Raw genomic sequence first — 72,089 nt, forward strand, 5'->3', positions numbered from 1 at the left:
TGCTGCTGTTGGTGCTGCTATGAAACTTCAGTTCATGGGGATGATGTTGTCATAAGTATGTTTATCAGATTATTTAAAAATAAATTATAAATAACTTTCTAAAGTAAGTACGTACATGTATGTAAATATAAGTCTATTTCCGTTAATTCACATTCTATTATTTTTTTTGGATTCAACTTTGTACATTATCAATGCATTTTAACCTGTTGTGCTAAATCATTATCTAGTTTTTCAAGTTATTAATTCTACTTATGATAAACTTATTATCTGTACAAAAAATCAATTACATGATAGCATAAAATATGCTGAAGTTTAGCAAATATAGAACAAAACTTCAGCTAAAACATGCTGAAGTTCAGCAAATAGAGAACAAAACTTCAATTACTAGAATGCTTAAGTTCAGCAATTACAAACAAAAACTTCAGCAAATAGAGAACAAAACTTCAACTACTATGCTTAAGTTCGGCAAACAAAAACTTCAACACACTTGGTTTAGCAATTTTTGCTACTTCAGACCTGTCTACTAGAATGCTGAAGTTTTGCGTGGTTGCATTTACTACTTCAGGCCCGTATGCTGAAGTTACGCAAAAAAGTGGGTACGCTTGCAATTTTTTTTGCAAAGCGGGCACAAGTTAAAACGTGAACCAAAAAGCGGGTATAGATGCAAATACTACGTTATATTTCTATATATCTTCGAGCCCGTTTAGCTATAAAAAATTCCTTTTTTTGAATTTTTTTTCACTTTTTTTCAAAATCAATGTTTGGCCATGAAATTTTCGATTTTCACTTGAAGATGAATTTCCGAATTTTTCGAAAATTTGAAAAACTTCAAAAAGCTATTTTTCCAAAATTTTACTTCACATCACTCACAAAAATTCAAAAACAACCCAAAATTATATTCATGTCCAAACACAACTCTAATTTTCAAATATCATTTTCACTAGAATTTATTTTTTACTTTTTTCTGAAATTTTATAATTCTTATGTCCAAACGCCCACTTAGTTTCCATACGAGTAATTATTCGAAAAAAACAGCTAAGCATCTCAGAATAACCGGAGTACTTTTTTATGCATATAAGTATTCATATGTGGTAATTAATCTACTTGCACTTGACCGAATTTAACACTTTTCCTCGTTTTATATTTTGTGATAGACATAGTTGAGTTGATTTTTAATACAAATATCAATTTACTACATTGGAAGAGAAGAAGAATAACAAAGGTATCCTAAAACCAAACCAAATGGCCCCCAAGTGAAACTATGTTAGGTCCAAGGTATAATACATAAACGAGCCCTCAAATTTGGTCTCTGCTGGTAAGTATGCCTTTCGATTTTGGGGTGCACAAGTAGGCACCTCAACTTGTATAAAGTTGAACACATAAACTCAAATACTGACGTGACACATAAATTTTGGAGGTGTCCAGATGATCATTTTGTAAGTTGGAGTGTCCAACTGACAAAGTGGAAACACGTTAAGGTGCCTACTTGTCAGGGGCGGATCTATGTGTGAAGGATGGGGTGGTACGCCACCCGCAAGCTTTGGCCGAGACTATGCAATAGTATGTGAGATGCATGTATATACAGAAGGAATATAGTGAAATATTTTAAGTGGCACCCAAATTAACAAAATAACTGAAGGTGCCACTGGCAGTGCATTGTCATCTCATCCAAAAAACACGAGTTCGATTCCTGCGCAACACAATTTTCTTAGAAGTTTTGTTTGGTGCATTTTAACACAGCTATAGTTATAGGAGGTTTGCTCCTTCGATTCTTTTTTCTCTTTCCTTAATTGTTCTTTTTTCTTTATTAGTAGTTCCTATTGACTTTTGCTTTGTTTATTACTAGTTTGTTTTGAAATTTCTTTTCTCCTTTTCTTTTCTTTAAACATTAAACATAAAATATTAAAAAAAAATTCTTTCAAAAATCTGATCTTTCCTCATAACCCCCCCGAATTGTGCTCCAGAAGAAAAAAAATTATTTTTTTTATCGTCTATATATAAATTATGGAGGAATTGGGAAAATGCAACAGTGTGGGGGGGGGGTTATGAGGAAAGATCAGATTTTTGAAAGAATTTTTTTTTAATATTTTATGTTTAATGTTTAAAGAAAAGAAAAGGAGAAAAGAAATTTCAAAACAAACTATAAAAAAAAAAAAAATTCTTCTGGAGCACAATTCCGGTAAATCTCTTTGCAGAAACTAAAAAAGAATATAAAAATCCTTGAATAAGTTACTGTTCTAATCAAGGATGAAAGTTTATTTTATTGTCAGATTTCTCTAAAGTAGAATAATTATATATAATATTGAGTGAGTTAATTTTCATAAAAAAAGTAAATTGTAAAATGTCTGTAAACTTGCTTCTGTTTAATGTTTAGAGTGCTTATTAGTATAAGTTTTTGCCTTGAGTATCTAAAATATAAATTGATAACGAGCCTTTTTTCTTATACAAAATGCATAATCTATAATAATTACGTAATATGTTTGCTCGATCGATTTATCTATATTAACTTCAAAGACGAATAACCCGAACCGAACCCCAAATTGACCAAACCGGTTAACTTTATACCCCATTTAGACAATGTAAATTGTAGCATGGCTATGTTTAAATTTTGTGGCACCCGGGATCTCTAAATTCTGGATCCGCTCTGTTACTTGTGCATACCCAAAGTTGACGGGCATAATTGCTAGCTAATGCCAAGTTTGAGGGCATGTTTATATATTATGCTCGTCCAACATAATAGTGTATAGGTAAGCCACGTCATAAGAGTGGGGCCCTATAGCAATGGTGATCACATGGATACCTCGATGCCAAATCAGCAGTCCCTTATTTATCATACTTGTAAAATTCATGCCCATATGGGTGAATTTTTTCCGTTAGGAGAAAGCCAAAGGCTCACTGTCTCACAGTGGAGCGTAGTGCACCTGATAGCAGCCCATGCCTCTGTAGAGAGGAGTGAATATATATGCTGACCTGGCAGGATAGTGGCGTGATCATAATTCCACGTCTCTGCCAACACCTAGTCCGTGATAGCTACTTCTCCCCTGTCTCCGACTTACGGCTCCACCCCAATTGACGAACCTCCTTCCGAATATTCCAAAGACACTTAAAAGTTGAATTTAAGAATTCAGTGTTTCAATTGGTTTGATATTCCATTTTTTTCAAGTATTAAAAACTATTTTTAGTTCTTTAAAAATTTTCAAAATATTAGTTTTGATTTTTCCAAACATATTAATTACTCTCTCCGTTCCAAGAGTCTTACTTTTTTTTTTAGTTTGTTTCATAATAATCATAATTTTTTGTATTTAGTAACTCTTTAACTTCAACTTTTCACATGTCATATTTAAGACCACAAAATTTAAGGACATCTTGATACATTATACATATCTTCAATTTAAGACCACAACATTTAAATGTCTTCCTTATATTCTTGAACTTTGTGCCCAATAAAACTAAGACATATAAATTGAAATGAAGAGAGTAATTTTTTTATTACCTAAATAGCTCATACAATATTTTTGTAAGAAGTAAAAACTTGCACTTGAAAACATTTAGAATAATAAAAATACTTTATCTTATTTAAATATGGTATTAGCCTATATCGAGTGCTTTTGTCTTAAGATTTATAAATTAGGTGAAAATATACATTCTACACTTCATTTTATGTGAATATGTTTTACGAGTTACTAAATTTATTTTTAAAAAATCTTGAAATTATGGTACTAAACATATCACAACATTGGTCTGACTTAAAATTATGTTATTAAGATAAAATAAGAAGGTTAAAGTTGTCACGATCCCAAATCCGCAGTTGTGATGGCGTCTATCACACTACTAGGCAAGCCAACCCGATCAAGTATCCTTAACAAATTTCTTTTAATAAAATATTTTTTCTAACATTAATTAAGTCTCAATTCCTCATCAGAAATATTTAAATCACTAAAATATGCAAAAAAAAACAGTAAAACATTAAACCAACACAGCCCAACAATCTGGTGTCACGAGTCTAGAGCCTCTAAATACATAAATCCGACTGTCTAATACATAACAAGTCTAAAATGTAGAAAAAAACAAAGATAGGAAGGAGGAAAGCAGGGATGCGGACGCCATACAGCTACCTTGCAATCTCCGGCAAACTCCGATAATGCTGAGGACCTTCACTCTGCCGCTCGGGCACCTGGACCTGCACACAAGGTGCAGGGAGTAACGTGAGTATGCCAACTCAGTAAGTAACTAAAGTAAATAAGGTCTGAGTGCAGTGACGAGCAGTTAAAAATCATATACAAGAGTAAACCACAAAATATCAAGTCAAACTCAACAGTTTAAAAGCCAGTTTCTTCATAAAGCTTCAGTTTCAATTGAAATACTTTGAAATTATTTACTTAGCAGTTTTCAACAAAGGCTCATTATAAAAGAAGAGTGAAATCAGTAAAAATATCATAAATGGGCCCCTCGGGCAAAGTATCACTCATAAATGTAGCCTCTCAGTCACTCGTGACTCAACTCTCGTCACACAGTACTCACACTCGGCACTGAGGCTCATTAATGTCTCATAACAGTAATAATCATAATAACCGCTGCGGCGTGCGGCCCGATCTATAGTTTATAGTCGACTACGCTCACTAGGGGTGTACAGACTCCGGAGGGGCTCCTACAACCCAAGCATCATATTGCTGCGGCGCAGCCCGATCCAATATATATATATTGTTGCGGCGTGCAGCCCGATCCATATAAGTATCGCTGCGGCTTGCAACCCGGTCCATAATATATATACATATAATATTGTTGTGACATGCAGCCCGATCGATAATCTATATATAATCCTCACCATTAGGTCCTCAAACTCTCTAAGTCATTAACCTCATAGCCACTCGGGCATAACAGTGTAAATTAGGGAAAATCAACCTATACAGTTTTCACATGTTTAAGAAATAGAGTGATAGAAATCAAGTTTAAATAATAAACAGGTAAAACATGACTGAGGATATGCTTTCAACAAATAGAGTGAGGAAAACAATAAAAATACCCCTAAGGGTCTCAACATGTCGGCACAATGTCCCAAACATGGCATAACCCCCATAATATAGTATCAATCTCTAAGATAAGTAATATCATAAGATTTAAAATCAAACACGTGGCTTAATAATCGCTACGGGACGGACCAAGTCACAATCCCTACCGGTGCACGCCCACATGCTCGTCCCCTAGCATGTGCGTCACCTCATTTGTCAAAACAATTTGAAATACCGGGATTTTGTACCCTGAGTTCCAGATTTACAATGGCTACTTACCTCAAACTGGATGAAAATACTACTCCGCGATGCCTTTGCCTCTCACCTCAGCCTCAACTCGCGCCGAATCTACCCAAAATCAGAATCATAACATTAGAATATGCTAAGGGAACGAAGCCCATGCGAAAACAATCAAATAATATTAAAAATTCCGAAATTAGCCAAACCCGACCCCCGGGCCCACATCTCGGAATCCGATAAAATTTACATCAATGGAATCCTTATCACTCCACGAGTTCATTCATATCAAAAGTACCAAAATCCGACCACAAATGACCCATCAAACCCTTAATTTCCATTAATTTCAATCCAAATCAGTGAAATAATTCCATAGGATCGATTATTAGGTTCAAAAATCTTACCTCCAAACGTTATCCCTTGAATCCCTCTTCAAAATAGCTCCCACAAGCTCAAACCTGAACAAAAATGGTGAAGAACAACTCAAAAATCGCAAAGGAGGGTTTATATACTTTCTGGCCCAGCAAAATCGCATCTGCGGCCTAAATCCCGCTCCTGCGGTACCGCTTCTGCGGTCCACCCACCGCTTTTGCAGTTTTCACTTAAGTCCCTCAGGGCTACATCTGCTCCTGCAGATGCGCCCTATGTACTGCATCTGCCCAAACTCCAAGTGGCCAACCTCCGCTTCTGCGGCCTCCTCTTCGCATATGCGGCGTCGTACCTGCGGTCCCCAATCTGCAGGTGCGGAAATATCAGAAGCAGAAAATTTCTGCAGCTCCTCCAAAACTCCAAACTCCCCATCAACCATCTGAATCCACCCCGAGGCCCCCGGGACCTCAGCCAAACATACCAACATATCCCACAACCTTATTCAAACTCGTTCCAACCTTCGGAACGCTCAAAATAACATCAAAACACCAAAATCACATCGAATTCAAGCCTAAGATTCCAACATCTTCCAAATTCCACTTTTGATCAAAAAGTCTATCAAACCACGTCCGAATGACCTGGAATTTTGCACACACATCCCAAATGACACAACGGAACTACTGCAACTCCTGGAATTCCATTCCGACCCCTATATCGAAATCTCACCTATCAACCGGAAAACGCCAAAATACCAATTTCGCCAATTCAAGCCTAAACCTACTACAAACCTCCAAAACACATTTCGATCACACTTCTAAGTCTCAAATCATCTCCCGAAGCTATCCGAACCATCAAAATTCACATCCGAGTCCTATTTCACATAAGTCAACAACCGGTTGACTTTTCCAACTTAAGCTCAATCAAAAGAGACTAAAGTGTCTCAAACCTCGCCAAAACCTTTCCGAACCCGAGCCAACCAACCCGATAACACATAATACCGATAAACACAACAATAAGAAGCAGGATGGAAAAAACAGAGCGGTAACTCATGAGACGACCGGCCGGATCCTCACAAAAGTTTAATTATTTTTAAATATAAAAGGTATGTTTTATAATAAAACAAAAACTAGTATTAGCATAAATAAAAATATAAAATACTAAGTAAGTACAATTAGACGAGAAAAGTAATCTATCTTGTATACATTATGTATTTATTACTTTGATGTAAATATTTTTGATAAATAAATATTTTTAGATTAATTATACTAAATACCTCTATAAAATGTATCAGTTTGGAATACAACTCTTTGTATTTTTATATCAAATACTTATTTATGCTCATATTTTCTTTTAGGTATATTCATAACTAGCTATAGCAAAATACAACAATCACATGTAGAGTCTAGAGAGGGTATTGTATACGTAGACCTCACGCGAGATGCCTTTTTCTATAGACTTTCGGTTCATGCAAGCACAATCACAACAATAAAGTAGATTAAAATATAAAAACAGTAAAGAGTCGTAGGAAAAGAAATAGCAACAACAACGAGATAGTAACTAATTGAAATAGAAAAAACGTCAGATAATTCTATAAATCCAAGAAAAAAGACAAAACAAGAGTAATACTATAGCTAACAGAATGGAAAGAAATTACGATCTACTACTATTAATTTTCTATCCTAATCCTCGATCTCCACAACTAGTAGTGGCAAAATGGTTAAAAGAAAATATTTATTCACCCATATTATCCATTAAAAAATAGGCTGGATAATAAACTTTTTAAAAACGGGTCAAATATGGATAATAACCATATTATCCACTTAGAAAATGAATAAGAAATCGATAACTATTGTAATGAGTTTAACTTTTATATTTGTAAAGCCTCAAATTGGGGGTTTCCTCAAGTTTGGAGACTATGAATTCTCTCAAAAATGATTATATTCAAGAACTCATGGATAATATTATCCAGCAGTTAATCCATTTTATCCGAATTAAATATTGATTGCGTCGGATAATTTATCCGTTTTACATTACCAGTTTTCGACCCGCTCATACTCGATCCGACCCACCCATTTGCCACTCCTATCCACAATCTTCTATCAAGGGTCATATTCTCAGTTAGCCGAAGATGCGCCATGTCTCGCCTAATCACCTATTCTTAATTCTTTTTTGGCCTTCCTTTACCTTTCCTCAAGCCCACGATGTTCAACTTCTCACACCTTTTCATAGGGGTGTCTGAGCATCTCCTTTTCACACCTCGGAACGATCTCAGCCTCACTTCCTACATCTTATCCTTCACGGGGGCCACCCCCATCTTGTCCCGAATAAGTTTATTCTTGACCTTATCTCTCCTAGTAAGCCCATACATCTATCTCAACATCCTCATCTCCTAGCTATAGTAAAATAAAATTATTAAATAATAAATTAAAATTACAAAAAATAAATAATGTATGAACTTATTTTGTACGAAATTAACAAAAGGATAAATACTTTTATTAAAAATATTTATTCATGTCTTATTTATTTATTTATTTATTTATTATTATTAAATATATATCTTTTGAAACTCTTAAAAAATACATATTACTTAATAAGATGACTATATTTAATGTATTTGATGAAATGTTTTTATCTTTCAAAACTCTAAAATATAATGATGTTATTCCTATTATTCTAAAAACATCTAAATCTCTTGTATGATAAAAATGCTACTCAAATGAAATTTCATCTAATTAAATAAATTAAGATAATTTTAAAGAGAAAAAATTAATAAACCAAAATAAAAATGAGAAATTCCCATAGACAAAAATATTATTAATAAATAAAAATATGTATAGCTTACATGTTTAAAATGCAAGAAATTTGTTACTAATAGCTGGTATATTTTATTAAATAAATTTTATTATTTCCTATTCATGAGTTTTAAAATATTACATGTTTCGAAAATAATTAAAAGATTAAAAAAAATTAAAATATTTAATTCCCTTTTTAATCAAAGGCATAAATTTTTTTTTTTATAAAAACGTATTTATCATCTTTTTTATATTTCTTAAAAATTAAATATTTTAATAATTATATTTTAATATACGTGCTACAGATATACCTCACAGTATAGAGGGTTTAACTGTGTACGTACTTAAGTTTAAAGTATAAGAGCTGTATTTGAAAGTGATTCATATTTCATGTAATTAACCAAATATTTTTCCATGAAATATCAATTTGCGTCACGAATGACACCGTTATCTCCATCCGTTATCTGCAAAGCTGGACATCATTGTAAACACCTTGGTATTGCTGAATGGGCCTAGCTGGCATGCCGCTCTCAAGCACATGGCCAGCTACTACTCTCAAGAACTGTACCTCTCCTTTTACTCTTTTGCCCCTCATTTTCTTTTTCTAATTTAAAAAGAAACCAATAAATATATTTCCGCTTTAAGGTTCTCTAATCACATTTAGGAAAAAATTATGCCCAATCATCATGGTTAGATTTAATAAAAGAGAAGTTAATCTTCCCTCTTTCCATTTATTCCCGTTTCAGTTCCAGCCGAAATATTTATAATTAATATATATTTCCAACAATGACTAAAAATTGTCTAAAATTGGTCAAAAGCTGAATTGAGAAGTTAAATGGTAAAGGTGTTAATTAAATTACATTGATTTCAATTTTTAATCACTAATTTTTTATCAAGATTCTTACTCAGTTCGCTAGCATTAGTGTTATTATGATATATTTTTATTCATAAATTAATAATACTACATAGAGTTTAAATATTTTTTTGGTTTCGGTCTTATTTATATTTTGTTCCTTTTTGTTATCATTATTTTTTTATACGTTCTCCAGTCGAGGATCTATCATAAAGAAACTCTTTGTCCTTCCAAGACAGGGGTGTAAATTCGCATATATCTTATTCTCTCCGAATCCAACTTGTGAAAAATCAGTGAATTTATTGTTGGAGTAATTTTTATCAAGAGTTGAATTGAATTTTGGGTATTGATAAAATTTATATCAGTAGGTAACAAAATTATATTGTTCTTCTTTTTTTCTTTCCTTCGTCTATCTCTGTAAAACTCTGTAAAACCCATTTCTCTCTGTAAAAGTCTAGTGAAAAAAGGAAAAACTTACTTTCACTTGTTCGTTTTCTCTCTCTTTTGGCAGGCCAGCGCTCGCATTCATTCTTTGCTTCTGCCTTTTATATATCACGAGATCCCCATCTCTTTTTCTCTTTCTTTTCCCTTCCCTTTCTCTCTCTTTCTATGTACAGTTCTTCTTCAAATCTTCTCTTTCTGCATTTCCTTCTCCATTTCTAAACTAAAAACCCAATGTCAGAAATGGGTCTTAATGGTCTAACTGATCGGTTGAAAAACTCACTGAGCTGCAATGAATTTAACAACGATGGCACCGACATTAACAAGCCTGATTTCAGAGAACTGGATCTGAGTTCACCCGTTTCAACTCGCCCCAAATCGAATGGAGTCACAACTTCAACAAGCAGCAGCTCCAGCTCATCCGGATCAATGTCGGGTCAGAATGGTTCCTACCCGAATCCTAACAGGTTCAATACGAATCATTCCGGTGAACTTTCCGGTTCAGTAGATAGCTCACGTCGGTTCAAACCAGGCCATACCAGGTCCCGGTCTGATTCTCAACCGCTAATCTGCTCCGGTAGAAGCTCTGTAAATTCCCCTGCTTTAAATTCACTTCCCACAGGCAATATTTGCCCTTCAGGTAAAATTTTAAAAACAGCTATTCCAAGTAAATCTTCAAAGACTGATGTTTTTGGGTCAAGAACCGGAAATTACGGCATTGGCAGCATAATTCGGGGCGGTGGGGTTGATATTAGCGGTGCTGCCAATGCCGTAAAAGAAAAAACTTACTCGCAGTTTGCATCAAATCCAGAAGAGTTGAAGAGAGTAGGGAATGTGAATTATAAGAAGGGTAATTTTGCTGAGGCTTTGAATTATTATGATAAAGCTATAGCGATTTCGCCTGGAAATTCTGCATACCATTGTAATCGGGCAGCTGCATTGATGGGTCTTAAACGGGTGGCGGAGGCTGTGAAGGAATGTGAGGAAGCCATTAGATTGGATCCGTCATATTTTAGGGCGCATCAACGGCTAGGATCTTTGCTACTTAGGTAAGTAGAGGAAAGTTGAAATCTTTTTGAATCCTTATGCTTTGTTTGAATATGTATTAATTATCAAAAATCTTGGCAAAGTCGTGAAATTTATTGCAAGTTTGATGTGGTGTTATGGTTAAATGTCTTAATTGGATTTATATAGCTAACATGGATTTTTGATAATGTCAAACTCCCTTAGCTGGTAATTGCAATTATATTGGCTTGATATGGTTTACACGGAGTAATGTGGCTAGTGAGGATTCATACGGCGTAGTTCTTGTTGTTTCAAACTTCCTTAGCTGATGCATTGTGTGTCTGTTACCCTGCAAAATCTCATTCCGGGATCTGCCAAATGTGATGATTGATCTTCATTGTTGCCAACAAAGGCTCATAGTCTAGTTGTACGGTGTTAACCTCGCAATAGGTGTCTGAGCTCATATCCCATCGCCGCCCTTTTTCCTTCCACTTTGACCATCACCAAATGTAGAAAATCTTTAAAAAGAAAAGAGCTTCGTTGTTGGCCATTGGTGCATTTTATCATTACCAGATCTGATTGCCTTGGAAGATATACAGTTAATGATTTTGACTATTCGGATTGTTGTGACCATCGTCACTGTTACATATTCCCTCTGTTTGGTCCTTTTATATAGGGTTGTCCTTTCCAAGTAGTTACTGTTATCGTTGTTTACCTGTCCCATTTTGTTTTTCATGGTTATCATTTATTAGCTGGTTAGGACTCCTTGTTGTTATTCAGTTTTTAGGGTGACTTTTGCATTGGTTTATGGGCTTTCCTGGGTGATAGTTGAATAGACTGTAAATAACTTGGAAGCTTCCTAGTTCCACGCCATATCTTTCGTCATGATTATTACTTGTAGGTGGTGTTAGTGAGAGCAATATCTTTTTGCTGCCCAAGTATTATCTGGAGCATGTTTTTCTAGTCCCTTTTTTGTTTGTTTGTTTCTGCAGTACTTTCTGCTTGGAATTTAGTTTTTTTCCTTTTCTTTTTCCCTCTTAAATCGTAGTCGTTTTAAGCTTTCCACTAACAATATTATTATCAACCGTCTAAATTTCTTTACGAATTCTATTGCACTTGCTACAACATTCTATCACGGCTTGCCTGAATTATGTTATTGGAGTTACTCTTATTTTTCATCTTGCTGAAAGCCATCTAATTCCTGTAAGACTCACAGTTTAGGGCAGGTTGAAAATGCCAGAGATCATATGTGCTTCCAAGGGCATCAGCCAGATCAGGCTGATTTACAGAAGTTGCAAGCAGTGGAGAAACATATTGGAAAATGCACTGATGCACGTAGGGTTGGTGATTGGTGGAGTACATTGAGAGAAGCTGATGCAGCAATTGCTTCTGGAGCTGATGCATCTCCTCAGGTAAAATAATAGTCAAGATTCAGTCTCTGAACCAGATGCTGCTTGAAAAGTTAAGTGCTGGTACTGAATTACTGAAATTGAATTTACAGCTATTTGCATGTAGAGCGGAAGCTCTTTTGAAGCTACACCGATTACAGGATGCTGAATTGAGCCTATCAAATGCTCGCAAGTCTGAATCATCTACTGTGGGATCCCAGTCAAAAATTTTTGGGATGCTCTCTGAAGCATACATACTCTTTGTTCAGTCTCAAATGGAGCTGGCTCTGGGAAGGTGAGTTTAAGGCTTATTTGCTAAATTGTAACAGAAATAAGAGGTTCAGCACTTCGGCTGTAAAGAATGAATCACGAATGTTTGTAGGTTTGCAAATGCACTTACCACCATTGAGAGAGCTGGACAGATTGATCCTCGAAGTATTGAAGTTTCAGTTTTATTCAACAATATGAGGTTGGTGGGACGAGCTCGTGCTCGTGGCAACGATCTATTTAAATCTGAGAGATACACTGAAGCTTGTGCGGCTTATGGGGAAGGTCTCAGGCTAGATTCTTCAAATGCAGTTCTATACTGCAATAGAGCAGCCTGCTGGTACAAACTCAGGCAGTGGGAAAAATCTGTGGATGATTGCGATCAAGCTCTCCATATTCAGCCAAATTATACTAAAGCCCTTCTTCGAAGAGCTGCCTCAAACACCAAGGTGACAGATTTACCCTCAGATATTTATGGGACATGTTTTCGTAGAAAACTTTTAATTTGTTCTCCCTTGCTAGTTTCTCTGTTGAGCAAAAGTTCTTAAGTTTGATTGTCCTTAATCAATTATAGCTAGAAAGATGGGCTGAAGCTGTTAGAGATTATGAAGTTTTGAGGAAGGAACTTCCACAGGACAATGAAGTTGCTGAATCATTATTCCTAGCCCAAGTTGCCTTAAAGAAATCACGTGGAGAAGATATTTCCGATATTAAATTTGGCAAGGAGGTGGAGTTGGTTTCAGGTCTCGAGCAGTTTCAAGCTGCAATCTCATCACCTGGTAGGCTTCCCTGCATCCCATCCTAATATCACTTTGTGATTCACCATGATTCAGTAGTTATAATTGGAAACTGCAGGTGCATCTGTAGTCCATTTTGAAGCAGCATCCAACCTAAAATGCAAGCAGATATCTCCAGTTTTTCACACATTATGCACTAAATATCCTTCCATGAACTTTCTCAAGGTAAACAATGACAAGCAATTTCTTGTTTTGATGGGGTATAGTACATAGAGCTTTTACCTATGACCGAGATGCTGCCATTTCTAAATAGAGTTACTATATCTTTTTTATCATTTTATATGGACGGTAGAGGAGATAAAACTTTTATTCATCTTCTGTATCTACTGAAGGTGGATGTGGACGAAAGCCCGGCAATTGCTACTGCAGAGAATGTCAGAATCCTACCAACATTTAAGATTTACAAACAGGGCAGCTGCATAAAGGAGGTAGTTTCGCCAAGCCCAGAGGTGTTGGAGTCATTGGTGAGGCATTACCCTATTTAAGAGCATGATTGCCATGTAATCTTCTTCTCCGCCTATTAGCCTTGCTCTTCTCTCCCACTTATTATACAGATTGATAATATCTGAGACATAGTCAGAGCTACCACGTAATACTCTCAGCCAATTCAAATGTCGATGGCCTTCAGAGGGATAGTTTATTTTTCTTTTTTCCCCTTTTCAAAATTTCATTCATTGCTCATTACTCCCCGGCTTCCAACTTCTTTCCATCTCCCTTTCTTTCTTCCATTTTTTAATTTGAAAAATCACATTTTCTCTTCTTTTCCATATGCATTTATAGGAGCGGCCTCCCTAGTATAATCCATCTGTAGTTTGAGAAGAAATAGTGAAGTATGTAAAATTTAATTTATGGCCATCTAGCTGAACATTTAGAGAAGAGAAGTGGCTGGCTGGCTGGTTGTAGATGAGGATCTACACATGTATATATACGATCATATATACAAACCCATTGGAGACTTGAGAATGGGATATTGGACATCAAAAATATTGTTACTTACTAGGTCTAGATTAGCTCAAGGATGAAAATGTTGCTGTTATTGGATATTGATATTGATGTTTCTTTGATAAATTATTGTATCAATAAAGTTTCAGATTCCTTTGGTCTTGCTATTTATTTCTTCTCTTCTATTCTAAGTCATCCTGACTCTTCGTTTTTGGTGCCGCACCCGTCTTGACACGGGACGAGAGCGGGTGCGGGAGCGGGATACGTACCAGATTCGGTCAACTAACGTCGGATACTTTGACCTGAGTCCATCGACAAATTTGGGGGGGAAGTGAGATTTTAATTTCTCAAATTTAAAAATAAAACAGATTTAAGACATGCGAAATGACATACCTTCAATATTGTAGTACTTTTGTCTCATATTTGCTACTTTGTGTTCCAGAAAAAACAAGAATTCAAGGGTCCTGTTCTAAGTTCGGACTTATAGCTCTATTTTTTATAATTTAGAATTTTTTTAGCCGAATCCTCGCACCCATATCCATACCTGGGTCTGCATCCCTGAATCTTAAAATTTAGATTTTGCTGAATCCGTCACTCGGATCTGTGCCTGTATCGGATGCCCGCATCCGAGTACGAGCAACTTAGCTTCTATTAATGCCTCCTGAAGTATACTGTTGAACTTCAGTAGGGGCAACTACTCCTTATAATCTAATCTAGTCATTGGATAATTTACTACAGTCAAACCTCTCTGTAACAGTTTTGTCTGTCCCGAAAATTTTTGGCTGCTATAATGAAGTGTTGTTGTAGAGAACACATTATATCATAAATATTGAATCCGAAAAGAACTTGACTTTTACGGTAAATGACTGTTATATAGAAATATTGTTATAGAGAGGTCTGATTGTACCGTGGGGGTTTAGCTTTCCTTTCTTGTTTTGCCTAGTTCCAATTAAATCATCTACCTGTTTCATTTTTTACTAATAAGCACTAAGGTTATGCCTAACAAGGATTGCAAATATAAAGCAAATATACGCGGTCCATCTATATTATGAGTTACTATTAATATCGACACATCTGAGACCGTCAAGTGCTTGGTTATGTCGTGTATTCTGGATGGGTGCCCATACCTACCAATTTACTAGGAAGTTGATAAGGTTGGCGTGGGGGTGGATTTATTTCATTTCATTTTTGGGGCAAATTGGTCTTTATCTGACCTTTTAGGTATTGCTGAATGAAGAACTTCCTTCTAAAGGTTTGTTTTAGCCCATCTTCATTTAAAATCTAACATGCATGCATTTAAGTTGCAAGCTTCCAACCAGTCCCCACTCAAAGGAAGTTGCCCATATACTTTAATCCTCTCTTTCTTAATTTTTTTATATACATTCTTTGGCTATGGGCCTTGATGAGTGTGTATATTAATCTAGACAGCTGAAAAAACAATTGTGAAAAACCTAGAATGCTAGAGCAATGGTGATCTATTTATTAAAAGAAGACAAAAATTTATAGAGAGACTTAAGGTTGTCATCAATTAATTGTTAGATAAACACTTCTTCCGGACAAAGGTAGCCCTCGCTCTATTTTAAAAAATAGGTAGAATTGGGACTCGCCCTGAGGTGGAACAGTTGTAAAATGTCCCTGGGCTTATGTGTGGGGCTTAGTTCTGGGAGACTTCGCCTCAGCCATCGGGACTTGCACCTCGGACACGCCCAACGCATAGCGCATTAGGCTCGCCTAATAGAACTTTATGCAATTGTATGTAACTAACCTTGTAAATCTTCAATTTTCTTAATAAATCATTGACTATTCAAAATTATTTTTTTCTTGATCATAAATTATTAAGTTGAGAGTATTTTATGTCATAATTAAAATAAAAATTATTGCACGTTATCCACTAAGATTGCTATGATAGTAAATTTTAATAAATTTTTCGTTTAAAAGTATTTATTTATTAACTTTTGCTATGTCTTTATTATATAATTGTCCATAATTTTTTTATAATTATTTTTCTAAATATTATTTTTTCACGTTTACGAGATACAATATTTGTTAACTTAATAACTTAGTATTAGCTAGTAACTATTTACAAATAATTAGTTATCATGGTAAAGTATGGTAAATTATGTGTCACTTTATTAACTTGTTGAAACTTAAAAATAAATTATGCTAAAAAATCATATTTAAATTGTGATTTATGTTTTTATCTCAATTCTATTTCAAATAGAAAGCATATTAAATAAAAGGAGTATTTAAAAAAAAATCAAATTATAATATCAATATTCTTTCAAGATTCATTACTCCTTAAGAGATACATATGAGATTTCACATCGAATACATTACTTTTGATGTTGCGTTGCAACTACTTTGCATATAATAATATATGTCATACTTTTCATATTATTATCGAATTATAATTTATAAATATTTTAAATAGATTATTTGTTATAATCTTGTGATTTTAATTTAATTTTCATAATTATTTTTTTATTTTATACTATCTTAAAATTCTTGAAATTAGTAAATATAAAGATTCGTGGGACTTACGCCCCATATCTCGGGGCTTACGCCTCGCCTCATCAGAGGTAAAACACCTCGGCTCACACCCCCCGCCTTTTAAAACATTGAGCCCTCGTGAATCTCTCATGCTGACATGACAAGCGTTTTTTACACAGAGCGCGTGAAGTCTGTTAAAATTTCCATGTGGATCCCACTTTTTCGTTCAATTTTTTCACGTAGAAATGATACCAGATAGCCATTTTAAAGGGCTGCTACTTAGAAATTCATCTATTCATTAGTTCTTGTGATGTTATTATTTCTATAATTTTTTGTTGATGGTACTGATATATTATTTCTTTTCGTCTTTTCGTCTTCTTGAGCCGAGGGTCTATCGGAAACAACCTCGTAAGGTTTGCGTATACACTATCCCCCAGACCTCAGTTGTGGGATTTTCTTGGGTCGTTGTTGTTGCTACTTAGAAATTAGCCAGTACTATTCTGAATTTCAATTTTTCAAGACAAAAGTGTCCTGAATTTAAGATTTTTAGTTTAAAATTTTAGAATAAAATAAGTATTGACTAATCTCTAAATAACATCTATGAGAATCGGCCTCCGGCCACCAAAATCCAAGCAAGTCCAATACCAAATACACACGCTTCAACAACTTATAATTCAACATAATCCAAAACATCATCACATGATAACCAAGAATAAACATATCCACAACAGACTAACTATACAAAAAGGGGCAGCACAGATGCCCACCGCCAAGGGCGAAATCATTGGGTGTACGCAAAAAAGCACATGCTCCGATCATATGTTGATTTGTACAGTTTGCTCCTGAATGGAATGTGAAATAATGCTGACTTTGTCTTGTTTCCACTCGCTCCAATCTGGATATTTCTTTTGTTATTTTTTTCCTTTTGTTTTTTAAATTACAGCTGTCTTTTGTTCTAAAAGATTGACGTGTAATTCATTAATTTGTCCATTTTATATATCATGATTGTCTTTCACGCTTATGGTCTGTTAAACTCGGATGTGCACGAGACACACTTCTGTCAAGAAGGCATGTCTATCTGGTCATTGTGTTACAGTGTTAAGGTATTTATTTCGCAGTTGACAGCATAAATGTCTATCTATATTGTTTTATATAAATAGCCAACTTCTTAACACGATGTTACCAAATTGGCTATTTGTGTAAATCAGCCTTCACCTTCTGTGAAAGTTGGGCCTCTATTTATTCTACTTTCCCTAATTACTGTAGTGTTGAAAAATTGAAGAATTAACCCAAATAATCGTCCATCTAATTTCCTAAATTAAAAATTGCCTGTGGATATTTTGTATAACATATAATACATGTGCAATATGTCTATAACTGTATGTAATCAATATATAATTTATGTATACCGGCTAGAAAAAGTAAACTATAAGTTTGACTGGCTATTTGTGTAATAATCCCGTTGAAACCCAGCAAAACCAACCCTCATAGGAGTATTTGTTATTGTGGATATTAATGGGGCATTTGCATCTATACGCGCTTTTTTGGGTCACGTTTTAACTTGTGTCCACTTTGCAAAAACAAATTGCAAGCGTACCCACCTTTTCGCGTAACTTCAGCATACGAGGCTGAAGTAGTAAAGACAATCACGCAAAACTTCAGCATTCTAGTAGACGAGACTGAAGTAACAATTGTGCTGAACCAAGCGTGCTGAAGTTTTTGTTTGTAATTGCTGAACTTAAGCATAACAGCTGAAGTTTTGTTCTCTATTTGCTGAAATTTTTGTTTGTAATTGCTGAAGTTTTTGTTTTTGTAACTGGCGAACTTCGACTCTAGAGCTGAAGTTTTTGTTTTGTAACTGGCGAACTTCAGCTCTAGAGCTGAAGTTTTGTTTTTGTAACTAGTGAACTTCAGCTTTTTCAGCTCTAAAGCTGAAGTTTTTGTTTTGTAACTGGCGAACTGAAGTTTAGAGCTAAAATTTTTGTTTGTAACTAGCGAACTTCAGTTTTCTTAGAGTTGAAGTTTTAACTGACTTTCCATATGAAAATTAGAGAAGAAGAACAAGATTCTTAACTGTACAAGAATGAAGTAGGAAAACATCAGCACTTAACTCACCCATAAGCTCAAAAGACATTTCATACCGTACAACGTAATAACTTAAAGCATGAAATCTTTTTTGCCTTTTTTTTTTCTTGAGAAGGATGATTAGGATCAGTCTTCTTCTTTTCCATATTGTTCAAGAGTACTTTTCTTGCTTCATAACTGTGTGCACGACAGACTAGTAAAAAAATCAAACCAATGAAACACATGATAAATCGAGCCATTATATTGTTACATCAATGTTAAGTTCCGGAGAGATATGAAGATCACTGGGAGAAGGAGGAGGAGAAAGGAGGCTGAAGTTGTTTAAAAAGTGGGTACAAGTTAAAACTTTTTTAAAAAACGAGTATAGGTAAAATGGGGGCGACCAAATAGGGCGCTCCGTGCAATTTTTACGATATTAATAGCATTTGTTCCCAAAAAATTCTAATTTTTATTTTTTCTAACTACTAAAGTATAATCAAAGAAAACTGTTCGAGGAAATGTTTGCATTTGTGACCAATATTAACTCGTTAAAATCTTTTGTCAAAACAAAACACACAACAAAAGAAGAAAAGTGAATGACACAAAGAAAACGCCAAAGCATTATTTAGAAGCTAGTCATGAACTCCTCATTCAACAATTAATTCATGGAATTTCTTTTTCCATGGTGAGTACACATACAAGAGAAGTCAATACTTATTCTTTTTTTTTTTTTTTTGTTTCACCAAATCAACAAAAAGGACATGCAAAAGCTATTTTTTTTTCTTATACTAATTATTACTCCAATACATATAACTTAGTTAAATTCAAGTGGGAATAAACCCAACTCATCAAGAACATCTTTGCAGCCAGAAACAGCTTCAGTTTTCATGAAGAAAAGTGGATTTGCATAACGAGTTGGATTATGAATTCCAACATTTCCACTGCACACAACTCTTGAGTTCTCAAAACCAATGGCAGGTTCTTTGCAATCCTCTCTAGGACTCTTCACAATTGAAACTTCACAAAGTTCATTCTCATGATCACCTTCTACTTTGATTATGTATTTTCCATTTTTGTCTGTCACCCCTTCTACCGAGTATGTCTCCTTTTCTGTCTCAATATCTTTGCATGCCAATCGCACCGTTGCACCTATATAATATACAAAATAATATTAGCAACTTGGTACGTATTACTTTCAATGAACTATATATAGTATTATATTTCTAGTTTGTGTATTAAAGGGTTAATTTCATGGATTATTGACAACTTTTGATTTATTATACCAAAGTCATAGAATTTTTGTAACGAAGAAAATAAGTCAATTATGCCTATATATTACAAAATAGAAAAGGCGGGGGAGAAAAATGTTAAAACCAATCTTGAAAACATATGTAGGTAATCACTTCAGCAACTTACCTTACATAATATCTATGTGACAAAACTTTCAAAATAATAACGAACTTATTTTCGATCCGCATAAAAAGAAAAAAAAATTGTCCCACATGATAAAAGACATAAGATATTAGGTTTAGTTGGAAAATAGAATATTTGTATTTTTAAGTGGTGCTATTTAAATATCATGTAAGGTTAGGTGGTGAAGTGGCTATACTTGCATGAAAAATTTGTACACATTGCAGCTTAAAGCATTTTCAGGACATAGTTGAGTTATTTTTTGTTAGAACATTAGTTTTACGATTAGGATGCAATAAACTGAAAGTTGAATGAACACAAGTGAAATTACTATAAATTTATGACATTCATACCTTCGATATACTCGCTAAGTTTGGTCTGAAATTGAACACGGCAAGTGTCACAATAGACACTGCCTTCAACATTGATGGCTTGAGAATCATGGCATTGTGCGAAGTTGACAAAGGCCAAGATGCAGACTGCAGAAAGGAGCAAAATAGCCTTTGCCATTTTATTGTTTTTGTTCTTTTTGTCTTCTTTGGTTTTCTTGTTTTACTTTTCCTCTTGATGTGTTCACGATTTAAATGTACAAATGATATTCACTATTTATAGGTAAAAAGAGTTTACGAAACAATGGTAAAGCGATTATTTCTGTAGTAGTTCAAGGAGGATCCTATATTTTATATGAGGCCACGAAGCAATTGACTTGTTCTTTGTTTATATAACTTTACTTGGTTGAGAGAAATAGTTAAATTATTTAAACCACAATCTTCGAATAACATGGAAGTTCTATTTGAAGGGATATAGTATTTTGAGGCAAATTACTGTAAAAATTAATTTATAATTTTCATTTCGAACTTTTGACTTAAAACAACTATGTCGCGAATACTCAATATTCACATTGTAATGTCGAGTATTGTATATGTTAAGTCGAGAAAAAACTAACTTTAGGTCAACCGATAAAAGAAGAACAAAAAGAATTAAGTGGGGGATGACACTTGATCATATTATTATTTCATTAACCGGTGCTTATTAGATGACTAGTCTTAAGGTACGCGCGACTTTAGATCTAATAAGTAAATTATTTTAAAAGTCATATAAATGTTATTTAAAATTGTATTTGAGTTATAAATTAAAAGTGTAATTAAATAAATAGAATTAAAACTTTTGATGAGATGGAGCACGAAAGAGGTTGCATTCTTTCTTATAAGTAATAACTTTTAAAAGATGATAAACATGTAACTCAATAAAAAGTAAGAAACTACTCGTGACAATTTATAATCTAAGGATAGACTAATGTTGGACCAATATTCCACCAAAATTAACTAAAATATAAAGACTTAAAATTAAATAGTTATATTAAATTAAAAAAGAACAATAATTTCTCATACCCTACAATTTTGCAAGTAATAAAGATCAACATAAGTAGGAAAAATATATAATTATGAAACATTTACTCAACAACAACAACAACAACACAGTATAATCCCACTTAGTGGGGTCTGGGGAGGGTAGTGTGTACGCAGACCTTACCCCTTCCCTGGGGTAGAGAGGCTGTTTCCAAATAGACCCTCGACATCCTTCCCTCCAAGAACTTCCCACCTTGCTCTTGGGTAGACTCGAATTCACAACCTCTTGATTGGAAGTGGAGGTTGCTTACCATCAGAACAACCCCTCTTGTCTATTAATTTACTCATATAATTAATTTGTTTTATTTGAATTGCGTATCTAATCATGACTCAGTCTTTAGTGCAGTTGAACAATATATTTAAATCTGACTAAACGAATATTTTAAACTTCAAGTTTTATCGTAAATTATTATTTGTACTATACCAATATTTTGAAGTTAGCCAATGCCAATCCATGCAAAAGCTAACCTCAAAGTTCAAGTTCTTCTATTTCAACTCAAACCGAATGCTACTCTTTTTATTATAAAATTACAAAATTAAATGGTGTTTTTTTTCACTTTAAAATATTCTAAAATAAATGGCAAACCCAAAATCTATCCTAGTTTATATCTTCCGATGAAGACTTAAAGTGTTTAAATTTAGTTGGCATAACTCAAAGTTAAGGATCTCTTATTTTAATGCAAACTCAGTACTACACTACTTGTTATTACTATGAGTTTATTCATATTAAATGATTGGAGTACGTGAAAAATTAGCATCAATAAAAAAATGTATTAAGATGGTCAAAATTTCATAACAATAAAAGTGATAATTTTGTAGTAAATTCAAAGTTAAAATCTTTAATAAATATTTAGTTCATTTGAATTTTAAAATAATTGTAATATCAAACTCAAACTTCTAAAATTTGTCAGAACGGTGAATTTATGTTGAAGTTTAGCTTTGCTTTGAAAGGTGAATACGACATTTACCTAATGAAATCAGTATACATATACAATCATCCAAAAATAAAATGTACGGCGCACCCCCTCAAATAAAAGTTGGCATTGTCCCCAATGCCAACTAAACAAATAAGCACCAAAAAGTATAAGGAAAGGATATGAGGACTCCCTAAGCCGTGTCCGTCTGCATGGGATCATCAGTGGTCCCCGGGTCCTTTGTATGCGCGGGAATCTCAGACTGATTTCCGGTCTCCTGCTGCTCAGCTGCTGGGACTGGGGCCTGGACCTGGACGGGCTGAATCTCAGGAACATCTTGTGGCTGACTAGAGGAAGCCTCCGGTGGGTCCGCCAACTGGATGATCACCTCATCTGCACTGGGGAGCTTCCTTTTCTTCTTAGGAAGCCTCTGTGTCTGCTCCTGCAATGGCTCTGCTGCTGGTACTGCTGCTGGAGCTGGATCCTCAAGTAGCAAATCTAAAGGCAGCTGGTCTGCCTTCAGTCTGTCCACATACGCTCTAATCTCCTTCACAGACTCCTTGGAAGCCCGTGTTTTGCGCAGCTTCTTGTGCTCTCTGGCAAGCTCCTTCAGGTCCTTGCCATGTGAATCCACTGCCTTAGCCAAGGCAGCCTGAGAATCAAGGATCTTCTGCTGGTTGGCAAGAATCTCCTTAAGTGAATCCTCGATAGACTGGGGCACCTGCACTGGTTGTGGTGCCGACTGAGCCGCAATGGTGGAGGTCAATGTAGACAACTTGGATGAAGCAGTCGCCATCCATTTGTTCAAGCTATGAAGTGTCTGGCTCAGCGGTGGGCAGTGATAGGATGGGCCCAGGAAGATGGAATCCCCGGGCCAGCTGATGTAGAAGGACCAGCAGTAGTGGAAGGTCCGGGAGGCATGTCATCAACTGTGGAGGCAGGCTTAGTGGAGGGCTCCACCGCAACCGGCTCTTCAGACTGGTCAGTTGGGGCAGAAACAGGCGGCTTGTAATTCTTGTCCTTGGGGTTGTCTGACCCCTTCAAACTATACCACGAAAAGAGAGCCACAAGTTTGACCTTGATGTCAAAAGGTCTCTTCTCCACCTCCAGGTCCTGGAAATACATAGTGAGGGTACTGGGAAAAGGGTAGTTCAGGTCATGCTCAACCCCCATTGCAGAAATGACGCGGGACATCATATTGCCCACGTTGATAGGGTATCCCCCATAATATATGCAACAAGAACAACGCGGGCAAGTGGAATAGTCTGATCATGGGTAGTGGGGTCGAGCCGACTGCACACAAAAGTCAACCACCCCCTAGCCTCAAAGTTAAAGGTCCTCCGAAGTATTTTGGCCCCTGCTTGCAACCACTCCAGAACCGTACCTGAGATTTCCAGGTATGAAGCTAACCATGGACGAACCTCCTCGCCCATTGCCAACTTTTTATTGTAAAGAGACTCATCTTCTTCATTGAACCCCCGGTATTCATTTAGTGCCTTCCCGGTAAATACCACATTTTTGTTTCGCACTTTGGTCACTTTAGTGCCCTTCAAGATGTGGGCCACATTGCTATAAAACTCCTTGACCATGTGCTCATTCGCCTTCACACAATTATCTTTGAAGTGCTCCCAACCCACTCGAGCTCGAAACTGTCTATGTACATTGGGGTGTAGGGGTAGAAGGTCTTTGTCAATGAAGCTCCTTTCAAGAATCAACTTTCGTGCCGACCACCATTCCCTAAACTTGTGGAACGCTACCTGGATGACGAATCTATCTTCCCAAACAACGGGATTTCTAGTCCGGTCAATACCCCCAACCTGAGGCACACCACCCCCAGGTAACTCCCCATCTCCCTCATCACCTCTAGCACCCTTTCCAAATATTGAAGCTATGGGAGAGGTAGAGTATTCATCCCCACTACCTGCTGCTGAACCCTCAGACGACCCAGAAGAAATGTTGATTGAAGCTTGAGCATCAGGGGAAGAGGGAGGAGTGTCTTTATGTATGGCCCTCTCCGGATATGGGATGTATAATGGGACTAAATCCGAAGAGATCTCCAGGGAGGGCTTGTACTCACTCCCCGAGTTGTCAATGGCTCTATCAGCCGTTTTTATGGCCTTCCTCATGTTTTTGATGTTTTTTCTAGCCTGGGGAGTGAGTTTTACCATCCTTTGCTTCCCTTCCTGGGAAGAATCACCTCGCCCGAGTTGTTTCGAGCCTTTGCCTCGTTGTTTAACCATTGTCTGCAAGCACAAACATCTAGCTTTGTTAGTATCAGCACAGACAGTGAATCAGTTGTGGAAAATGAATTGCAGAACAGAAGCCTGAAAGTTGCAGAAGATATTGCAGACACAGTGCACCGTGGACCGCACAAAAAGGACACTAAAGGCACTGCGGACCGCATAAAAGCAACCGCGGTCCGCATTGGGGGTAAGGTCTAAAAATTCATCCTCTGAATCACACCACCGCGGTCCGTACAAAGTAACATCGCTACCGCGGTGGGCCAGCGTGGACCGCACAAAATGTAGTGCGGCCGCGCTGGGCAACAAGTCAATCTTTCAGAACATAAGCACTGCGGTCCGCACAAAGTGGTACCGCGGACTGCATCAGAGCACTGTGGACCTCACAAAAGGGACCGCGGTCCGCGAAGGGTGCTTAGTCAAGGCACTAAGTTAGGGTTCATGGGTTTTGCCTTTTTGTTCAAGTTTTCACCTAACTTTGTCCCTACTCAATTTACCCAGTTAATAATACTCCTCAGGCACACAAAACTTAACGGTTAAACTAAACTAACATCAAAATTGAAGAATTATGGGGGGAGGGGGGGAAGAAGTCTACACAGTTAATAGAAAATGACATAAAATGAAATTAAATAACTAAAATAACAAAAAGTGGTTGAATTGTTACTAGATATTGAGAAGAAGTGAAGAAACATAATGCAAACAAGCTAGTACGAAGAAGAGGGAAGATGAACAGTAATTTTTTAGGTCTCTGAGAATCAATTTTTCGAAAAGGGTAACCGGTGACCCCTGTGGTCTATTTATAAAAAAATGTGTGGGACCTGGTTATACCTACCAGCGCAGCCGCACAAAATGGACCGCAGACCGCGCTGGGTTTGTTCAGAAGAAGCTTGAGAAGGCAACCTCCGTGAACCGCACAAAATAGATCGTGGCCGCGGAGGTCCACCGCGGTCCGCACTAAATGGAATACGGCCACAGTTGCAATCTTTAGAGAGTACCTCACTTGGCCTTCACCAGTGCGGACCGCATAAAGTGCAATGCGGCCGCACTGGCAACTTCAAAGGCTGTTCAATTTTTCCAAAATATTTTGCACTCTATCAACACAATCCCTGCAACATCTCACAACCAATTAGTCCAAAAATCAAACCTAAGCTACAAAGAAAATCAAAGAAAACAAGAAGAAAAAGACATGGGTTGCCTCCCAAGAAGCGCCTGATTTAACGTCGCGACACGTCGCATGTTACTCGCACATCACTTTAGATGAAGAAGTGCCACCACGTGGCTGTCATCAAATTTCCCAAGATAATGCTTGACCCGGTGCCCATTAACTCTGAAAACTTTACCATTTTTGTTCCTTAGATCAAGATCACCAAATGGGGTCACAAACACAACTTCAAATGGCCCACTCCACTTTGGCTTGAGCTTACCCGGAAACAGACGTAATCGGGAATTGAACAAGAGAACTATATCTCCAACCTTAAACTCCTTACCCCGAGCATATTTTTCGTGAAGATACTTCATTTTGTCCTTATACAAGGATGAACTTGAGTAGGCATGGAATCTAACTGATCGAGCTCATTGAGTTGCTCAACACGAAGATTTGCCGCAACATCCCATTCTAAATTCAACTTCCTCAAAAGCCCAGATGGCCTTGTGCTCTAACTCAACCGGAAGATGACAAGCTTTTCCAAACACCAACCGATACAGAGACATACCAATCGGAGTTTTGTAAGCTGTCCGATAAGCCCATAGAGCGTCATCCAACTTTTTCGACCAATCGATCCTATTAGCATTGACAGTTTTTGACAAGATGCTCTTAATTTCTCTGTTGGAGACTTCCACTTGACCACTAGCTTGAGGATGATAGAGGGTAGAAACCTTATGACTGACACCGTACTTGGAAAGCAACATGCCGAAAGCCTTGTTGCAAAAGTGAGACCCCCATCACTGACAATCGCACACGGAGTGCTAAACCTTATGAAAATGCTCTTTTTAAGAAACGCAACAACACTCCGGGCTTCATTATTAGGCAAAGCCACGGCTTTAACCCATTTTGAGACATAATCAACCGCCACAAGAATGTAAGTATTCCCACAAGATCTAACAAATGGACACATGAAATCGCTGCCCCAAACATCAAAGATATCCACTTCTAGAATTGTATTGAGAGGCATCTCATCTCTTTTTGAAATTCTGCCCGCTCTTTGGCACTCATCACACCTCTTCACCAAATCGCCCGCATCTTTAAACACGGTGGGCCAATAGAATCCACAACTAAGAACTTTCGAGGCGGTCCTCACCCCACCATGATGGCCACCATAGGGTGAAGAATAGCAAGCCTCTAAGATACTCAATTGTTCTTTCTCCGGGACATATCTACGAATCACACCATCCGTGCAAATCTTGAACAAGTATGGCTCATCACAATAGAAATCCAAACTATCCCGCTTGAGCTTCTTCCTTTGGTTAGAAGAGAGCTCATACGGGATTATTCCGGTCACAAGGTAATTGGCAACATCGACAAACCATGACATATCCTTCATTTTCACTGCAAGGAGTTGTTCGTCGGGAAATGAATCATTGATCTCAAGGCCGTCACAAGGCCTCCCCTCCTTCTCCAAATGGGACAAGTGGTCCACCACTTGATTCTCACTACCTTTCCGGTCAACAATTTCTAGATCAAACTCTTGAAGAAGTAACACCCATCTCATCAATCTCGCCTTGGAGTCTTTCTTGGTCATCAAATACCTAAGGGCAGCATGATCGGTGTGCACTATAACTTTGGCTCCCAAGGTAAGGTAATTTTTCCATAGCAAATACAATAGCCAACAACTCTTTCTCGGTGACTATATAGTTCTTTTGAGCCTCATTCATGGTCTTGCTTGCGTAGTACACCGGATGCAACATCTTGTTGATCCTTTGGCCCAAAACATCCCCAACCGCAACTTCACTAGCATCACACATGATCTCGAAAGGCAAGCTCCAATTAGGTGCGGTAATGATGGGGGTAGAAGTCAACTTGAGCTTGAGAAGCTCGAATGCTTGCATACAACTCTCATCGAACAAGAACTTTGCATCTTTCTCTAGCAACTTGCACAAAGGGTGTACCACTTTGGAAAAATCTTTTATGAACCTCCGGTAAAAACCCGCGTGCCCAAGGAAACTCCTCACCCCTTTGACAGACGTAGGGGGAGGAAGCATCGAAATCACCTCTATCTTGGCTTTATCCACTTCAATTCCTCGCTTCGAGATTTTGTGACCCAACACTATACCCTCTTCTACCATGAAATGACACTTTTACCAATTGAGAACAAGGTTGGTGTCTTCACACCGGGCCAATACTCTATCCAAATTTTTCAGGCACTCATCAAAAGAATCCCCAATCACGCTTAAATCATCCATGAAAACCTCCAAGATATCTTCCACCATGTCGGTGAAAATAGCCATCATGCAACGTTGGAAGGTCGTCGGAGCATTACACAATCCGAACGACATTCGAGAGAAAGCGAATGTGCCATAAGGACATGTAAAAGTTGTCTTCTCTTGGTCCTCCGGGGCAATAAAAATTTGATTGTACCCCGAGTAACCATCCAAAAAGCAATAGAAAGCACGCCCCGCAAGACGATCTAGCATTTGGTCAAGGAATGACAATGGGAAATGATCTTTTCGGTTCACCTTGTTTAGCTTCCGGTAATCCATACATACTCTCCACCCGGTGACCGTGCGAGTAGGAATGAGTTCATTGTTGTCATTGGTCACCACAGTTGTTGATACCCAATTTTTCTCTAGGTATTTTTGTACTCAAAATACTTTTAAAATAACATATATATGCGTATATGAACATACCCGAGTGTTTTGGTATTTTTCCAAATTTTTAAAAGATTTTCACAACCAATTTATGGTCTATTTTAATACTACAAAATTCAATAATTATTTCCAAAATTATCATTTTTGGTGAATAACTTATTTTATTCTCATATTTACACCAAAATATAATTAAGGTGATTTTTTTTGCATATTTTTACAAATTTATTTGGTATTTAAAAGCTAAATTGCATGTAATTGCAATTATAGCCTATTTTACAATTAGCAACATATCATAATTACCAAATTATTTCCAGTATTTTTAAATTAATACTTATACCTTATTAATTAGTTCAATGCTTTTAATTTGTTTTAAAAACCATTTTAACTATTTTATATAAAATAAAAAGGGAAAACTGGCTATTTAATATTTAGCCTCATTTCATTGCAATTATAGCCCATTCGGATTTCAATTTTGGCCCTCAATTTACCCAGTCCTAACCCCAATGGGACCGACCCATATTTTCAATTAATCAACCCAGCCCAGCTCCGATTTAATCTGAGCCGTTGATCAAATGAGATCAACGACCCAGATTTGATTTCCTTAATTAAAATCCAATTACCCCCCCAAAGCCCCTCATTTCTGAGACGGTCTCTCTCTCTCTATGTTGACTCTCCTTCTCTCTTCTCTCTATGACCTTCTGGTTCTCTTCTTCTCCGATGAACCCACTGCCTCTCCGGCTACCTCCAGCCTCATCTCTTTCGATCATCAGTCGCCGTGAAGCCTTACCTCGTTGATTCCCTCTATCTTTGAGACCCTAGAGCCTCCACCATGCGAGATGGTCACTGAAAGCTTTGCCTGGTTCGTCTCGGGCCGTCCTCCGATGGGTTTTGTCCGATAGTGCTATGAACACCATTATTGCAGAGTTTCACAGCCAGGTTTCTCTCACTTCTCACTGGTTTCTTATGAAACCCTAATATGTACCCAACCTCTTAAATCTCTATAGTTTTTACGATTTTTAACTCACACCTTGGTATTTTACACTATTCTCTACTCGATCTTTACGATTGTCCAAATTTAAAATGTTTTGTTCCCCTTTTGAAACTAGGGTTTCTGAACCCCTTTTCAAAATCACTTTATTTTCTGATTTTGTGTACTGACTCGTGATTCTCAGTACTATTTTTCAAACGTTTGGCTTAAGTTTGATGAAACCCTAACTTTGTATGATTGTGTTTGCATTATTTGCATGTTTGTATGTTCTTCTGGGTTCTTCTCCGAGTTCCATGCTCTTTGCTTTAATCTCGTTGTTAGTGTTTCATTCCCCTACCATTCTGTGTTCTTCGCTTAAAGTTTCTCTGATTTCTTACACGAGGATTTTATACTGATTATCCGAGCCCTCTTTGAGACTGTGATACTTGCTTTGAAATTGTGATTCTGCGTATTTTCCCTATAGTTTGAATTGCTTCCTTAAATTGTGGGATACTCTCCTCGATTAATACTGATTTCCTAGGTCTTCAATCTCGTTCATTATTTTGAAAATTATTTTCCTGAATTACAATGGTATTTTGCCCTATATATGTGCACAAATTTGTTGATTGATTTTCCTGACCTATTTCCCTAATTAGAGTGTCATGTACCTAGTCTTTATTGAATAATATATGTTACTCTGTTTCCTTATGTGATTATACCCTACTTTGTGATTTCTTTCCTTTTAAATGATTGATTTTTACCATTTGATTTGGATTCCTTAATTAAAGGGAAGTCCATATACTAATTTGATTGTGATTGATGCCAGCTCCTTAATTAAGGGACTGCTGCCTTATTGATTACTCGTATTGAGTACTATAAATACTCCCCATTCTCTTTTGCAAACACACATCAGTCTTCAGACTTACACACACCACTGAATACTTTCAAAATCTCTCTTTCTCTCTTGCTCTATTGCTGTTCTCTACTCCTGCTTATTATCAGCCGACTGAAAGCCAAGGCCAATATAGTGTTACTACTTTGTCTTTGCATCCTGCTTTTGCTCTTTTACTAGTATGTCTTCGTTTTGATTTACAGTTTCCAAAACAACATGTTTTTATGTGTATTACAGTTCCTCTTGTTTCTTTTATGCTTCTACTTATGGTTCTGCTGTTCTCATTGCAACTAGCATGCCTCTGTGTAAGTTCATTGATGTGACTATATTTCCTTTAATTTAGCATGTCTACTGCATCCCTTATTTGTTTAATGCATGTAACCAATCGATCAGCGATGCAGTCAACGGTTCTGTGCCTTTCCCTCTTGAGTTCTCCGCTCAAGGGTACCTGTCTAATACCCCAATAGAAACCTTACTCTGTTTAATTGTGCATGCATTATGGTCAAACCTAGCCGAGTCAGTTATGTTGTCCACATAATGACTCATTAAGATAGCCTTGTCTGAAGTTCACTGGGTTTCCTTGAAACCCAAACGGACACCACCATATTCTGTGCATTTATTTGGAGAACTAAATGCTTTTTATGCTGATTATTGATATTAAATAGTCGAGTCCGGTGGGGGTGAGGTCTTAACCCTTTTGTTTTGCAGAAAATGAATGACAAAGTTCCTGACTTCGATATGGTAAACATACCTTCACTCTTGCAGACTTGGTGGAGAAACCTCCCATCGAGCAACCAAATCAACGAATGGAAAGAGAGAGTCACCAAGGCTAGTGAGAAGCTAGAATACCTGGAGTACAACTTGCTGGAATTGGAAGGGAAAGTGAGGAAAAGAGTCATCGACTGTCAAAATGCTGAGGAAGGCAAAGGAGAACGTCTGGCGATAGCATTTTTATTGGAAAATCTGCGCGAGCTGGAGGACTTGATCAACGAGAACATTCAACCTGAAGAAGGTCCTTCTGGGACCAAGTAGTTAGGAGTCTTTCTTTTCGCTTTTAACGTAATAAGGCCAATGGCCATTAGTGTCATTTTTACTTTCCACTATTTTAGTGTCATTTTAGGATTCATCTTATTTTTATCAATAAAATGAGGCATTTAGCATTATAAGTTCTCCAAATTAACTTGTCGCTAGGCCTACCTCGGGCACAATGAGGCACCCAAATTAGGACACGGTTTATATTCTTGCACAATGTGTTTAAATATTGCAATATTTTCTTCTCATAACCCGCGCTAACTTGTTACCTTTTTTGTTTTTCTTTTATTTTTATTCCCCTCCTCAAAGGTTAGTTCGTACATTTTTGCACCATCATCATACAGTACGAGATCCAAGGGCCCTCCACCTCCTCCTCCTCCGAGTCTTATCCGGAATAAGAACAAAGGTAGAATGGGAGATTCAAGCGCCAGAAAGGAAATTGAAAGAATTGAGATTCTTCAGGGTACCCCGGTTGCTAAGAAAACTGCTGCCCAACTTGAGCAGAAACTATTGAAGTTCCGAGAAGAACTGGATCAAGTTCGAAACTTGGCAAATTTATCATTCACTCTCACAGCTCCTGATGTCAACTTTCCAAATGCTCAAAATCCCGCACCTCCGCAGAACACCCCACAACCACAGATGCAACCCACTCATGCTCAACACTGTAACACATACCACACTCCAAAAAACACTCCACTACTCATTCCTGAACCACTAAACACCACAAATGACCACCTCCACAACACTCCCATCTACGTAGATACCATACCCCACTACACTCAACCAATCTCAAGTGCACCTGAGTCTGATGACAAGGACTCTCTTATCAGAAACTTGGCAGCAGAACTCAAGAAGTTGACCAGCCGAGTCCAGGGTGTGGAAGGAAACAAAGGTATAGAGGGCCTGAATTATGAGGACCTCTGCATTCAGCCAGATGTTGAACTTCCGGAGGGGTACAAACCTCCCAAGTTCGAAATGTTCGATGGCGCGGGAGATCCCAGAGTCCATTTGAGGACATATTGTGATAAGCTGGTTGGAGTCGGAAGATGTGAGAAAATTCGTATGAAACTCTTCATGAGAAGTCTGAAAGGGGATGCTTTATCCTGGTACATCAGCCAGGACCCCAAGAAATGGACAAGCTGGGTAGGTATGACATCAGATTTCATGGATAGGTTTTGATTCAATACAGAGAATACACCGGATGTATTCTACATCCAGAAATTGAAGAAGAAGTCTACCAAAACATTCCGCGAGTATGCTACTCATTGGAGATCAGAGGCTGCTAAGGTCAGGCCGGTCAGAAATTCTTCGATATCATCAAGTTGGGAGAAAGAATTGAGGAAGGCATTAAGAATGGTATGGTTACTAACCTTGAAGCATTGCAGGCCACCCACAAGGCTTTATAGTCTTGTGGCACGTCCAAGAAGAAGGATGTGAGTGCCGTGATGGTCACACAGGGAGCCAAATCACCACTAAAATACCATACTTACCCGTCACCTCCACTTACATATCAGCCCATCCCAAATTACCAAGCACCCGCACCCTCTTACCAAAATCCACCACCCGTTTACCAATCATCTCCACCTCCCACATATCAACCCACTTCACCCAGATACTCTCAACCTACACCTATTTACCAAGCTTATAATGCCCAACCCTCTCACTACCAATCACCTCCCACTCGCCAAAATTTCCCTAGACCCAGACCAAATTTTGACCGCAGACCTCCCAGACAATATACAGCCATCGCTGAGCCAATTGACCAGCTGCTTGAGAGACTTAAAGCTACTGGTTACGTCTCCCCTATCCCCACCATAACTCGAGAAAATCCTTCCTAGTGGGTTAACCCTAATAAGACTTGTGCGTACCACTCCGGCATGAAGGGACATACCATTGACGAGTGCCGCTCGTTAAAGGACAAGATTCAAACTTTGATCGACAATAAGGTTATCGTAGCAAAGGCGCCTTCTCCTAATGTCCGCAACAACCCTCTGCCTGATCACAAAGGTGGAGACATTCACATGATCGAGATCGAAGACGACTGGGACCCTAAAGGGTCGATAGGATTGATTGCTGAGGGTGATGAGCCAAAGAAACTGGCGGTCACGCTTAACCCAATTGTTGTGCAGAATCAGCCCTCCAAGGGAGATGAAGTAAATATGTCTATACCTCTCGAATTTGAAGCACCTTCTTCTGCAAAGGCGCCCGGACCAATTGAGGTTGAGTTCGGAGTCCCGAAGGCACCTGCACCTTTTGAAGTTGCTGTGTTACCACCAAGGGTACCTATTCCTGTAGCAATGTCAGACATAAGACCGTTCCACTCTAATGACATACCATGGGATTACACAACTGAAGAAAGGAGGAAAGGGAAGACCAAGACGGGAGAAACAATTGTTGTGCAGGGTATGACCAGAACAGGCAGGGTTTACACTCCAGAGCACCTAGCTGAGTCCAGTAAGCAATCCTCTTGACGGACTATTGAAACTGGGCCCGATGATCTTTGGAGGAAAATACAAGCTAAAGAGTATTCAGTCATTGAGCAGTTGAACAAAACACCAACGCATATCTCCATCCTAGCTCTTCTGTAGAGCTCTGACGCACACAAAAATTCCTTGATGAAGATATTGAGTGAAGCTTATGTGCCCAGCAATATAATTGGAGGCGAAATGGCAAATATGGTAGGGCAGGTATTGGAAAGCCATAAGATCTCCTTCCATGAAGACGAGCTGCCGCCGGAAGGACTGAGTCACAACAAGGCCCTGAACATCACCGTGCAATGCGAGGATTACTTCATCACTAGTGTCCAGATCGACGGAGGATCCAGCCTCAATATCTGTCCGCTGATCACTCTCTGAACATTGGGAAAGAGCCTACACGAGATCAAAGATGGAGCCATCAATGTCAAAGCCTTCGATGGGTCCCAAAGGTCTACTATCGGAGAGATCAGCCTATGCTTGTAAATGGGGCCAACCCGGTTCGACGTTGACTCAAGTGATAGATGTCCCAGCATCCTACAACTTTCTGTTGGGACGACCATGGATCCACTCCGCTGGAGCCATAGCATCGAACCTGCACCAGGCAGTGGAATTCGAGTGGAATCACCAAGAGGTGATTATTCATGGCGATAGTAGCAACCCCATATACAGTCGCCAGATCATCCCAATGGTTGGAGAAAGAAGGAGAATAGGTGGAGAAACGTACCATCATATCGAGCGAGTCAACGCTGTAGACAAAGATAAAATAGTGGGATAACAAGATTGAAAGTATCTTGGATTGGTGTGGGTACGAACCTGGAAAGGGACTCGGCAAAAACCTTCAGGGAATCACCAAACCCATCAAGCTGAAGAAACATGGTACTACCTTCATGCCGGAGTGGTACGCATTAGGTTGACCCACTGGGAAGGATTTTTTGGAGTTATGGCAGGGATAGGGGAGACGTAACCAGCAGCTTTAAGTCTCTTATACAGCTGGTCAATTGGCTCAGCGATGGCTGTATATTGTCTGGGAGGTCTACGGTCAAAATTTGGTCTGGGTCTAGGGAAATTTTGGTGAGTGGGAGGTGATTGGTAGTGAGAGGGTTGTGCATTATATGCTTGGTAAACAGGTGCAGGTTGAGAGTATCTGGGTGAAGTGGGTTGATATATGGGAGGTGGAGATGATTGGTAAATGAGTGGTGGATTTTGGTAAGAGGGTGCGAGTGCTTGGTTATTTGGGATGGGCTGATATGTAAGTGGAGGTGACAGGTAAGTGTGGTACTTTAGTGGTGATTTGGCTCCCTGTGCGACCATCACGACACTCACATCCTTCTTCTTGGACGTGTCACTAGACTGTAAAGTCTTGTTGGTGGCCTGCAATGCTTCAAGATTAGTAACTATACCATTCTTAATGCCTTCCTCAATTCTTTCTCCCAGCTTGATGATATCGGAGAATTTCTGGCCCTCGATCAGCATCAACCTCTCATAATATTGTGGATCCTGAGCCCGGACGAAGAATCTGTTCATCTGTTCCTCTTCTAAGGCCGGCCTAACCTTAGCAGCCTCTGATCTCCAACGAGTAGCATACTCGCGGAATGTCTCGGTAGGCTTCTTTTTCAAATTTTGGATGTAGAATACATCCGGTGCATTCTCTGTATTGAATCAGAACCTATCCATGAAATCTGATGCCATACCTACCTAGCTTGTCCATTTCTTGGGGTCCTGGATGATGTACCAGGATAAAACATCCCCCTTCAGACTTCTCATGAAGAGTTTCATATAGGGCTGTGCATTTGGATCGGATATCCGAAATCCGATCCGACCTACTCTATTTCGGATTTTTGGATTTCGGATTTTGGATTTTCGGATTGGATACGGATTATGTTTTATAAAATTTCCGATTTTCGGATTGGATTCGGATTGGCATGATTTTAATCCGATCCGATCCGAAATCCGAAATTATATGGGCCTATATATAAATACTATACTACCCCAAAATTTTAGGGTTAAGTATACTTATTCATTTATCAGACCGACCCTACTCCCTAGGTTATATCGATGTTTCCTCTTTTCCGCCTCTCTTCAGACTTCAGAGTTCAGTCTTCACAAGTTCGACCAAGCTTCCGCGGTTCCGCCTCTCTTCTTCTTCACTCTTTATCTCAGTCCTCTCGGTCTCGAAGTCTCAAGCCAGTGAAGTAGTGAACTCCAAGTTCTCTCGAAGTAGAAAACTAATCTAGAAGTCTCAACTCTCAAGTCTTCACATTCAATTTCCAATCAAGAGCAAACGACGCAAAACCCTAATAGACGATAAGCCTGGCATTCTCTCTAACTATTAGTTATTATTGGTTCATTATTGCTTTCCCCCTCTCTCTTAGAGCTCAAATGTGATGTTTTCCACCTTTTATTTCTCGACAGAAATCAAATAATGTGTGTTTTTTGTGTTTTTTGTGTGTGTGTTTGAGAGATATTACAACATCTTTATTTTGAATTTTCATATTGTTTTTTCAATTTTTATGTATGTATCGATTTGTCTTTATGTTCTGTTTTTTATCTCTTTCATTTTCTATTCTTCTATTTATGATTTTATTTTGGTTTTTTTGTTTGTTTTGGTAGATGGAAAACGAGACAGAGACAATGAATGAACTTCAAATTGTTAAAACAGTTGGTGAAAGTAATGCTTTAACTGATTCAGATTCAACAACCAATAACTGTGAATCTGAACCTGGTTCGAAGAAAAGAAAAATGGTTAAAGAAAGATCAATGGCTTGGCGCTACTTCAACAAGTTCACTGATTCCGAGGGTGTGAAAAAAGCGAGATGCAAGTTTTGTTCAGAAGAATATGTAGCTGATACCAAGCATAGCGGCACAAGCAATTTGTTATTGCATATTACCAAATGTCCGACCAATCCCTACAAGGCAGAAGGTAGCCAGACAACATTAGGTTTTCAACCGCAAGGTCTAACAGGTGATGTTTCAGTTATCCCTTGGAAATTTGATCAAGAGGCATGTAGGAGGGCTTTAGCTCGTATGATTATTAAAGATGAACTTTCCTTTATTTCTGTTGAAAAAGATGGATTTAGAGACTTTGTGAGAAGTCTTCAACCTTTATTTCATATTCCATCTCGCACTACTATGACTAGGGATTATCTTGAGATGTACCATGAAGAAAGACTTGCTTTGAAGTCTATTCTTAAAGAATCAAAACAGAGAATATGTATTACTACTGATACATGGACTTCAATTCAAAGAATTAATTATATGTGTGCTACAGCCCATTACATTGACAATAATTGGAAATTACATAAAAGGATATTGAATTTTTGTCCAATTACTAGTCATAAAGGTCAAGATTTAGCTAGTGGTATTGCTAAGTGTTTACTTGAATGGGGAGTGGATAAAGTATTTACTGTGACAGTTGATAATGCGAGTTCTAATGATGTGATGGTTAGAGAGTTATCCAAGCAATTTACTAGATGGAACACTAACTTGATGGAAGGTAAGCATGTTCATGTGAGATGTATGGCTCACATCATCAATCTAGTTGTTCAAGATGGGTTGAGAGATGGGAGTGTGTCTGTTGAACGAATAAGACAAGCTGTTAGGTACATTAGACAATCTCCCGCAAGATGGAAAAAGTTTAAAGAATGTTGTGATCTTGATAGGATAACTTCTAAAAAATCATTGTGCTTGGATGTTCCTACTAGGTGGAACTCCACATATTTGATGTTGAAGGTTGCTACAGTTTATGAGGAAGCCTTTACAAAGTATTGTGATATTGATTATGGTTTGATGTCATGTATTTCTAACTGCATTTGTGAGGATGGACAACCTGCAGGTCCACTTTTAAGTAGTGATTGGGATAGTGTAAGACGTATTGTGAAGTTTCTGGAAATTTTTTATGAACTCACCTTGAAAGTATCAGGTACACTTTATATTACGTCTAATGTGCACTTTCTTGAAATATGTGTTGTTGATTCTTCTTTGAAAGAGTTGATGCAAAATGAAGATGCTTTCTTGAGAGAAATGGCAAAAAATATGAAAAAGAAATTTGACAAGTATTGGGGGGATCCACATAAGATGAACAAAATGATTTTTATCTCATGTGTGCTTGATCCACGCCATAAGTTTAATACTCTTTCATTTGCACTTGGTGCTATGTTTGGAGAAACAATAGGTTTGAAAATACAAGAGGATGTGAAAACATACATGGATACTTTGTTTAATGTGTATGCAATAAAAAATGGTGGTTCTGGTTCATGTCCATATTCTCCATCTTCTCCATGTTCTGGTCCATCTTCTCCATCTTCTTCATCATTGCTCTCAAAATTCATGCTAGATTTAAAGAAGCATAAGAAATATGGCGGAGTTGATTCTAAAACGGAGTTATATAAATATTTGGGTGAAGATGTTGAGGAAGACCATGAAAAGTTTAACATTCTGGGGTGGTGGAAGTTGAACTCACCTAGATTTCTCACTCTTGCTGAGATGGCACGTGATGTGCTAGCCATTCCGATTTCTAGTGTTGCCTCAGAATCAGCCTTTAGCACCGGCAGACGCATACTTGATCCATTTAGGAGTTCATTGACTCCTAGATTGGTTCAAGCTCTTGTGTGTATCCAAGATTGGCTTCGTAATGAATCAACAACTCCGGTTAAAATTGAAGAAGATTTAGATAATCTTGAACAACTTGAAGCTGGTAAGCCTATCTTATTACTTGTGTTTAATGTATACTTTATTTGTATGTTTATTTAGATTACTTCTAAACTAATTTCTTGTGTTACTATCTTATTATACAGAATTTATGAATACGGGAAGAGAGCCTTGCATTGTCGACATATAGTGATTTTCCATTTGTTGTACAAGCTCAGGTATTTCATTATACACTTGCTCCTTGTTTTGTTGTATGTTTCTGGAATCTGGAATTCTAGATAGCTTGAAGCTTTGAGCTGTATTTTTCTTTCTCTGAAAATGCTCTTTGTATTGTTTGAAATTGCATATTTTTAACTTGTCTCACAGTCCTACTGAGAATCTGAGATTGAGAGCTATATTTGGCCTGGTTGCTGGTTTGTGTTGACTGTTGCGGCTTCCCAAAAGTTGGAACTTGGAACTCTTTTATTTTGTGTAAAATGTTAAAGAACTGTTGGGACTTTAGTAGTTTGGTTTGTTTTATTTTGCTATGACAATATGGTTTGAAAGACAATTGATTGTGTTTTGTTTGGGGTCTTCAGTTTGGTTTGGTTTGAAACTTTGAAAGACAATTGTTGCATTATGTAAATTTCAGATTGTGGTTTTGTTTGGAGATGAATGGTGTTTACTGTCCAGTAACAGTTGCGTGGATGTGGAGAACTGGAGATGAATGGATATGAATTATGTTTTGATTGCATTGTTAAATATTAAGTTCGAACATTGTTACCCAGTTATGTAAATTGAACTCAGTTGCATTATTAATTTTTATGAGTACTCAGTTCAGTCAGTTGTGTAAATTGAACATTGTTAACAATGTTAAGTTCGAAGTTCAAACAAGTATTTGGAAAGTGATTGCTCAATTTGTATTTGGAAAGTAATTCCTAACATTTGTTTATGTACTTCGAACAAGTACTCCAATGAGTGAGAATCTGATCCGACAATCCAAAAAATTATCCGATCCTAAGTTTAAAATCCGATCCGATCCAATGTTAATTCAGATCGGATTCGGATTGCCCTTTTCAAAATCTGAAATCCGAATTCGAAATATGCTAAATCCAATCCGATCCGATCCGTGCACAGCCCTAGTTTCATATGGATTTTCTCATCCCTTCCGACTCCAACCAGCTTATCACAATACTCTGGGATCTCCCATGCCATCGAACATTTCGAACTTGGGAGGTTTGTACCCCTCCGGAAGTTCAACATCTGGTTGAATGCAGAGGTCCTCATAATTCAGCCCCTCTATACCTTTGTTGCCTTCCACGCCCTGGACTCGGCTGGTCAACTTCTTGAGTTCTGCTGCCAAGTTTCTGATAAGAGAGTCCTTGTCATCAGACTCAGGTGCACTTGATATTGGTTGAGTATAGTGGGGTACAGTATCTACGTAGATGGGAGTGTTGTGGAGGTGGTCGTTTGTGGTGTTCAGTGGTTCAGGAATGAGTAGTGGAGTGTTGTTTGGAGTGTGGCATGTGTTGAAGTGTTGAGCATGAGTGGGTTACATCTGTGGTTGTGGGGTGTTCTGTGGAGGTGCGGAATTTTGAGCATTTGGAAAGTTGACATCAGGAGCGGTGAGAGTGAATGATAAATTTGCCAAGTTCTGAACTTGATCCAGTTCTTCTCGGAACTTCAATAATTTCTGCTTAAGTTGGGCAGCGGTTTCCTTAGAAATCGGGGTACCCTGAGGAATCTCAATTTTTTCCTTTCTGGCGCTTGAATCTTCCATTCTACTTTTGTTCTTATTCTGGATAGGACTCGGAGGAGGAGGAGGTGGAGGGCCTTTGGATCTCGTACTGTATGATGATGGTGCCAGAATGCACAAACTAACCTTTGGGTAGGGGAATAAAAATAAAAGAAAAACAAAAAGGTAACAAGTTAGTGCGAATTATGAGGAAAAATGTCGCAGTATTTAAACACATTGTGCAAGGATATAAATCGTGTCCTAATTTGGGTGCCTCGTTGTGCCCGAGGTAGGCCTAGCGACAAATTAATTTGGAGAACTTATAATGCTAAATGCCTCATTTTATTGATAAAAATAAGACGAATCCAAAACGACGCTGATAACAGAAAGTAAAATGTCACTAATGGCCATTGACCTTATTACATTAAAAGCGAAAAGAAAGACTCCTAACTACTTGGTCCTAGAAGGACCTTCTTCAGGTTGAATGTTCTCATTGATCAAGTCCTCCAGCTCGCGCAGATTTTCCAGTAAAAATGCTATCGCCAGACGTTCTCCTTTGCCTTCCTCAGCATTTTGACAGCCGATGACTCTTTTCCTCACTTTCCCTTCCAATTCCAGCAAGCTGTACTCCAGGTATTCTAGCTTCTCACTAGCCTTGGTGACTCTCTCTTTCCATTCGTTGTTTTGGTTGCTCGATGGGAGATTTCTCCACCAAGTCTGCAATAGTGAAGGTATGTTTACCATACCGAAGTCAGGAACTTTGTCATTCATTTTCTGCAAAACAAAAGGGTTAAGACCTCACCCCCACTGGACTCGACTATTTAATACCAATAATTAGCATAGCAAGCATTTAGTTCTCCAAATAAATGCACAGAACATGTAGGTGTCCGTTTGGGTTTCAGGGAAACCCGATGGACTTTGGACAAGGTTATCTTAATAAGTCATTATGCGGACAACATAACTGACTCAGCTAGGTTTGACCATGATGCATGCACAATTAAACAGAGTAAGGTTTCTATTGGGGTATTAGATAGGTACCCTTGAGCGGACAACTCAAGAGGGAAAGGCACGGAACCGTCGACTGCACCGCTGATCGACTGGTTTTACCACAAATACGCCTTTGCCAAATTTAAAGGGTGATAATATTTGAAGAGAGCAACCACTCATTATAAGCGCTGCTATGGTATTTGTTTGGCACGAGTGGAATATGATGTTGAAGATGCAGTTTACAAGAATGAAACAAATTGACATGTATTTCCACGTTCATAAGGTAAATGATTACAATAATTGCAGTAATTACAATAGTATTGAAATAAAGCAGTAAAGGAAAGCAGTTAAAGGAAAGAAAAGACATGAAGAGCCAAGTCAGTTTCGTAGTGAAAGAATTAAAGACAGTAAATAAAGCAATTAATGAGATAGTAAAGTCACAGACAACATGCAATGGTAAAAGCCTAAAGAAGTCCCCAGCAAAGTCGCCATGCTGTCGACGCCCCCTTTTTCTATGGGTCAAAATCGGGTATCCGACATTGGGAGGACAACTCTATTCCCTTTCGATAATTGGGTTTAGAAGTTGAAGAGTCGCCACCTAATGATTATAGTGCATTGGGACACTTTTAAGAAAAGAATTGAGATGAAGAACCAGAGGTTGGGTAAGGGCTAGAAATTATCTCGAGGAGAAGGTGTTAGGCACCCCTCAAGATCCACTAGTGTGGTTCCCGGCCATGCTACAATTGTGACTTTACAAGTAAACAATCAAGGCTCAAATAAGGACTTTCATACAACATTGCAATTAGGTTGAAACTTATGAAAGTAAGTAGAGAAGGCAGAATTTAAAAAGATTTAAAGAGTTTTACAAAAGAGATAAAGCAAGTAAAGGGAAGGGGGTCCTAGGTTTATGATTAATATGGATCACTTCAATTCAATACCCAGTAATCACTCCTCAAAGAGGGGTCACACGTGATATTAGCGCATCGGTCATCATCTCCATATTCTACCCTTCCCACCCCGTTAAGGTATTAAAGCGCGGAATGGTATTGTTACTTATTGCATGCTATTACCCGTCCCAATCCTATCAGTCCTGGAGGCATATGGGACTACTAATCCTAAAGGGGAGGGAGTTGGGGCTTTTGCAGTTTTTTAAAAAGGATAAAATTCTAAGGCGACATTCAAAACATATACAACAAGTATTGGGAAAGAAAGTAAGCAGATAGGGCTCAAATAAACCTCCTTAAATCAGAGAAAATCATATAGTTTAGCATGTCTTACACGTACTGATTAGGTCTGAATTAAACTTAAACATTAAGGCAGGCTGATTTATCACATATTTTCAGATGAGAAGTCCGAATTAGGCCTGCCTGCTGGTTGTAATTATCAAAGACTGATACAATTATAGTTTTTACCCTAAAGCTTGCCTAGGTGTTAAACGGAACCTATAGGCATGATATCTATTAGTTTCAGAAATAAAGAAGTAAACTGATTGCAGAAAAAGAATTGTCAATTACAGGACATAAGATCTGCAGGCGTTAAACATTATTGCTACTGATTTTGGGCTTATAAGCGAGTTGACGATTCAGGTTTGGTTGATAGCTCCAATAGGCATGCTTTCTAGGCGTTACTAATTTTAAGCGCTGTTATTGTCATGCAGAAATCCTATAGGCAGTTCATCTATATGCAGTTAGTTATTTAAATCTTATAAACAGGTTTGCCTAGTGACAGATGCATATGCAAAATGTGGGAAGTCCTATAGGCATATTATCTATATGATATGCAGAATTTCAGAAACAACTTATAGACATGGTATCTATATGAAGTGCAGAAAAACCTATGAATATGGTATCTACATGAAATGCAGAATTTCAGAAGTATAGTAATTCCCTATGAACATGGTATCTACATGAGATGCAGAATTTCAGAAGTATAGTAATTCCCTATGAACATGGTATCTACCCCTTTGCATGCATGACTAACCCTCCCCTTTTCACTAACACCCCAACAATTTATTACAAGATTTACAGACTAGAATGAATAAGAAAAAAATAAATAAATATATCAGAAATTAAAGATTCCAACCAAGGAGAGCCTAATTCAGACCCCAGGTCTGAAATATGAAATAAACCAACTTCCAAAGATCAGATTTCCAAAGCCTTTCTCTTATTTGGGATGTGTCAAAGTTCCAAGGAGCTTCAAGAACTCCAGGCAATGCTTACACCCCCAAATATCATTGCAGAATCAGATTATAGTGTAGTGTGGAAGGGCCAACCGTCAAATGTCCAAGCTTAGAGGGAACTCAAAGTCCCAAGGCAAGGCTCATAGGAGGGGGCAGAACTTAGAGGCAAGGAGTAAATGCAAGTGCAATAGAGGGGAATTAGGGGAAGTCCAGGGTAAACTGGTGGTCATACCCAACAATAAGGAGTGCTGGCACACCCCAACCAGTCTACTAGGCCATATTTTGGGAGTTAAGATCTATTGAGGATCAGGTTCAGACCTGAACAGCAATTTGGATACTGCCAGGCCATAAACCTTAACTCAAACACATAGAAGGGAGTAGGGGTATGGGGAATTCATAACAAACAGCAGATACAAAGAGATAGTAACATATTCAATACGGAACATGAACAGGAAAGTAGACAAGAATGTAGCAACTGTAAAGTAAACACATAGGGATGATGCTGGAATTAAAATTAGGACATACCAGTTTCAGGGAAACAAATAAGTGAAAACAGAAGTCTTGTAAGCCAAATTGCAAGCAAGCAATACAAAAGATTTCAGAAGAGAGTAGAGAATTGAAAGAGTATTGTAATTGAGAGTGTGTGTGTAAGAGTATGCAATTCGAAGCGTGTTCAAGTGCAGAAGGGTAGTCCCCTTTTATAGTGCAGAAAATAAGTAAGAAAAGGTAAAGAAATAGTTTGCAATCAATCACATAAAGTCTCCCTTTGGTTAAGGGATTCTGATTTCGAACGGGCATAAGACAATTAAGGAAGGAATTTGATTAAAACCTTTTCCAAAGTAACATAATAAGGGTAAATACACAGTGTTTATTTAAGGCAAAAGTCCAATGGTACACGGTTTGTGAAAAAATAAGGAAAGGGAATCAATCAAACAACCAGTAAAATCAAAGCTGCAAGTTTTGTTCGAATGAAACAAGTCAGGAAAAGGGTAAAGAAAGGTTCAATTAGGGAAAATCAGTAACAATCAAGTAAACACCATTAAAGGAATTCAGAATCAATTAGTAGTTGGTAAACTTTTTGAAAGAAGAGTTCTCATATATAAAGCACACAAATATGTGAATCAAGAAGAGGCTGTCAAATTATTTAGAAGAAGGTTTAATCGAAGAGAAGTTCAGAATCATAAGCAAAGAGATACAGGTTCAATTTGCAGACTCATAGTGAGTCTGAGAGTTCAGGGTCCCAAAGTGGAGCCTTAACTCGAACACAAAAATCAAAATCGTCAAAGAAAACCCCCAAATCCTAGGGTTTCAAAATTGAATCAGGCATGGAAGTGAGAAAGCAAGTCATTTGTTTCAGAGTCTCAACAAAACAGATATGATAGCATGTTTGAATGACAAAGGAAGAAAAATCATGAAGAACATATTTGAGAAAACTTGGAAGCTAAACAAGTTCAGAAGAAGGAGATAATACAAACGTGAACACAAGTACATGAAGCATGTAAGAACATGAACAGAGTCCAGTAAACAAGATCAAATAACTTAATGGTAAAACACACATAGTAAAAGAGTAAAGAAAACTAAGCAAGGATTAACAGGAGTAACATGCCTAGTAGAAAAGAAAAGGTAGAAGACAGTACATGCGTAATAAAAAGTAATCATACCAGCAGGGTATGGACAAACACACATAAAGCAAAGAAGAAGAAAAAATCAGAAAGATTTTTCCAAAAAAAATCCTTTCAGAAACCCTAAAATCGAAGAGAAACGATTTTGAAAAGAAACTTTTGGGGAAAACACTTTAGATGGCAAGAAAAGCATAGATACAGTATAGATCTAAGCAAATAAAAGTGAAAGGACCATGAATAGATTAGGGTTTCGGAGAAACCCTAGAAATGAGAAAGGCTTGGAAACAGGTCCGATCTTGAGTCGGAGAGGTCAAGAATCAGGCTCCTGAGTCTTGAATATGCCGGAGCATGGCCGGAGGAGCCATGAAATCAAAGGTCTGAGAAGATAAGAGAGGGAATCGTCGAGGTCAGGCCTCGAAGCTTCGAACAACCCTGGCTTACTAGTGAAGATAGGTGAGTACCAACTATCCATGGCCTGAGAAGCCATGGATTCCGGTGACCGGTGGTTGAAAAGGGGGTAGGAGGAGGCTAGGGTTTCAGAGAGTTTTTGAGAGGATTTGAGAGGGTTTGGGATTCAAAGGCGGCGGGCTAGTTGATAATGAGGGATTAGGGTAAGTCTTTTGGGGTTAAAAATGGTAAGGGGGATTTGTGGCCGTTGATCAAAATGATCAACGACCTGGATTAATCAATGGGAACCAGGCGGGTTTTGAACATTAGGTCGGGGCCGGGTAAAATTGGATTTGGGCTGATTTAATTGGGATGCTGGGCCAATGAAATCTGATAGGGGGTATAGCCAAATTGGCTAAAATCGAAATAACAAAGGGCTGTTTGTTAAATAGCCAATTGTTCGCCTTTATTATTTTACAAAATAGTAAAAATGTTTTAAAAACAAATTAAAGGTACTGAATTAATTAATAACATATAAATATTAATTTAAAAATAAAAAAAATGATTTTATAATTGCAAAATGCTGTTAATTGTAAAATAGGCTTTAATTGTAATTGTATGCAATTTAGCTTTAAAAATACCAAAAATTGTGTAGAAATATGCAAAAATCACTTAAATTATATTTTGGTATAAATATGAGAGTAAAATGAATTATTCACCAAAAATGATAATTTTGGAAATAATTATTGAATTTTGTAGTATTAAAATAGACAATAAATTGATTTTAAAAAATCTTTAAAAATTTGGAAAAATACCGAAACACTCGGGTATGCTTATATATGCATATATATGTTATTTTGAAAGTATTTTGAGTATAAAAATACATAGGGAAAAATTAGGTATCAACAACCACCTAATGATTATAGTGCATTAGGACACTTTAAAAAAGGCTTGAGTTGGAAAACTAGAGTTCGGGTAAGGGCTAGAAATTATCTCGAGGGGAAGGTATTAGGAACCCCTCAAGATTCACTAGTGTGGTCCCGACCATGTTACAATTGTGACTTTACAAGTAAACAATCAAGGCTCAAATAAGGACTCGCATATAACATTGCAATTAGGTTGAAAATTATGAAAGTAAGTAGAAAGAGAGCAAGGATTTGAAAAGTTTAAACAATTCTAAAGGAAGTAAATAAAGAAAAGGGGTCCTAGGTTTGTGATTAATATGGATCACTTCAATGCAATATCCAGCAATCACTTCTCAGAAGAGGGGTCGCACGTGATATTAGTGCACCGGTCATCATATCCATATCTACCCTTCCCACCTCGTTAAGGCATTAAAGCACGGAATGGTATCGTTACTTATTGCATGCTATTACCCGCCCCAATCCTATCAATCTCGGAGGCATTGAGACTACTAATCCTAAAGGGGAGGGAGTTGAGGCTTTTCAGAATTTTAAAAGGATAAAAAAAACTAGACGACAGGCAATAACAAATAGCATCTAAAAGGGAGCAAATAGCAGTTAAGGCTCAAGTAGGCCTCCTCATTCAAAGTAGCAAATTGTTTAGCATGACTTGCAAATATTGATTGGGTCTTTAATCAAGCAAAGTGTAGGACAAACTGATTTATCACATATTTTCTAGATGAGGAGTCCGAATTAGCCCTGACTAGATGTAGTTATCAAAACTGATACAGTTAATCAATTACCTACCAGCTTGCCTAGGTAAAACTTATAGGCAGTATATCTAATAATGCAAAGTATATTGATTTTAAGGAAAAGCTTTACTGATTTTAGAAAAAGGGATCTGCAGATTTTAAGACGGGTTTTAGATTCAAAACGAGGCTGATTCAATTAATTGATCCTATAGGCATGGTTTCTAAGTGTCATTGATTTTAACAGTTGCAATAATCCTATAGACATGATCTCTAAATTAATTGGTTATTATTAAGCCTAAAGTTGTTTGCCTAGTGGCGTATACATGCAGAAATACTGAAAGACCTATAAGCATGCTTTCTAGATGCTGAAATGCAGAATTGTAAAAGGTCCTATAGGCAGATTTTCTAAATGCAAAAATACAGAGGTTATGCAGTCCTATAGGCAGGTTTTCTATATGAAATATATGCAGAATCTAAAACATGATTTTTTATGACAAATGCAGGATCTAATGCAGGATCTCTATATGCAAAGTATTGGAAAATGCAGAACTTGACATAATTTGCAGAAAGTAATACCTAATGAGCATGATATCTACCCTTGTGCATACAATAAGTAACTCTCCCCCCATTTTTACTATATACCCCATAGTTATTACAAATTATTACAACTTGAATGAATTAGAAAGAGGGAGAAAGTGAAAATTACATCAGAACATTACAACTACATCTAATCAGCCTAATTCCAACTCAAAGTCCAATAATATGAGATAAACCAACTTCCAGGATCAGATTTCCAAAAGACTTCCTCATATTTGGGGTGTGTCAGAGTTCCCAAGAGCCTCAAAGGGACTCAGGGCAGTGCTTACACCCCAAACACATTTCAGAATCAAGAACATAGTGTAGTGTGGAAATGCCAGCTTTCAGATGTCCAAGTTCAAAGGGGACTCAAGGTCCCAAAGCAAGGCTCAAAAGAGAGGGCCAGAACTTAAGATTCTAGGAATAAGCGTAAGTGTACAAGGGGGAAGGGAATCAGAGAGAGACAGGGCAAGCTAGTGGTCATGCCCAGCAATTGGGATGCTGGCACACCCCTGACCAGCCTGCTAGTCAAGCATTGAGAGTTAGGATCCATTGTGGATCAAGCCAAGGCTTGGACAGTAATTAGGATACTGTTAGGCCAAGAGCTTAACTCCGCATATAGAAGGGAATAGGGTTAGAGGATTTATAACAGAAACAGAAGCAAAGAAAGGAGATATGAAGCACAAATTACAGCATATAAGCAATAAAGTAAACAAGAAGCTTGAAGATGTGAAGTAAACACATAGGGGGTAAGGCATAATATTTAAACAAAGGACATACCAGTTTCAAAGAAAATAAGTAAGCAAAAGTAGCCTTGAAAAAGCCAAATTGCAGACAGTAGTTCCAAAAAACTCAATCATTTCTCAGAAATCAGAAACACACGAAAATACACCAACTCACACACTAAACTCACTCTTTCTTGCAATACCATTTTCTGATCCTGCTTTGCTTATGCCAGAGAATCGCAAGGGTAAGGGTTTCCTTAAGATGATGGGACTGAAGAAGAATCCCGATTTGACCTGTTTGAAAGACTCCTACATCCCATTCGACTATCTGTACGAGAGGTATGACCATAGCAAGTCATACCGTACCTACTCAAACGAATTTGCCCTCACCTCACTAGGGCATATTCACAGAAGGGTCTTCGTATTCATGTGTTATTTCCTGGGGATGATAGTGTTCCCTATGAAGAAGGCTAGGATCCACACCAGACTGGCCATGGTAACCAAGACTCTGATGGAAGGAATTGGCGAACAGCCTTTCAGTATAGTGCCATGATCGTTGCTGAGATATACCGAGCCCTGGACAACTGTCAGCAAAAGGCCAATCATTTTGAGGGATGCAACTTATTACTTCAGCTCTGGCTCATGGATCACCTCTAGAAAGGAGAATACCGACAAGAGATCCTACGCAGAGACTGGGATGATCACATTGCCTTCCACCAGCCAAGGCGTATGAATTATATGCCTAACATGTTCGCTCAGCCAGAGGACGCTGGAGGATGGGTGGAGCTATTTGAGAATCTGAAGGAAGACTAGGTACAGTGGATGGTCGAGTGGTTCCCTATAGAAGAATTCATTGTTCGATCCCGAGATGCACCATTTATCATACTCATTGGTCTAAGAGGAACTTATCCCTACGTTCCCCTCCGGGCCATGAGGCAGGCTGGAAGAAAGCAAATCATACCAATGGTCGACAAAATGAGTCACTTTAGGGCTGATTTCCAAGACGATGATAGCCCTTACAAATGCCAAGCTCAGCACATGTGGCATTGCAAGCTCGTTTTGGGGAAAGAATCTATTGAGCCAGACAAGTATCATGTCAGTTGTGTTCCACACTATTCGGGTTGCTTGGAAGATAATCACAATGGTATGGGTCAGCCCGGGTTCATTCGAAGATAGAGAATTATCGACGAGAAAGCTGAAGCGCGGGTTAAGTACAATCAACTACGCAAGAGAATTTGAGAGTGTGAAAGTGAGCATCGGGAAATACAAGAAGCCCATCAGAAGTTGATCGAGGAATGGAAAGATATGGCTATTAGCGCCAAAAAGCGACTAGGGTATTTGGAGCAGGGTCTAGTGGAGCTAGAAGGAAAGTTCATCAAGAGGATTGAAGACTGTCAAAATGCTGAAGGGAATGCAGGCGGACATTTGGCCCGAGCTCATCAGCTGCTAGGACTGCGCGAACTGGTGAAGCTGTTCGAGGGAGACAAAGATGCCGAATTTAGGGAAGGTCCTTCTAGGACCAAGTAGTTAGGAGTCTTTTATTTTGCTTTAACGATGTAATAAGGCCGATGACCATTAGTGACATTTTACTTTATGTTATTTAGCGTCATTTTGGATTCGTCTTATTTTTATCAATAAAATGAGGCATTTAGCATTATAAGTTCTCCAAATTAATTTGTCGCTAGGCCTACCTCGGGCGTAACGAGGCACCCAAATTAGGACACGATTTATATCCTTGCACAATGTGTTTAAATACTGCGACATTTTTCCTCATAATCCGCACTAACTTGTTACCTTTTTTGTTTTTCTTTTCTTTTTTATTCCCCTCCCCAAAGGTTAGTTCGTGCATTCTGGCACCATCATCATACAGTACGAGATCCAAGGGCCCTCCACCTCCTCCTCCTCCAAGTCCTATCCGGAACAAGAACAAAAGTAGAATGGAAGATTCAAGCGCCAGAAAGGAAAGAACTGAGATTCCTCAGGGTACCTCGGTTTCTAAGGAAACTGCTGCCCAACTTGAGCAGAAACTATTAAAGTTCCGAGAAGAACTGGATCAAGTTCGGAACTTGGCAAATTTATCATTCTCTCTCACCACTCCTGATGTCAACTTTCCAAATGCTCAAAATCCCGCACCTCCACAGAATACCCCACAACCACAGACGCAACCCACTCATGCTCAACACTGCAACACATGCCACACTCCAAACAACACTCCACTACTCATTCCTAAACCACTGAACACCACAAACGACCACCTCCACAACACTCCCATCTACGTAGATACTGTACCCCACTACACTCAACCAATCTCAAGTGCACCTGAATCTGATGACAAGGACTCTCTTATCAAAAACTTGGAAGCAGAACTCAAGAAGTCTACCAGCCAAGTCCAGGGCGTGGAAGGAAACAAAGGTATAGAGGGGCTGAATTATGAGGACCTCTGCATTCAGCCAGATGTTGAACTTCCGAAGCGGTACAAACCTTCCAAGTTTGAAATGTTCGATGGCACAGGAGATCCCAGAGTCCATTTGAGGACATATTGTGATAAGCTGGTCGGAGTCGGAAGGGATGAGAAAATCCGCATGAAACTCTTCATAAGAAGTCTGAAGGGGGATGCTTTATCTAGGTACATCAGTCAGGACCCCAAGAAATGGACAAGCTGGGTAGGTATGGCATCAGATTTCATGGATAGGTTCCGATTCAATACAGAGAATGCACCGGATGTATTCTACATCCAAAATTTAAAGAAGAAGCCTGCCGAGACATTCCGCGAGTATGCTACTCGTTGGAGATTAGAGGCTGCTAAGGTCAGGCCGGCCTTAGAAGAGGAACAGACGAACAGATTCTTCGTCCGAGCTCAGGATCCACAATATTACGAGAGATTGATGCTGATCGAGGGTCAGAAATTCTCCGATATCATCAAGCTGGGAGAAAGAATTGTGGAAGGCATTAAGAATGGTATGGTTACTAATCTTGAAGAATTGCAGGCCACCAATAAGGCTTTACAGTCTGGTGGCACGTCTAAGAAGAAGGATGTGAGTACCGTGATGGTCGCACAGGGAGACAAATCACCACTAAAATACCACACTTACCCGTCACCTCCACTTACATATCAGCCCATCCCAAATTACCAAGCACCCGCACCATCTTACCAAAATTCACCACCCATTTACCAATCATATCCACCTCCCACATATCAACCCACTTCACCCAGATACTCTCAACCTGCACATGTTTACCAAGCTTATAATGGCCAACCCTCTCACTGCCAATCACCTCCCACTCGCCAAAATTTCCCTAGACCGAGACCAAATTTTGACCGCAGACCTCCCAAACAATATACAGCCATCACTGAGCCAATTGACCAGCTGTATGAGAGACTTAAAGCTACTGGTTACGTCTCCCCTATCCCTGCTATAACTCCAAAAAATCCTTCCCAGTGGGTCAACCCTAATAAGACCTGTGCGTACCACTCCGGCATGAAGGGACATACCATTGACGAGTGCCGCTCGTTGAAGGACAAGATTTAAACTCTGATCGACAATAAGGTTATCGTAGCAAAGGAGCCTTCTCCTAATGTCCGTAACAACCCTCTTCCTGATCACAAAGGTGGAGACATTCACATGATCGAGATCGAAGATGACTGGGACCCCAAGGGGTCGATAGGATTGATTGCTGAGGGTGATGAGCCAAAGAAACCGGCGGTCATGCTTAACCCAATTGTTGTGCAGAATCAGCCCTCCAAGGGCGATGAAGTAAATATGTCTATACCTTGAAATTGAAGCACCTTCTTCTGCAAAGGCGCCCGGACCAATTAAGGTTGAGTTTGGAGTCCCGAAGGCACCTACATCTTTCAAAATTGCTGTATTACCACCAAGGGTACCTATTCCTGTAGCAATGTCAGACATAACACCGTTCCACTCAAATGCCATACCATGGGATTACACAGCTAAAACAAGGAGGAAAGGGAAGACCAAGACGGGAGAAGTAATTGCTGTGCAGGGTATGACCAGAATAGGCAGGGTTTACACTCCAGAGCACCTAGCTGAGTCCAGCAAGCAAGCCTCTGGACGGACTATTGAAACTGGGCCCGATGATCTTTGGAGGAAAATACAAGCTAAGGAGTATTCAATCGTTGAGCAGTGGAACAAAACACCCGCGCAGATCTCCATCCTAGCTCTTCTGCAGAGCTCTGACGCACACAAAAATGCCTTGATAAAGATATTGAGCGAATCGTATGTGCCCAGCAACATAACTGGAGGCGAAATGGAAAATATGGTAGGGCAAATACTGGAAAGCCACAAAATCACTTTCCACGAAGATGAGCTGCTGCTGGAAGGACTGAGTCATAACAAGGCCCTGCACATCATCGTACAATGTGAGGATTACTTTATCACTAGAGTCTTGATCGACGGAGGCTCCAACCTCAACATCTGTCCGTTGATAACTCTCAGAATATTGGGAAAGAGCCTGCACGAGATCAAAGATGGAGCCATCAATGTCAAAGCCTTTGATGGATCCCAAAGGTCTACTATCGGAGAGATCAGCCTATGCTTGCAAATGGGGCCAACCTGGTTCGACGTTGACTTTCAAGTGTTAGATGTCCCAGCATCCTACAACTTGCTATTGGGACGACCATGGATCCACGCCGCTGGAGCTGTAGCATCGACCCTGCATCAGGCAGTGAAGTTCGAATGGAATCACCAAGAGGTGATTATTCATGGTGATGGTAGCAACCCCATATATAGTTGCCAAACCATCCCGATGATTTGAGGCAGAAGGAGAATAGGCAGAGAAACATACCACCACATTGAAAGGGTCAATGCTGTAGACAAGGATAAATGGTGGGATAACAAGATTGAAAGTATCTTGAATTGGTGTGGGTATGAACCTGGAAAGGGACTCGGCCAAAACCTCCAGGGAATCACCAAACCCATCAAGCTGAAGAAACATGGTACTACATTTGGTTTGGGGTATGAATACACTTGGAAGGAGTTCGTGACTGGTCTCCACCATGGAGCAGTCCCTACTATCCACTGGAGCATTCGATACCTCGCCTGCAACAGACTTTCCAACCAACAAATACTATATATGGGTCAGAGGAAGATGAAGCATTTGCAGCCATGAAGAATCTGTTTCTGGAGGATGATGATATGGACTGCTGTGTTATTTTCGAGGAGGAAGGGGAGAAAGTCTCTTCTATACAAGCTGTGAACCGAGGAGAGCGCCTCAACAATTGGTCAATCAGAACCACCAGGGCCCGGAAAGTATCGGGGTAGCAAGTCTAAACAAAGCACCATGCATCATATTTTACCTTTTATTGGCTGATTTGTTTTCTCTTCGCATTGTCTTCCAAAACAATTATGAATTCAATCAAACCATTTCAGTTTATTATATATCTCGCTCTTATTATTTTTTCTATCATTCACTTTATTTTACACAACATTACTATTACTTGCCTTGACGATAAACCAACGATTGTGACTTGCAACGAGACAACGCAACAAACGGATATGGATTCAGAAGAGGATGATATACCAGAAGAGGTTGTCAGAGAGGTTGAGAATTTTGAGAATAGGCCTAAGTCTAACTTGGACGAAACTGAGGTCGTTAATCTGGGAGATACAGAGAATGTCAAAGAAACGCGCATCAGTGTTCACCTGTCACCATCAGAAAAGAAAGAGTACACGGAATTCCTAAAGGAATATGAAGACATATTCGCCTGGTCGTATGATGATATGACTGGTCTCAGTACATCCATTGTAGCTCACAAACTGCCAACAGATCCAACATGTCCGCCGGTAAAGCAGAAGCTCAAGAAATTCAAACCCGACATGAGTTTGAAAATCAAAGAAGAGGTTACCAAGCAAGTCAAAACCAAGGTTCTCAGGGTAGTAGAGTATCCGACATGGTTAGACAACATCGTGCCAGTGCCAAAAAAGGATGGGAAAGTTAGAGTTTGTGTTGACTACCGGGATCTTAACCGGGCCAGTCCCAAAGACGACTTTCCCTTGACGAACAAACACATTCTAATTGACAACTGCGCCAAGCATGAGTTGTAGTCTTTCGTTGATTGTTTCGCTGGGTATCATCAGATATGGATGGATGCGGAAGATGCCGAGAAAACGGCTTTCATCATACCATGGGGAATGTACTATTACAAAATGATGCCATTCGGTTTGAAGAATGCTGGTGCCACCTATATGAGAGCCATGACTACCATCTTTCATGACATGATGCACAAGGAGATCGAGGTATATGTGGATGACATCATCATCAAATCCAAGAAAGCCAGGGATCACATGGAAGACCTAAGAAAGTTCTTCAACAGACTGAGGAGGTACAATCTGAAACTGAATCCCGCCAAGTGTGCATTCGGGGTTCCTGCTGGTAAATTATTGGGTTTCATTGTGAGTCGTCGAGGAATAAAATTGGATCCATCAAATGTCAAAGCTATCCAAGAATTGCCGCCGCCAACGAACAAGAAGGACGTGATGCGTTTCCTGGGGAGACTCAACTATATCAGCCGGTTCATAGCTCAGTCCACGGTCATTTGTGAACCTATCTTCAAAATGTTGAAAAAGGACGCTGCTACCAAGTGGACTGATGATTGTCAGAAAGCTTTTGACAGAATTAAAGAATACCTGTCAATGCCGTCGGTCTTAGTTCTGCCTGAGCCAGGAAGACCCCTATTGCTTTACCTTGCGGTATTAGATGGAGTATTCAGTTGTGTTCTGGGACAACATGATGAAACAGGGAGAAAGGAGCAAGCCATCTACTATCTCAGTAAGAAGTTCACACCGTACGAGGCCTGATATTCTCATTTAGACGCACTTGTTGTGCTCTGACTTGGGTCGCGCAGAAGTTGAAGCATTACTTCTGTGCTTACACTACTTATCTCATATCCAGAATGGACCCTTTGAAGTATATCTTCCAGAAACCCATGCCCACTGGCAAGCTTGCCAAGTGGCAAATCCTGCTAAGTGAATTCGACATTGTTTATGTGATCCAGAAAGCAATCAAAGGGCAAGCCTTGGCGGATTATCACGTCAAAAATCCCGTGGACAGAGAATACGAGCCCCTAAAAACGTATTTTCCCGATGAAGAGGTATCTTTCATAGGAGAAGATATTGCAGAATCCTATGATGGTTGGAGGTTGTTTTTCGACAGAGCTGCAAATTTCAAAGGAGTTGGAATAGGAGAATTCCTAGTATCAGAAACCGGCCAGCACTACCCAGTATCCACCAAGCTCAGGTTCCCTTGCACCAATAATATGGCCGAATATGAAGTCTGCATCTTGGGGCTCAAAATGGCTATTGACATGAACGTTCAAGAGTTGCTAGTGATCGGGGATTCAGACTTGCTCATACATTAGGTTCGAGAAGAGTGCGCAACCAAGAACTCTAAGATACATCCCTACTTGCATCACATACAGGAGTTGAGGAAAAGGTTCACAAAGACAGAATTTCAGCACGTCCCCAGAGTCCAGAACGAGTTTGCTGATGCATTAGCTACTTTATCGTCCATGATCCAGCATCCAGATACAAATTTCATTGATCCCATCCCAGTAAAGATTCATAATCAGCCAGCTTATTGCGCCCACGTTGAGGAAGAAGCGGATGGAAAACCATGGTTCCATGACATCAAGGAGTACTTGACAACAAGGGAATATCCAGAACTTTTCAACGCTACTCAGAAGCGCAAACTTTGTAGGTTATCCAGCAACTTCTTTCACAGTGGAGGAATCTTGTACAGGAGGACTCCCGATTTGGGTTTACTAAGGTGTGTCGAAGCAAAAGAAGCATCCAGGCTATTGGACGAAGTGCATGCAGGGACCTGCGGGCCGCACATGAATGGTTTTGTCTTAGCAAAGAATATACTCCGAGCAGGGTATTTTTGGATGACTATGGAAACAGACTGTATCCGGTATGTTCGCAAATGCCATCACTGTCAGATACATGCAGATATGATAAAGGTGCCTCCAAACAAGCTTACTGTAACAAGCTCACCATGGCCATTCGCCGCTTGGGGAATGGATCTTATCGGACCTATCGAGCCTACCGCATCAAATGGGAACAGGTTCATCTTAGTGGCAATCTATTATTTTACCAAATGGGTCAAAGCAGCATCATACAAGGTGGTCACTATGAAGGTTGTGGCAGATTTCGCCCATGACCGCATTGTTTGTCGGTTCGGAATTCCAGAATCAATCATCACCGATAATGGTTCCAATCTCAACAACAACTTAATGATAGCAATGTGTGAAACATTTAAGATCAAGCAAAAGAACTCTACAACCTACAAGCCTCAGATGAATGGAGTTGTGGAGGCAGCCAACAAGAATATCAAGAAGATACTAAGGAAGATGGTCAAAAGGCACAAACAATGGCATGAGAAATTATCATTCGCCTTATTGGGATACCGCACCACAGTCCGCACATCGACCGGAGCAACTCCCTACATGCTGGTTTATGGTACAAAGTTGGTCATCCCCGCCGAGGTAGAAATTCCCTCCTTAAGGATCATACAAGAAGCAGAGTAGGATGATGCAGAATGGGTAAAAGGTCGCTACGAGCAGTTAGCCCTTACAGATGGGAAAAGGATGAATGGAGTTTGCCACGGTCAATTGTATCAAAATAGAATGTCCAGAGCCTTCAACAAAAGAGTTAAGCTAAGGAAGTTTACACCGGGGCAACTGGTGTTGAAGAAAATGTTCCCACATCAAGATGAAGCCAAGGGGAAGTTCTCTCCCAATTGGCAGGGTCCGTAAATGGTTCACCGGGTTCTAACTGGAGGAGCCCTTATTCTTGCAGAGATGGATGGAGAAGTCTGGCCGAAGCCAATCAATTAAGATGCAGTGAAATGATATTATGTGTAACCACTTATGATTCCCTTTATGATGTAATTTGAACTACACCTAACCTGATTCCCGTTTAAGAGGGGATACGTAGGCAGCCCTATGGGTTCGGTCACAATTTAATAAAAAATTCCATTTTCCCCCGCTATTGGAACTGGGGCAGAATTTTGAGGAGGACCCTCAAAATTCCGAAGTTGATTTTAGTCCATGCATCGCCAGAAGCGCCAGCCCAGTAAACTCGGGCAGAATTTTGAGGAGAACCCTCAAAATTCTGAAGATGTTTTTTTAGTCATTCAGCACAACCGTCAGAAATGTCCACTCAGCAAACTGGGGCAGAATTTTGAGGAGGACCCTCAAAATTCCGGAGCGAAAGAGGTTGCAATGTCTTGAACCACGTCACAGTCATTGGTTCATCTAAAGAAAACTATTTTCGATTATATACTTACGTTATATTTACTAAATCATGCATAACTATTATCCGAATTGCTGTTGTTTAGCAACGCTACCCCAATGACACACAATGTCAAGAGCCCGGGTAAGACGAACTAACCTTTCCCCCTTACAGAACTCACGATTTTTCTTTGGATGCAGGCACTCGACTTGCAGTATCGTTAAGTATATTTATGTACGCATACTTTCCCAAGAATACAACTTCTCAGAATCATCACTTGCCTGCAATTGCTATCCGTACACAATCTCCCCAGCAGTCATGTAGTCGTAATCGGCTATCAGCTAAAAGATCTTACTACAGATCGTCCTTTTACATTCTTGCACTGCATAAGGCTACTCTTCTGCCTTTCAAGACTAAGCCCTGTCTCCATCTGCATTTTGCATAAGGCTACTTTTTTGCCTTTCGAGACTAAGCCTTGTCTCCATCATCATTATCTGCATAAGGCTACTTTTCTGCCTTTCGAGACTAAGCCCTGTCTCCATCATCATCTTCATAAGGCTACTTTTCTGCCTTTCGAGACTAAGCCCTGTCTTCATCATCATCTTCATAAGGCTACTTATCTACCTTTCGAGACTAAGCTGTGTCTCCATCTGCATTTTAGCATAAGGCTACTTTTCTGCTTTCCTAGGTTAAGCTCTACCTCCATCATCATTTGCATAAGACTACTTATTTGCCTTTCGAGACTAAGCCCTGTCTCCATCTGCATAAGGCTACTCTATCTGCCTTTCGAGACTAAGCATTGTCTCCATCCTGCATGGCTAAAATATCGCCTCTTTACTTTTCTCGCACGGCTGCAACATCGCCACCTTCATTTAAATTCTGTACCAGCTGAAAGATTGCCACCTTTTGCATTTCATGGGCTGAAAGATCGCCAACCTATTCAAAGGCATCATAGTTCGGAGGCACCACCTACATGGCCCGAGAACATCATTTCATGGCCTCCGAATTTTTATTTATGCTCTTCATAGCCCGGGACGTCATGGTCCAAGGATGTCATCCTAACTGTCCAAAGGCAGCATTCATGGTCCAATGGGAACTTGCATCACGTTTAAATTTATGCACAATATATGTTTGTATTGCTCACTTGCAGGTACGCCGACTATCAATGGCCGTCTCAGCAGGAGTGATCCCACTCCAGTTCCCGCAGCCCATCAGACTTCAACCATCCTTCTCAACCCGAATATCTCATCCATTATTGTAAAATCCCCATCGGCATATTCAGCCGATGGATCCTGAACTACATATGGCCTGATTCCTGTAAAACCAGGGATATGTAAGTAGCTCAGGAACCAGGTCTTGGTCAAAACCTTTCAAATCGTTTCCTTCGGTCAAAATTGGCCATCATATCTTTACCCGACAACTCTTTCATCCTTCCAGGGTAAAGAGCGACAACTGTTGATACCCAATTTTTTCCTATGTATTTTTTACACTCAAAATGCTTTCAAGATAGCATGTGTATGCATATATAAGAATGCCCAAGAGTTTTGGTATTTTTCCCCCAATTGTTTTAAGATTTATTAAATCAATTTATTGTCTATTCTAACAGTACAAAATCCAATAATTATTTCCAAAATTATCATTTTGGTGAATAATTTATTTCCATCCCTCATATTTACACCATAATATAATTAAGGTGATTTTTGCATATTTTCATAAATTTATTTGATATTTTTAAGCTAAATTGCATAAAATTACAATTATAACCTATATTACGATTAATAGCGTTTTGCAATTACAAAATCATTCCCAGTATTTTTAGATTAATGTTTATATATTATAAATTAGTTCAATACTTTTAATTTGTTTTTAAAATCATTTTAACTATTCTATATAAATTAAAAAGGGGAGAAATTGGTTATTTAACACATAGCCATTGTCATTTCAATTTTAGCCCAAAATTAAACCCCAATGCCACCCAATTAAACGACCCAATTTCATTTTTTACCCGACCCCTTGACCCAATTGCTAAACCCGTCCAATTTTTCTTTTAAATCCTGGCCGTTGATCATTTTTGATCAACGGCCATAACCTATCCTTTCCTTTTTTAATCCCTAACCCTAGTTCATTTACCCAAAGACAGCCGCCTCCAAACTCCCTTCGTCTGCCGAAACCTCTCTAGCCCTCCGAAACCCTAACCCTATTCCACCGATCTCCGTCTCATTCCCACCGGAATCCATGGCAACCCTGGTCATAGGTGGCCTGTTCTCACTCTCCCTCACCACTAACTTAAGCTATTCGAAGATTGGAGGCCTAACTTCCATGGTCTCCTTTAGATCTGTCTCAGATCTGCATGATCCATGGCCTCTCCGGCTATTTTCCGGCATGTTCGAAGCAATATGAGTCTCTCCGACTCAGGATCCAACTTTCCTCAAGACCTTCTCATCCTAGGGTCTTCTCTGCCATTTTTTAAGCCTTCTAAGGTTCTGTACTCATCTATTTCTCTCAGATATGTGACATGTTGGGTCTTTAATAGACGTTTTAGGGCTTTTCCCCAAATTTCTTTTCAAAATTTGTTCGAATCCAGTTTTAGGGTTACTGGAAAAACTTCTTTAAAGGTTTTCTGACTCTTTTGCTCTCTCCTATGTGTGTTTATGCTCGCTTGTTTATTTCTTATTATGTTCAAGATTGTTCTCTTATTTCCTTAATGATTTTGCAAGATTCTTTTATGTTCTTTGTTCACGTGCTAACTTAGGTCATTTCTTCTCACTCTTTGCTATGTATGTTTAAGTTCATGCTTTGATTTTGTTTCACTTTACTAAGTTTCGTTGATATTCTGGCTCAACATGTTCTTGCCTACCTTTTGTCTTAAAACTCGTAGTTTCTCTTGCTTCTGTTTGTGTATGTCTGCCTCTCTCAATGACTTTGAACGATTTCTCACCTCTGTTTCTATTTGAAACCCTAAAATTTGGGGGTTTCCCTTTGAGTAGATGGCACTAGGGTTTCACTTTGGAACCCTAGGTTTCCAGACTCACTGTCAGCCTGGAACTGAATTCGAAATCCTACTTGCCTGTGATTCTGAAATTTTCATTGTTAAGCTTTTCTTTTGTTTGAACTGTATGCTTTATATATGAGGAAAACTTCCCTTTCAAAGATTTCATCCAAAATTGATTTTGAAATCCCTTTAATCATGCCAGTGATTCATCATTGATTTCTTTCGATTAAATCCCTTTTGCCCTACTAGTTGTTTATTTTGATCCTTTTGCGTGTAAAATCCTAGGCTTGTGATGTTTTCCTTAAATACTTGGTCTTGTGTATCTCTTCTGTGATTCTTTACCAATGTTTGAATTATTCTTTCCTTATTTACCTAAGGTTCTTTGTGATTACAATTGGATCCGGGATCCTTTTGACTGATTTTCAAACTGATACCTTATTTTTACTGTATAAAGAACACTACTATTCCATCTTTTCTTAATTACCAACTATGTACTTGACCTTATTTGTGCACTATATGGTTTCCTTACCTTAATCAAGCCTTAGTAAACTGATTTTTTCCTCCTTATTCCATCTTGATTAGCCATTTGACCTAGACCCCTTAATTAAAAGAGTCTAGTTGTCTTAATTGATACTAATTGATTGGTTTCTATGTTTGTGCACTCTTTGCCTGCCTTAATTGCTTTCAAAAACTATATAAGGACCTAGTCCTCCCTCTTTCTATCATCAATCAATTCTTAGAAATCAGAAACACACGAAAATACACCAACTCACACACTAAACTCACTCTTTCTTGCAATATTGTTTTCTGATCCTGCTTTGCTTGAGATTTTTGGAACTACTGTCTGCAATTTGGCTTTTTCAAGTCTACTTTTGCTTACTTATTTTCTTTGAAACTGGTATGTCCTTTATTTAAATATTCTACCTCACCCCCTATGTGTTTACTTCACATCTTCAAGCTTCTTGTTTACTTTATTGCTTATATGCTATAATTTGTGCTTCATATCTCCTTTCTTTGCTTCTATTTCTATTATAAATCCTCTACCCCTATTCCCTTATATGTGCAAAGTTAAGCTCTTGGCCTGACAGTATCCTAATTACTGTCCAAGCCTTGGCTTGATCCACAATAGATCCTAACTCTCAATGCTTGACTAACAGGCTGGTCAGGGGTGTGCCAGTATCCCAATTGCTGGGCATGACCACTAGCTTGCCCTGTCTCTCTCTGATTCCCTTCCCCCTTATGCACTTACACCTATTCCTAGAATCTTAAGTTCTGCCTCTCTCTTTTAAGCCTTGCTTTGGGACCTTGAGTTCCCTCTGAACTTGGACATCTGAGAGCTGGCATTTCCACACTACACTATGTTCTTGATTTTGAAATGTGTTTGGGGTGTAAGCACTGCCCTGAGTCCCTTTGAGGCTCTTGGGAACTCTGACACACCCCAAATATGAGGAACTCTTTTGGAAATCTGATCCTGGAAGTTGGTTTATCTCATATTATTGGACTTTGAGTCGGAATTAGGTTGATTTGATGTAGTTGGAATGTTCTGATGTAATTTTCACTTTCTCCCTCTTTCTGATTCATTCAAGTTGTAATAATTTGTAATAACTATGGGGTATATAGTAAAAATGGGGGGAGGGTTACTTATTGTATGCACAAGGGTAGATATCATGCTCATTGGGTATTACTTTCTGCAAATTTTGTCAAGTTCTGCATTTTCCAATACTTTGCATATAGAGATCCTGCATTAGATCCTGCATTTGTCATAAAAAAAATCATGTTTTAGATTCTGTATATATTTCATATAGAAAACCTGCCTATAGGACTGCATAACCTCTGCATTTTTGCATTTAGAAAATTTGCCTATAGGACCTTTTACAATTATGCATTTCAGCATCTAGAAAGCATGCCTATAGGTCTTTCAGTATTTCTGCATGTATACGCCGCTAGGCAAACAACTTTACGCTTAATAATAACCAATTAATTTAGAGATCATGTCTATAGGATTATTGCAACTGTTAAAATCAATGACACTTAGAATCCATGCCTATAGGATCAATTAATTGAATCAGCCTCGTTTTGAATCTAAAACCCATCTTAAAATCTGCAGATCACTTTTTCTAAAATCAGTAAAGCTTTTCCTTAAAATCAATATACTTTGCATTATTAGATATCCTGCGTATAAGTTTCACCTAGGCAAGCTGGTAGGTAATTGATTAAATGTATCAGTTTTGATAACTACATCTAGTCAGGGCTAATTCGGACTCCTCATCTAGAAAATATGTGATAAATCAGCTTGTATTACACTTTGCTTGATTAAAAACCCAATCAGTATTTGAAAGTCATGCTAAACAATTTGCTACTTTGAATGAGGAGGCCTACTTGAGCCTTAACTGCTATTTGCTCCCTTTTAGATGCTATTTGTTATTGCCTGTCGTCTAGCGTTTTTATCCTTTTAAAATTCTGAAAAGCCCCAACTCCCTCCCCTTTAGGATTAATAGTCTCAATGCCTCCGAGACTGATAGAATTGGGGCAGGTAATAGCATGCAATAAGTAACGATACCATTCCGCGCTTTAATGCCTTAACGAGGTGGAAGGGTAGATATGGATATGATGACCGGTGCGCTAATATCACGTGCGACCCCTCTTCTGAGGAGTGATTGCTGGATATTGCATTAAAGTGATCCATATTAATCACAAACCTAGGACCCCTTTTCTTTATTTGCTTCCTTTAGAATTGTTTAAACTTTTCAAATCCTTGCTCTCTTTCTACTTACTTTCATAAGTTTCAACCTAATTGTAATATTATATGTGAGTCCTTATTTGAGCCTTGATTGTTTACTTGTAAAGTCACAATTGTAACATGGCTGGGACCACACTAGTGGATCTTGAGGGGTGCCTAACACCTTCCCCTCGAGATAATTTCTAACCCTTACCCGAACTCTGGTTTTCCAACTCAAACCTTTCTTAAAGTGTCCTAATGCACTATAATCATTAGGTGGCTACTCTCCAATTCCAAAGACCCAATTCTCGAAAGGGAATAGAGTTGTCCTTCCAAATGTCGTAAACCCGATTTCGACCCATAGAAAAAGGGGGCGTCGACAACATGGCTTTTACCATTGCATGTTGCTTGTGACTCTATTATCTCATTAATTGCTTTATTTACTGTCTTTTATTCTATCACTACGAAACTGACTTGGCTTTTCATGTCTTTTCTTTCCTTTAACTGCTTTCCTTTACTGCTTTATTTCAATACTATTGTAATTACTGCAATTATAGTAATCAATTATCTTATGAACGTGGAAATACATGTCAATTTGTTTCATTCTTGTAAAGTGCATCTTCAACATCATATTCCACTTGTGCCAAACAAATACCATTGCAACGCTTATAATGAGTGGTTGCGCTCTTCCAATATTATCACCCTTTAAATTCGGCAAAGGCGTATTTGTGGTAAAACCAGTCGATCAGCGGTGCAGTCGACGGTTCCGTGCCTTTACTTCTTGAGTTGTCCGGTCAAGGGTACCTGTCTAATACCCCAATAGAAACCTTACTCTGTTCAATTGTACATGCATCATGGTCAAACCTAGCCGAGTCAGTTATGTTGTCCGTATAATGACTCATTAAGATAACCTTGTCCAAAGTCCATCGGGTTTCCCTGAAACCCAAATGGACACCTACATGTTCTATGCATTTATTTGGAGAACTAAATGCTTTTTATGCTGATTATTGGTATTAAATAGTCGAGTCCGGTGGGGGTGAGGTCTTAACCCTTTTGTTTTACAGAAAATGAATGACAAAGTTCCTGACTTCGGTATGGTAAACATACCTTCACTCTTGCATACTTGGTGGAGAAACCTCCCATCGAGCAACCAAATCAACGAATGGAAAGAGAGAGTCACCAAGGCTAGTGAGAAGCTAGAATACCTGGAGTACAGCTTGCTGGAATTGGAAGGGAAAGTGAGGAAAAGAGTCATCGACTGTCAAAATGCCGAGGAACGCAAAGGAGAATGTCTGGCAATAGCATTTTTACTGGAAAATCTGTGCGAGCTGGAGGACTTGATCAACGAGAACATTCAACCTGAAGATGGTCCTTCTAGTACCAAGTAGTTAGTAGTCTTTCTTTTCGCTTTTAATGTAATAAGGCCAATGACCACTAGTGACATTTTACTTTCTATTATTTAGCGTCATTTTTGGTTCGTCTTATTTTTATCAATAAAATGAGGCATTTAGCATTATAAGTTCTCCAAATTAATTTGTCGCTAGGCCTACCTCGGGCACAACGAGGCACCCAAATTAGAACACGATTTATATCCTTGCACAATGTGTTTAAATACTGCAACATTTTTCCTTATAATCCGCACTAACTTGTTACCTTTTTTGTTTTTCTTTTATTTTTTATTACCCTCCCCAAAGGTTAGTTCATGCATTCTGGCACCATCATCATACAGTACGAGATCCAAGGGCCCTCCACCTCCTCCTCCTATCCGGAACAAGAACAAAAGTAGAATGGAAGATTCAAGCGCCAGAAAGGAAAGAATTGAGATTCCTCAGGGTACCCCGGTTGCTAAGGAAACTTCTGCCCAACTTGAGCAGAAACTATTGAAGTCTCGAGAAGAACTAGATCAAGTTCGGAACTTGGCAAATTTATCATTCACTCTCACCACTCCTGATGTCAACTTTCCAAATGCTCAAAATCTCGCACCTCCACAGAACACCCCACAACCACAGATGCAACCCACTCATGCTCAACACTGCAACACATGCCACACTCCAAACAACACTCCATTGCTCATCCCCAAACCGCTAAACACCACAAATGACCCTCTCAACAACACTCTCATCTACGTAGATACCGTACCCCACTACACTCAACCAATCTCAAGTGCACCTGAGTCTGATGACAAGTACTCTCTTATCAGAAACTTGACAGCAGAACTCAAGAAGTTGACCAGCCGAGTCTAGGGCGTGGAAGGAAACAAAGGTATAGAGGGGCTGAATTATAAGGACCTCTGCATTCAGCCAGATGTTGAACTTCCGGAGGGGTACAAATCTCCCAAGTTTGAAATGTTCGATGGCACAGGAGATCCTAGAGTCCATTTGAGGACATATTGTGATAAGTTGGTCGGAGTCGGAAAGGATGAGAAAATCCGTATGAAACTCTTTATGAGAAGTCTGAAGGTGGATGCTTTTTCCTGGTACATCAGTCAGGACCCCAAGAAATGGAAAAGCTGGGTAGGTATGGCATCAGATTTCATGGATAGGTTCCGATTCAATACAGAGAATGCACCAGATGTATTCTACATCCAGAATTTGAAGAAGAAGTCTACCGAGACATTCCTCGAGTATGCTACTCGTTGGAGATCAGAGGCTGCTAAGGTCAGGTCGGCCTTAGAAGAGGAACAGATGAACAGATTCTTCGTACGGGCTCAGGATCCCCAATATTATGAGAGGTTGATGCTGATTGAGGGCCAGAAATTCTCCGATATCATCAAGCTAGGAGAAAGAATTGAGGAAGGCATTAAGAATGGTATGGTTACTAATCTTGAAGCATTGCAGGCCACCAACAAGGCTTTACAGTCTGATAGCACATCCAAGAAGAAGGATGTGAGTGCCGTGATAGTCGCACAGGGAGCCAAATCACCACTAAAATACCACACTTACCCGTCACCTCCACTTACATATCAGCCAATCGGTAATTACCAAGCACCCACACCCTCTTACCAAAATCCACCACCCGTTTACCAATCATCTCCACCTCCCTCATATCAACCCACTTCACCCAGATACTCTCAACCTGCACCTGTTTACCAATCTTATAATGCCCAACCCTCTCACTGCCAATCACCTCCCACTCGCCAAAATTTCCCTAGACCCAGACCAAATTTTGACCGCAGACCTCCCAGACAATATACAACCATCACTGAGCCAATTGACCAGCTGTATGAGAGACTTAAAGCTGCTGGTTACGTCTACCCTATCCCTACCATAACTCCAAAAAATCCTTCCCAGTGGGTCAACCCTAATAAGACCTGTGCGTACCATACCGGCATGAAGGGACATACAATTGACGAGTGCCGCTCGTTGAAGGACAAGATTCAAACTCTGATTAACAATAAGGTTATCGTAGTAAAGGAGCCTGCTTCTAATGTCCGCAACAATCCTCTGCCTAAAGGTGGAGACATTTACATGATTGAGATCGAAGATGACTGGGACCCCAAGGGGTCGATAGGATTGATTGCTGAGGGTGATGATCCAAAGAAACCAGCGGTCACGCTTAACCCAATTGTTGTGCAGAATCAGCCCTCCAAGGGCGATGAAGTAAATATGTCTATACCTCTCGAATTTGATACACCTTCTTCTACAAAGGCGCCCAGACCAATTGAGGTTGAGTTTAGAGTCCCGAAGGCACCTGCACCGAAGTTACTGTGTTGCCACCAAGGGTACCTATTCCTGTAGCAATTCTCAAATGCCATACCATGGGACTACACAGCTGAAGCAAGGAGGAAAGGGAAGACCAAGATGGGAGAAGCAATTGCTGCACAGGGTATGACCAGAACAGGTAGGGTTTACACTCCAGAGCACCTAGCTGAGTCCAGTAAGCAAGCCTCTGGACGGACTATCGAAACTGGGCCCGATGATCTTTGGAGGAAAATACAAGCTAAGGAGTATTCGGTCGTTGAGCAGTTGAACAAAACACCAGCGCAGATCTCCACCCTAACTCTTCTGCAAAGCTCTGACGCACACAAAAATGCCTTGATGAAGATATTGAGCGAAGTTTATGTGCCTAACAACATAATTGGAGGCGAAATGGCAAATATGGTAGGGCAGGTATTGGAAAGGCACAAGATCACCTTCCACGAAGACGAGCTGCCGCCGGAAGGACTGAGTCACAACAAGGCCCTGCACATCACCGTGCAATGCGAGGATTACTTCATCACTAGAGTCCTGATTGAGAGAGGATCCAGCCTCAACATCTGTCCACTGATCACTCTCAGAACATTGGGAAAGAGCCTGCACGAGATCAAAGATGGAGCCATCAATGTCAAAGCCTTCGATGGATCCCAAAGGTCTACTATTGGAGAGATTAGCCTATGTCCGCAAATGGGACCAACATGGTTCGACATTGACTTTCAAGTGATAGATGTCCTAGCATCCTACAACTTGCTGTTGGGACGACCATGGATCCACGCCGTTGGAGCTGTAGCATCGACCCTACATCAGGCAGTGAAGTTCGAATGGAATCACCAAGAGGTGATTATTCATGGCGATGGTAGCAACTCCATATATAGTCGCCAGACCATCCCGATGATTGGAGGCAGAAGGGGAATAGGCGGAGAAACATACCACCAAATTGAAAGGGTCAACGCTGTAGACAAGGATAAATGGTGGGATAACAAGATTGAAAGTATCTTGAATTGGTGTGGGTACGAACCTTGAAAGGGACTCGACAAAAACCTCCAGGGAATTACCAAACCCATCAAGCTGAAGAAACATGGTACTACATTTGGTTTGGGGTATGAATACACTTGGAAGGAGTTCGATGACTGGTCGCTACCATGGAGAAATCCCTACTATCCACTGGAGCATCCAATACCTCGCCTGCAGCAGACTTTCCAACCAGTAGATACTATATATGGGTCAGAGGAAGATGAAGCATTGGCAGCCATGAAGAATCTATTTCTGGAGGATGATGATATGGACTGCTGTGTTATTTTCGAGGAGGAAGGGGAGGAAGGCTCTTCTATACAAGCTGTGAACCGAGGAGAGCGCCTCAGCAATTGGTCAATCAGAACCACCAGGGCCTAGAAAGCTTCGGGGTAGCAAGGCTAAACAAAAGCACCATGCATCACATTTTTACTTTATACTAGCTGATTTTATTTCTGTATTGTCTTTAATTTTGAAAAGAGCTCTAATATTCAAAACAATTATGAATTCAATCAAAGCATTTCAGTTTATTATATATCTCGCTCTTATTATTTTTTTCTATCATTCACTTTATTTTACACAACATTACTATTACTTGCCTTGACGATGAACCAATGATTGTGACTTACAACGAGACAATGCAACAAATGGATATGGATTCAGAAGAGGATGATATACCAGAAGAGGTCGTCAAAGAGGTTGAGAATTTTGAGAATAGGCCTAACTTGGACGAAACCGAGGTCGTTAATCTGGGAGATACAGAGAATGTCAAAGAAACGCGCATCAGTGTTCACCTGTCACCATCAGAAAAAAAGAGTACACGGAGTTCCTAAAGGAATATGAAGACATATTTGCCTGGTCATATGATGATATGACTGGTCTCAGTACATCCATTGTAGCTCACAAACTGCCAACCGATCCAACATGTCCGCCGGTAAAGCAGAAGCTCAGGAAATTCATACCCGACATGAGTTTGAAAATCAAAGAAGAGGTTACCAAGAAAGTCAAAGCCAAGGTTCTCGGGGTAGTGGAATATCCAACATGGTTGGCCAACATCGTGCCAGTAACAAAGAAGGATGGGAAAGTTAGGGTCTATGTCGACTACCGGGATCTTAACCAGGCCAGTCCCAAAGATGACTTCCCCTTACCGAACATACACATTCTAATTGACAAACTGCACCAAGCATGAGTTGCAGTCTTTCATTGATTGTTTCGCTGGGTATCATCAGATATGGATGGATGAGAAAGATGCAGAGAAAACGGCTTTCATCACGCCGTAGGGAATGTACTGTTACAAAATGATGCCATTTGGTTTGAAGAATGTTGGTTCCACATACATGAGAGCCATGACTACTATCTTTCACGACATGATACATAAGGATATCGAGGTATATGTAGACGACATCATCATCAAATCCAAGAAAGCCACAGATCATATGGAAGACTTGAGAAAGTTCTTGAACAGACTGAGGAGGTACAATTTGAAATTGAATCCCGCCAAGTGTGCATTCGGGGTTCCTGTCGGAAAGTTATTGGGTTTCATCGTGAGTCGTCGAGGAATAGAATTGGATCCATCAAAGGTCAAAGCCATTCAAGAATTGCCAAAGAACAGAAAGACGTGATGAGTTTTCTGGGAAGGCTTAACTATATCAGCCGGTTCATAGCTCAGTCCACTGTCATTTGTGAACCTATCTTTAAAATGTTGAAAAAGGATGCTGCTACCAAGTGGACTGATGATTGTCAGAAAGCCTTCGACGCAAAAAGTGCCTCTAAACGAGCTTACTGCAACAAGCTCACCATGGCCATTCGCCGCTTGGGGAATGGATGTTATTGGACCAATCGAGCCTGCCGCATCAAACGGGCATAGGTTCATTCTAGTGGAAACTGATTACTTCACCAAATGGGTCGGAGCAACATCATATAAAGCAGTAACCAAGAAAGTTGTGGCAGATTTCGTCCGCGACCGTATTGTTTGTCGGTTCAGAATTCTGGAATCAATCATCACTGATAATGGTTCCAATCTCAATAGTGACTTGATAAAAGCAATGTGTGAAACATTCAAGATCAAACACAAGAACTCTACAGCCTACAGGCCTCAGATGAATGGAGTTGTGGAGGCAGCCAACAAGAATATCAAGAAGATACTAAGGAAGATGGTCGAAAGGCACAAACAATGGCATGAGAAATTATCATTCACCTTATTGGGATACCGCACCACAGTCCGCACATCGACCGGAGCAACTCTCTACATGCTGGTTTATGGTACAGAGGCGGTCATCCCCGCCGAGGTAAAAATTCCCTCCTTAAGGATCATACAAGAAGCAGAGTTGGATGATGCAGAATGGGTAAAGGTCGCTACGAGCAGTTAGCCCTTATAGATGGTAAAAGGATGAATGCAGTTTGCCACGGTCAGTTGTATCAGAACAGAATGTCCAGAGCCTTCAACAAAAGAGTTAAGCCAAGGAAGTTTACACCGGGGCAGCTGGTGTTGAAGAAAATATTCCCACATCAAGATGAAGCCAAGGGGAAGTTCTCTCCCAATTGGCAGGGTCCGTACATGGTTCACCGGGTTCTAACTGGAGGATCCCTTATTTTTGCAGAAATGGACAGAGAATTCTGGCCAAAGCCGATCAATTCTGATGCAGTAAAACGATATTATGTGTAACCACTTATGATTCCTTTTATGATGTAACTTGAACTACGCCTGACCTGATTCCCGTTTAAGAGGGGATACGTAGGCAGCCCTATGGGTTCGGTCACAATTTAATAAAAAAATCCATTTTCCCCCGCTATTGGAACTGGGGCAGAATTTTGAGGAGGACCCTCAAAATTCCGAAGTTGATTTTAGTCCGTTCATCGCCAGAAGTGCCAGCCCAGTAAACTAGGGAAGAATTTTGAGAAGGACCCTCAAAATTACGGAGCGAAAGAGGTTACAATGTCTTGAACCACGTAGTCGTTGGTTCATCAAAAGAAAACTATTTTCGATTATATACTTACGTTATATTTAGTAAATCATGCATAACTATTATCCGAATTGTTGTTGTTTAACGACGCTACCCCAATGACACACAATGTCAAGAGTCTATGGAAGAAGAACTAACCTTTTCCCCTTACAAAACTCACGATTTTTCTATGGATGCAGGCACTCGACTTGCAGTATCGTTAAGTATATTTCTGTACGGATACTTTCCCAAGAATGATACTTCTCAGAATCATCACTTGCCCGCAATTGCTATCCGTACACAATCTCCCCAACAGTCATATTGTCGTAATCGGCTATCAGCTAAGAGATCTTACTACTAATCGTCTTTTTCCATTCTTGCACTGCATAAGGCTACTCTTCTACTTTTCGAGACTAAGCCCAGTCTCCATCATCATCTGCATAAGGCTACTTTTCTTCCTTTCGAGACTAAGCCCTGTCTCCATCATCATTTGCATAAGGCTACTTATCTGCCTTTCGAGACTAAACCCTGTCTCCATCTGCATTTTTTGCATAAGTCTACTTTTCTGCTTTACGAGGTTAAGCTCTACCTCCATCATCATTTGCATAAGGATACTTATCTGCCTTTCGAGACTAAGCCCTGTCTCCATCTGCATAAGGCTACTCTATCTGCCTTTCGAGACTAAGCATTGTCTCCATCCTGCATGGCTGAAATATCGCCTCCTTACTTTTCTCTCACGGCTGCAACATCGCCGCCTTCATTTAAATTCTGTACCGGCTGAAAGATCGCCACCTTTTGCGTTTCATGGGTTGAAAGATCGCCAACCTATTCAAAGACATCATAGTTCGGAGGCACCATCTACATGGTCCAAGAACATCATTTCATAGCCTGTGAATTTTTATTTACGCTCTTCATAGCCTGGGACGTCATGGTCCAAGGACGTTGTCCTAACCGTCCAAAGACAACATTCATGGTCCGATGGGAATTTGCATCACGTTTAAATTTACGCACGATATATGCTCGTATTGCTTACTTGCAGGTACACCGGCTGGCAACGACCATCTCAGCAGGAGCGATCCCGCTTCGGTTCCCGCAACCTATCGATTTTCAAAAACCTCTCTCTATCTAAACATTGCGTCCGCCTTTCAAAGTCTCCATCGGCATATTCCGTCAATGGATCCTGAACTACATA

The 72,089-nt window shown here is 39.3% G+C and overlaps 2 protein-coding genes across 2 annotated transcripts; one reads left to right on the forward strand and one right to left on the reverse strand.

Moving 5' to 3' along the window:
* Nucleotides 1–9,819: 9,819 nt before the first annotated feature.
* On the forward strand, nt 9,820–14,267 carry LOC104227554 (TPR repeat-containing thioredoxin TTL1-like). Its single transcript, XM_009779817.2, has 7 exons — nt 9,820–10,750; nt 11,923–12,118; nt 12,208–12,389; nt 12,477–12,810; nt 12,936–13,140; nt 13,217–13,323; nt 13,491–14,267. The coding sequence occupies exons 1-7, from the start codon at nt 9,936–9,938 to the stop codon at nt 13,641–13,643; spliced, it is 1,992 nt and encodes a 663-aa protein (XP_009778119.1). The 5' UTR covers nt 9,820–9,935; the 3' UTR covers nt 13,644–14,267.
* A 5,008-nt stretch (nt 14,268–19,275) lies between these two features.
* On the reverse strand, nt 19,276–20,644 carry LOC104227555 (anther-specific protein LAT52-like). Its single transcript, XM_009779818.2, has 2 exons — nt 20,418–20,644; nt 19,276–19,803 (listed from the first exon to the last, which is right to left on the reverse strand). Exons 1-2 carry the CDS (start codon nt 20,572–20,574, stop codon nt 19,469–19,471), a joined length of 492 nt encoding a protein of 163 aa, XP_009778120.1. The 5' UTR covers nt 20,575–20,644; the 3' UTR covers nt 19,276–19,468.
* Between the last annotated feature and the right edge of the window lie 51,445 nt (nt 20,645–72,089).

The sequence above is a fragment of the Nicotiana sylvestris genome, chromosome 6 (assembly GCF_000393655.2).
Source record: "Nicotiana sylvestris chromosome 6, ASM39365v2, whole genome shotgun sequence".
NCBI classification, from domain to species: Eukaryota; Viridiplantae; Streptophyta; class Magnoliopsida; order Solanales; family Solanaceae; genus Nicotiana; species Nicotiana sylvestris.

Bases quoted from the DNA above. Each gene is read 5' to 3' on its own strand.
- LOC104227554 (XM_009779817.2), top strand. From the start codon at position 9,936: ATGTCAGAAATGGGTCTTAATGGTCTAACTGATCGGTTGAAAAACTCA. The intron at 12,119-12,207 runs GTAAAATAATAG...TTGAATTTACAG, and splicing joins GAGCTGATGCATCTCCTCAG to CTATTTGCATGTAGAGCGGA. The intron at 13,141-13,216 runs GTAGGCTTCCCT...TGGAAACTGCAG, and splicing joins AGCTGCAATCTCATCACCTG to GTGCATCTGTAGTCCATTTT.
- LOC104227555 (XM_009779818.2), bottom strand. From the start codon at position 20,574: ATGGCAAAGGCTATTTTGCTCCTTTCTGCAGTCTGCATCTTGGCCTTT. The intron at 19,804-20,417 runs GTATGAATGTCA...TATATTATATAG, and splicing joins ACTTAGCGAGTATATCGAAG to GTGCAACGGTGCGATTGGCA.